Below are 72,089 nucleotides of genomic sequence, written 5' to 3'. Positions count from 1 at the left end.
CAACGGAGTGAATGTTCTTGGCTTCTGCATCCTTTATTTCCTAAAAGCCTGATTTCCGCGGAACCTCAGTCCTGAAGGATTCCTGTAGGTCCTCGGTGGCGGATACGTGTTTTGTGAAGGTGAATGTGTATTTTGTGGAGGTGGATATGTATGTTGGGGAGCCGATGCACTCCATTGCGGATGAGCCGGAGGCTGGGTGTAAGTTTGGGCGTGATGAACGGAAAAAATGTTGTTCTTGTGGTGGGTAGTAGGGCTGTGGCGGGCTGTATGGGTAGTTTGGCCTGTGGGGTCTGGGTTGGTTGTAGTGTGGTTTTCCGGACCTGCACCAACTGCTTGCCTCAATCATGGCAATTTCTTCTTTCTTCCTCCTTCCCAGCGCACCTCTCGTGCCGCTCTGAATAGCCTGGGTCGTCACCTTGAGCGCTGAGTAATTCAGGATTTTGTCATACCTCAGACCCTCCTCTATCATGACCCCTATCTTTACTACTTCATTGAAGGATTTTCCAACCGTCGTCACCAAGTGACCAAAGTAAGTTGGATCCAGTGTTTGCAAGAAATAGTCCACCATTTCTCCCTCTCTCATGGGAGGATCAACTCTGGCTGCTTGTTCTCTCTAGCGGAAACCGAACTCACGAAAGCTTTCCCCAGGCTTCTTTCCGGTCCTCATCAATGTGAGACGGTTAGGGACTATCTCGAGATTGTATTGAAAGTGACCCGCGAAAGCTTGCGCCAGATCATCCCAAGTGTACCATCTGCTGGAATCTTGCCTGGTATACCATTCCAGTGCCGATCCAGTTAAGCTTTGACCGAAATAAGCTATCAGTAGCTCATCTTTGCCGCCTGCCCCTCTCATTTTGCTACAAAAGCCCCGCAAATGTGCCATGGGATCATTGTGCCCTTCATATAAATCAAACTTAGGCATCTTGAACCCAGTCGGGAGATGGACGTTCGGGAAAGGGCATAGATCCTTGTAGGCGACGCTGACCTGGTTGCCCATTCCGTGTAGGTTCCTGAAGGATTGCTCCAGGCTTTTGAACTTCCTAATTACCTCATCTTGTTCCGGGACCTTAACCGGCTTTTCAATCTCTGCCGGTACCTCCAAGCGTGGATTGTAGGTATGGGGTTCTGGTGCATTGAATGTGGGCTTAGGGGGATAGTATTGCGTATCGTGAGCCTGAAACAGCGGCTCGCTGGTTGATCTTTGCAGGGTGGCTGAGGTGGGTCCCATAAAAGTGGGAACATTTGGTGTTGGGAGAGGTTGATGGGGTGGTGGAGCTTGGGAATCATGAGGGCTTCTCTCCTGAAGATAATGGTGATTCGGGAGGCTTGTTGAAAGGCCGGAGCGAAGGTATTTTGGCATGGGCCCCAGTGGTTCAGGGCTCTTTTGTGCTTTGGCTAGAGCTAACTACATTGCATTCATCTCTAGTCCCATCCTTTCTATCTTTTCCATCGCTTCTTTTAACAACTGGCTCAACGGCCTTTCTTCCTCGGTACTATTTTCTGAAGTAGTCATGCTCGTTGTTACCGGTCCTTTGGATCTGGTTTTGTAAGGGTGTGCTGCCAGAATGCTTTAACAACTAACTGTCTGGTATTTGTGGAAAACAACAAACTTGTTAGCGTTAGAGTTTAACAGATTTGATAACAACACATTGTGGATGCAATGCTCTTAGGCAGTAAACCATTTCTAACATGCTTTGCTTCAAACACATGCGTCATCCGGGCTTGCTTATTTACCCCTTTAAAGTACTTTGGGAACCCCTGTATTTTATTTTTATTTTATATATTATTTTTTCCTTTCTTTTCTTCTTTTCCCTTCTCTTTAATGGCGGTCGAATCTTATGCGGATTTCCTACGTATCACGTCCCCGCGTGAATCAGACCGGGCGTAGTTCTGCCACAAAGTAAAGACACACACAAATTCTTTTGGAATCAATTAATTCATCATCAAAATTTGCTATTACAAATTACTTATCCCAAACCAAGAACAGCAATAGTACAGATTCCAAAGTTCTTAACCTGACTCGACGAAAGAAAAGAAAACAACACATAGGAAGACGACAAAGCCAATTAAACAAGACTCGAACTAGGGGCTACAATTCCAACTTAAGGGCTCGCGAGGCATCATTCGGCCTTTACGCGGCCCTTGGTGTAAGGTCTCTCTGCAAGCTCTTCAACTCGTTCATGATCCGGTGGACGCAGCCCATGATGGAAACAAGAAGGGTTTTCCGAGGTATTTGCTCACATGCTAGGCATCTCATGTAGATGTAGTGCCCAATCTCATCAATCCTTCCTCGAATGTTGTCCCTTTCCACGAACAATTGCTCTATTCACCGGTTCTTTAATCCCAGTGCTTGAGCATTGTCGGCAAGTCGATCCTGGAACATCTCCATTTGTCTTTCCATTCTGGTCATTGCATCGTAACAGCGTCTTCTGTCGGCTTGGGCATCTCGTGCTTGTTTGAAGATCCGCTCCTGAAGAGTGGAATTCATTTTCCTTAATATCCCGATGCTCATTTCATAATCCCTTATGACTTGCTGCAGACGCTGCCTCCGGGCCATTGTACCTTTTACCCATCTGACCTTCATTCTTGCTATGCAAGCTTCCGATCTCTCTAATTCTTCTCGGCTTTTGCTGACCTGATTTCTCAGATCTGCTATCAATCTTTCGTCGGAGCGACGTTTCTATCGGTCGCTGTTACTCTTACTGACTTGCCGAATGTGGGATTTCAGTGTCTGGTTTTCTTTGGCTAATTTGTTCTTCTCACTCTGCTCAGAGGCGACTTGTACATTGTTCTCAAATGTAAGCCTTTCGATTTGTCGCTTTAAATTCCCGATTTCAACCCGGTAGCCTTCCTCCCTCCTTAACCAGCCCCACTGCTCCTGCGAATCATCCGTGAATTGTTGGACGTGAGTTCTTTTAGCAGGTCTCTGACAAATCTGGAACCTTCTTTCGAACCAATAATCGTACTTTGGGTCTACCTCACCTTTAGCCAGTTCTCGAACCATAGTCTTGGGTTCCAAGAATCTACATTCGTGCCACAGCTTTCTAATCTTTCCTTCGGGAAATACGACTCCCGGGCTCAGCTCGATGGCGTGCTTGCTTAGATCTTCATCAGTGGGAATTACTTGAAACCTTCCTAGCTGGCGCAATACCCGATGAGGAGCATATGGTTGGATGTTGCGAAGTCCCATCAAAAGAATATGACATTCCTCATCTGTCATGTATATTACCTCAGTATCAGTCAGCCACCCAAATGCCCATTCAATTTGGTCGGCTGTTGTTGACCTTAATCGTGTAAACCATGTTTCGACACCTTCAGGAAATCTGACGCCTGTCATGCGTTTCTCAAAGCCGCTGATACAATTTCTCTCAGTCAACCCGTGGTTCATGTATCCTGATCGGTGATGGAGGTGTTCTTGCATCCATAGCTGAAGTAACAGATTACATCCCTGGAAGAACTTACCTCCTTCTCGGAATATAGTTAAGTTCGGTAGATTTCGGACATAATCAAAGGAACCACAGTACTGTCGGTTCTTTTGATTGCAACATCGGCCATCCCTACAAGGCCTATCTCTACTTTCTTATCTTTGCGGTGACAGACCACGATTCCCAGGAATGTTGTGATAACGCCAAAGTACGTCTTGCTTCCCACTTGTTTCTGTTCCCACCATGAGTTAATCCGAGGTTTGGTTCTTCAAAACCCTGAGGAGTTCCGTACCGTTGATACAAGAATTGGAGAGCACAACATCCTCTCGACAAATCATCATTCTGTACCTTCCGACTAATGCTTAGCAAATCCAAAAACGCGTGCGGAGATACTAGCCTTGGTGAAAGTAAATACTGCCCTCTTAGCTTCCCATTCAACCCCGCATATCCGGCGACTTCCTCCAGTGTAGGTGAAAGTTCAAAGTCAACAAAATGGAATACATTGCGGGTTGGGTCCCAAAACGGTATTAGAGCTTCAAGAATATCTGTCCTTGGCTTGATACTCAGCAGATTGACAAGATCTCCCAATACTCTTCCCACTATCTCTTTACTATCAGCTTCCAGATCATTCCACCACATGTGGAGTTGTAGAGGGACCTCGCTAAGGGCCGAGAATGATTCATTTTGATTCGTGCTCATCCTGCACATTTATTAGGGTAATTAAAGAAAAACTCTTATTAGACTCAAAACAGAACTATCTATATTTGATTTTTCCTGAATTGTGAAGATGAAGGACTCGGTTTTTCAAATATGGCCTTTCAGCACTTCAGGGGCGAAGATTTTAAGGCTTCGTGAGTCTACCGGTCAAAAATCAAAAAAAAATGGCCTTTTGTGCAAATTCAACCTTCCGGCGTCCCTTTCAGGAATACTCGGCTATACATGGCAAAACAGCCTAACTTGATCTGATGAAATTAACATTTGACATGTTTTGGTTATTTTTAGCAAAAAGGGGGGGTTGGACCCGATGAGGGTTGCCTACGTATCTCACACCCGGTGAGAATCAAACCGGCGTAGTTCGCCCAATTTAAACAACTATATAAAAAACTATTTTTGCTTTTGTTGGCAAATAAGCTAAACAAAAATCAAGACATTTTCCTCATAACAGCACAAATTATCTTTTCATTTTCCATTTCTTCAGACCAGACAAACTAAAAAGGATAGACTCTCTTCTTCTTTTTTTCTTGAATAAAACAAACTATATTAAAAGTAAAAATATTTTTTCTCAAAATTTTGTCAGAGTTTCGACGCTATTGGGACATTGTTATTTTCTTTTCAAACAAAAGATTAACCCTATACACTACTTAAAAAAAAATTATGTATTCAGAGCCGGTCGTCATGCAAATTCAAAACAAGTAAATGCACAGCGTTGAGTAAGATGCATCAGGATGGTCTTTTCTGTTTCAGGTTGTTATTCCTAGACGGACCCAACCCCTGTGTTGAGTCCCCTAAGTCAAAAATGCACATGATGTAGATAAGCGTTCCTACTAGGGATCCGGCATGAAGTTGAGTTATTCTAGGTTCAGAACCTGGGTGTTTGTTCTAGACCTGGCTTACCCAAGCGGATAGCTCGGGCCGGGGGGGGCAGCGTACCGGGAATACAGAAGCTTCACCGGCTTAGCAAGTTGTCCGAACCTCGTTCTAAATTGGGATTTGACACTATACAGAAAAGAAGTCGTACGAAGTACACCCTTCTTCATGATTCAGAAGACTCAGAGAGGATATGGGTTTCGGCAAAGTTTCTATACAGTTCACAAAATATCAAAGCGGTAAAAGCAGTTAGTTAGCACATTAAGCACAGATCATGTAACAAAATCAGATAAAGCTAAACATAACAATTATACTAAGCTCGATTTCTAACCCTGAACCGGTGGTTCTGGGTCGTAGTCCCCAGTGGAGTCGCCAGAGCTATCACACCTCCTTTTTCCGCCCCCGCGAGGGTACAAGGAGTTTTTTTCCAATTAAAGGACAATCGAAACGGGATTTGTTTGTTTGTTTCAGAGTCGCCACTTGGGAGATTTAGGGTGTCCCAAGTCACCAATTTAATCCCTAATCGAGGAAAAGAATGACTCCATATTACAGTCTGTGAACCAGAAATCCGGATAAGGAATTATGTTAACCCGGGAGAAGGTGTTAGGCATTCCCGAGTTCCGTGGTTCTAGCACGGTCGCTCAACTGTCATATTAGGCTTATTTATCTGATTTTAATACAATTAAGAACCGGTGTGCTAATTTTAACTTTTTACCACTTTATGATTATTATTTTTCAAAAGAATGTGAACATCGCTTAAAACACATCTTTGGACTGCATCGCATGAAATGCAGCCACAATCCGGAACACATTTTATTTGATGTTTTGGGATTTGGATTTAGGTCGCATGAAATGCACACCCAAGCTTAAGAAAGTAAACTATTAAACACGCGCCTAAAGAGACTATCGCGTTATTATTTTGGGAAGGCCGTGAAATTTGCTAAACAGCCCGTCCTGAAAACTAAGTATTTTAATATATACATTTAACGAGGGCCCCGCAGCTTGTGCATTTTATTTGGCGAGGCTCGTCTCATTTTTATTTTAAAAAGGATATCCTAAAGTGACTACATTCTTCTATTTTTCATCTCTAAAATGAAAGAGAAAAAATGATCCTAATCCCATTACATACTCGAAATTGTTATAGTCTATCTCCGAACAAAATTTATAAAATCCGAATGCGAGGACGCGTATAAGTCATCCGTTTACCAAATCATGGGCCTGGGTCCAATGCATATGGTATTACACTGGACCTGGGCCACCTTCATTCCGATGTGGGCCTAATTAATTATTTCTACACCTATTCGTGAATTTGCAAAGCTGAAAGATAAACTGGTACTATTTCACTTAACAGTTTGTAGTAAATTTTAAAGTAAGCGATCTGTTGGCATGAAAGAACTTAAAGATCTAGTTTTAATCCTAATTCAAACCATTTGCGTACTGAAATTAGACTATCATGACAATTAGAAGTATATTGGCCTAAATTCTAGCTTGACATGCATCTTTACAAACAAACTGAGATAAGCAAGGTGCTCTTTAGCATCCTATCCTTCTTTTAACTAAGGGCCTACATAGGGAGCTCATAAACTAAATGACTGCGTATGTGAAAACTGTCCAGTTATACAGCTCCTTGGAAGGAGTCTACATATCAGTGATACATAAAAAGGATAGATTCTCTTCTTCTTTTTTTCTTGAATAAAACAAACTATATTAAAAGTAAAAATATTTTTTCTCAAAATTTTGTCAGAGTTTCGACGCTATTGGGACATTGTTATTTTCTTTTAAAACAGAAGATTAACCCTATACACTACTTAAAAAAAATATGTATTCAGAGCCGGTCGTCATGCAAATTCAAAACAAGTAAATGCACAGCGTTGAGTAAGATGCATCAGGATGGTCTTTTCTGTTTCAGGTTGCTATTCCTAGACGGACCCAACCCCTGTGTTGAGTCCCCTAAGTCAAAAATGCACATGATGCAGATAAGCATTCCTACTAGGGATCCGGCATGTGGCTTTGTTTATACTAGGTTCAGAACCTGGGTGTTTGTTCTAGACCTGGCTTACCCGAGCGGACAGCTCGAGCCGAGGGGGCAGCGTACCGGGAATACAGAAGCTTCACCGGCTTAGCAAGTTGTCCGAACCTCGTTCTAAATTGGGATTTGACACTATACAGAAAAGAAGTCATACGAAGTACACCCTTCTTCATGATTCAGAAGACTCAGAGAGGATATGGGTTTCGGCACAGTTTATATACAGTTCACAAAATATCAAAGCGGTAAAAGCAGTTAGTTAGCACATTAATCACAGATCATGTAACAAAATCAGATAAAGCTAAACATAACAATTATACTAAGCTCGATTTCTAACCCTGAACCGGTGGTTCTGGGTCGTAGTCCCCAGTGGAGTCGCCAGAGCTATCACACCTCCTTTTTCCGCCCCCGCGAGGGTACAAGGAGTTTTTTTCCAATTAAAGGACAATCGAAACGGGATTTGTTTGTTTGTTTCAGAGTCGCCACTTGGGAGATTTAGGGTGTACCAAGTCACCAATTTAATCCCGAATCGAGGAAAAGAATGACTCCATATTACAGTCTGTGAACCAGAAATCCGGATAAGGAATTCTATTAACCCGGGAGAAGGTGTTAGGCATTCCCGAGTTCCGTGGTTCTAGCACGGTCGCTCAACTGTCATATGCGGCTTATTTATCTGATTTTAATACAATTAAGAACCGGTGTGCCAATTTTAACTTTTTACCACTTTATGATTATTATTTTTCAAAAGAATGTGAACATCGCTTAAAACACGTCTTTGGACTGCGTCGCATGAAATGCACCCACAATCTGGAACACATTTTATTTGATGTTTTGGGATTTGGATTTAGGTCGCATGAAATGCACACCCAAGCTTAAGAAAGTAAACTATTAAACACGCGCCTAAAGAGACTATCGCGTTATTATTTTGGGAAGGCCGTGAAATTTGCTAAACAGCCCGTCCCGAAAACTAAGTAGTTTAATATATACATTTAACGAGGGCCCCGTAGCTTGTGCATTTTATTTGGCGAGGCTCGTCTCATTTTTATTTTAAAAAGGATATCCTAAAGTGACTACATTCTTCTATTTTTCGTCTCTAAAATGAAAGAGGAAAAATGATTCTAATCCCATTACATACTCGAAATTGTTATAGTCTATATCCGAACAAAATTTATAAAATCTGAATGCGAGGACGCGTATAAGTCATCCGTTTACCAAATCATGGGCCTGGGTCCAATGCATATGGTATTACACTGGACCTGGGCCACCTTCATTCCGATGTGGGCCTAATTAATTATTTCTACACCTATTCGTGAATTTGCAAAGCTGAAAGATAAACTGGTACTATTTCATTTAACAGTTTGTAGTAAATTTTAAAGTAAGCGATCTGTTGGCATGAAAGAACTTAAAGATCTAGTTTTAATCCTAATTCAAACCATTTGCGTACTAAAATTAGACTATCATGACAATTAGAAGTATATTGGCCTAATTCTAGCTTGACATGCATCTTTACAAACAAACTGAGATAAGCAAGGTGCTCTTTAGCATCCTATCCTTCTTTTAACTAAGGGCCTACATAGGGAGCTCATAAACTAAATGACTGCGTATGTGAAAACTGTCCAGTTATACAGCTCCTTGGCAGGAGTCTACATATCAGTGATACATAAAAAGGATAGACACTCTTCTTTTTTTTCTTGAATAAAACAAACTATATTAAAAGTAAAAATATTTTTTCTCAAAATTTTGTCAGAGTTTCGACGCTATTGGGACATTGTTATTTTCTTTTCAAACAGAAGATTAACCCTATACACCACTTAAAAAAATTATGTATTCAGAGCCGGTCGTCATGCAAATTCAAAACAAGTAAATGCACAGCGTTGAGTAAGATGCATCAGGATGGTCTTTTCTGTTTCAGGTTGCTATTCCTAGACGGACCCAACCCCTGTAATGAGTCCCCTAAGTCAAAAATGCACATGATGCAGATAAGCGTTCCTACTAGGGATCCGGCATGTGGCTTTGTTTATACTAGGTTCAGAACCTGGGTGTTTGTTCTAGACATGGCTTACCCGAGCGGACAGCTCGAGCCGAGGGGCAGCGTACCGGGAATACAGAAGCTTCACCGGCTTAGCAAGTTGTCCGAACCTCGTTCTAAATTGGGATTTGACACTATACAGAAAAGAAGTCATACGAAGTACACCCTTCTTCATGATTCAGAAGACTCAGAGAGGATATGGGTTTCGGCACAGTTTATATACAGTTCACAAAATATCAAAGCGGTAAAAGCAGTTAGTTAGCACATTAATCACAGATCATGTAACAAAATCAGATAAAGCTAAACATAACAATTATACTAAGCTCGATTTCTAACCCTGAACCGGTGGTTCTGGGTCGTAGTCCCCAGTGGAGTCGCCAGAGCTGTCACACCTCCTTTTTCCGCCCCCGCGAGGGTACAAGGAGTTTTTTTCCAATTAAAGGATAATCGAAACGGGATTTGTTTGTTTGTTTCGGAGTCGCCACTTGGGAGATTTAGGGTGTCCCAAGTCACCAATTTAATCACGAATCGAGGAAAAGAATGACTCTATATTACAGTCTGTGAACCAGAAATTCGGATAAGGAATTCTGTTAACCCGGGAGAAGGTGTTAGGCATTCCCGAGTTCCGTGATTCTAGCACGGTCGCTCAACTGTCATATTCGGCTTATTTATCTGATTTTAATACAATTAAGAACCGGTGTGCCAATTTTAACTTTTTACCACTTTATGATTATTATTTTTCAAAAGAATGTGAACATCGCTTAAAACACGTCTTTGGACTGCGTCGCATGAAATGCACCCACAATCCGGAACACATTTTATTTGATGTTTTGGGATTTGGATTTAGGTCGCATGAAATGCACACCCAAGCTTAAGAAAGTAAACTATTAAACACGCGCCTAAAGAGACTATCGCGTTATTATTTTGGGAAGGCCGTGAAATTTGCTAAACAGCCCGTCCCGAAAACTAAGTATTTTAATATATACATTTAACGAGGGCCCCGCAGCTTGTGCATTTTATTTGGCGAGGCTCGTCTCATTTTTATTTTAAAAAGGATATCCTAAAGTGACTACATTCTTCTATTTTTCGTCTCTAAAATGAAAGAGGAAAAATGATCCTAATCCCAATACATACTCGAAATTGTTATAGTCTATCTCCGAACAAAATTTATAAAATCCGAATGCGAGGACGCGTATAAGTCATCCGTTTACCAAATCATGGGCCTGGGTCCAATGCATATGGTATTACACTGGACCTGGGCCACCTTCATTCCGATGTGGGCCTAATTAATTATTTCTACACCTATTCGTGAATTTGCAAAGCTGAAAGATAAACTGGTACTATTTCATTTAACAGTTTGTAGTAAATTTTAAAGTAAGCGATCTGTTGGCAATAAAGAACTTAAAGATCTAGTTTTAATCCTAATTCAAACCATTTGCGTACTGAAATTAGACTATCATGACAATTAGAAGTATATTGGCCTAATTCTAGCTTGACATGCATCTTTACAACTGAGATAAGCAAGGTGCTCTTTAGCATCCTATCCTTCTTTTAACTAAGGGCCTACATAGGGAGCTCATAAACTAAATGACTGCGTATGTGAAAATTGTCCAGTTATACAGCTCCTTGGTAGGAGTCTACATATTAGTGATACATAAAAAGGATAGACTCTCTTCTTCTTTTTTTCTTGAATAAAACAAACTATATTAAAAGTAAAAATATTTTTTCTCAAAATTTTGTCAGAGTTTCGGCGCTATTGGGACATTGTTATTTTCTTTTCAAACAGAAGATTAACCCTATGCAATACTTAAATTTTTTTTTTTATGTATTCAGAGCCGGTCGTCATGCAAATTCAAAACAAGTAAATGCACAACGTTGAGTAAGATGCATCAGGATGGTCTTTTCTGTTTCAGGTTGCTATTCCTAGACGGACCCAACCCCTGTGTTGAGTCCCCTAAGTCAAAAATGCACATGATGCAGATAAGCATTCCTACTAGGGATCCGGCATGTGGCTTTATTTATACTAGGTTCAGAACCTAGGTGTTTGTTCTAGACCTGGCTTACCCGAGCGGACAGCTCGAGCCGAGGGGGGGCAGCGTACCGGGAATACAGAAGCTTCACCGGCTTAGCAAGTTGTCCGAACCTTGTTCTAAATTGTGATTTGACACTATACAGAAAAGAAGTCGTACGAAGTACACCCTTCTTCATGATTCAGAAGACTCAGAGAGGATATGGGTTTCGGCACAGTTTATATACAGTTCACAAAATATCAAAGCGGTAAAAGCAGTTAGTTAGCACATTAATCACAGATCATGTAACAAAATCAGATAAAGCTAAACGTAACAATTATACTAAGCTCGATTTCTAACCCTGAACCGGTGGTTCTGGGTCGTAGTCCCCAGTGGAGTCTCCAGAGCTGTCACACCTCCTTTTTCCGCCCCCGCGAGGGTACAAGGAGTTTTTTTTCAATTAAAGGACAATCGAAACGGGATTTGTTTGTTTGTTTCAGAGTCGCCACTTGGGAGATTTAGGGTGTCCCAAGTCACCAATTTAATCCTGAATCGAGGAAAAGAATGACTCCATATTACAGTCTGTGAACCAGAAATCCGGATAAGGAATTCTGTTAACCCGGGAGAAGGTGTTAGGCATTCCGGAGTTCCGTGGTTCTAGCACGGTCGCTCAACTGTCATATTCGGCTTATTTATCTGATTTTAATACAATTAAGAACTGGTGTGCCAATTTTAACTTTTTACCACTTTATGATTATTATTTTTCAAAAGAATGTGAACATGGCTTAAAACACGTCTTTGGATTGCGTCGTATGAAATGCACCCACAATCCGGAACACATTTTATTTGATGTTTTGGGATTTGGATTTAGGTCGCATGAAATGCACACCCAAGCTTAAGAAAGTAAACTATTAAACACGCGCCTAAAGAGACTATCGCGTTATTATTTTGGGAAGGCCGTGAAATTTGCTAAACAGCCCGTCCCGAAAACTAAGTATTTTAATATATACATTTAACGAGGGCCCCGCAGCTTGTGCATTTTATTTGGCGAGGCTCGTCTCATTTTTATTTTAAAAAGGATATCCTAAAGTGACTACATTCTTCAATTTTTCGTCTCTAAAATGAAAGAGGAAAAATGATCCTAATCCCATTACATACTCGAAATTGTTATAGTCTATCTCCGAACAAAATTTATAAAATCCGAATGCGAGGACGCGTATAAGTCATCCATTTACCAAATCATGGGCCTGGGTCCAATGCATATGGTATTACACTGGACCTGGGCCACCTTCATTCCGATGTGGGCCTAATTAATTATTTCTACACCTATTCGTGAATTTGCAAAGCTGAAAGATAAACTGGTACTATTTCATTTAACAGTTTGTAGTAAATTTTAAAGTAAGCGATCTGTTGGCATGAAAGAACTTAAAGATCTAGTTTTAATCCTAATTCAAACCATTTGCGTACTAAAATTAGACTATCATGACAATTAGAAGTATATTGGCATAATTCTAGCTTGACACGCATCTTTACAAACAAACTGAGATAAGCAGGGTGCTCTTTAGCATCCTATCCTTCTTTTAACTAAGGGCCTACATAGGGAGCTCATAAACTAAATGACTGCGTATGTGAAAACTATCCAGTTATACAGCTCCTTGGCAGGAATCTACATATCAGTTATACATAAAATGGCTTTAGTACAATCAGTAAAGAAAACTAAATTCAGTTTATAACTTCAAGTTCTTCATATGTATATTCATGCTTCAAATGTCAACTTCAACATGGAATTACATCAGCTTAGTATGTGTACCTGGATTTAGACAACAAGAACCAGAAGAAGAAAAGAATATCAGCAGCAAGCAGCCAGTCAGTAATAACGACAGCAACAAACGAACGGACAGCAGTAACACAGCAGCAACCACAAATAGCCCAACAGTAGCAACCCAACAGGGAAACCAGAATACCCCACTGAAATAGTAACAACCCAACTACACAACAGACTTGACAGAAAATAGCTTGACAATCAAACAATCGGATTTAGCAAAACGGCTTGAACAAAAAAAAACCAACTGTATCCAACCAAACAGCTGACCACCCCCCCCCCCCTTTTTTGTCTTTTAGGATTATCAGATTTTCTTCTCTCAATTGCCAACCCCTTATCAGTAAAAAAATGAGCTCATTTATAGGCCTAAAAGACCTTCACAGGACTGCCTCGTATCCAGACTTCCTCCCCATACCCTTCAACTTCCCACGCCTAAGTATCTTCTTGATGCAAGTCATTTGGTTCTCCACTATAGCATGCTTGTCATTTTGATTCATTCAAGAGTCATGGGCTTTTATTAGATTATTTATTTTAACCCATGTTCTTGTGTTGTGCACCCCACTAATACTAGATTAATAGTATTTTTCATTAACCAATTGACAGCCCATTAATCCTAAGCATTTGTCAGTCTTTGACACCCCAAATTATCCCTCAAACCACTGATTATTACTGTCTTACCCCACCCCCTTCACATCGCTGAGTCTGTTAACTATAACCATTTTAATCCTAATCCGAACCTCACCAACTAACAAACTACAACCTATAATTAGTTTACCACTGGATTTAGACAAACATTTAATCAGAATCAGGCAGTATGAATCAAGTCGTTGCCTTCCAAGACTATAAAACACAAACGACAACATGTATCGAATCGACTTTGCGAGTTACAACGTATAATAATCAGTCGACAACAAAATCAGGCTAAAACAGAGCACACAGGTGATTCATGTGTTTTTGGACGAAACATGGAACTTATGAAACTTAATTATTCGACGACGTTACTCAAATCGACTATACAAACTATTACATGTAACAAACAATCGACAAACAACATAGACTAAACAGGCCACCAAATTATTTCAATATTCGGGACATTTAGCAGGGAGTTTACGAAACTTAACTATTCGACGACATTAGTCGAAACGAATAGATATCTCATAACATACACTTAACACTGAATAGAAGAGAAATCGACCACATAAAAGTGTCTTTGAAGATGGAGAGGATTGACAGAAAAATAATCAAAAATCAAAAACAAATCTACTGACATACGAATAACACATAAACAGAAAGAAAGAAAAGAAAATTACCTCGGAAGCTTACATCAAAAATGAACCAGGCCTGAACCGGACTCGACTTTTAGGGTTCTTTAGCTAAGATTTGGGGTTTGAAGAGTTCTACCTAGATTCGAACGAGACCAACGTTGATTAGGGTATAAGGGATGTCAGGGGAGTGGCTGGTGTGAATTTGGGACTCATTAGGTGATTTAGGGTTTTGGCTCGAATCTTTGATCGAAGATTCGAGAACCCTGGAGATGATTCGAAGTTAAGTGACCAGGGATTCGTGTTCAGGGTGGTTTGTAGGTTCAGTGGTGTAGCTATGGTGACCGGTGGCGTTGTTGCCGCCGGGTTTACATTGAAGGGGGGATATGGTGGCTGCTAGGGTTTGGGGGTGTTTGGGATCGTCTCTGAGAGACGATGAAACCAGGGGGGTGTTTGGATAGGGGGCGGGGTAACAGGGTTGGGCTTATATACGACTTAGGAGTTTAGATCCTGGCCGTTGGATCAAGTGAGATCGATGGCCAGGATCTATTCACTAAAGAGGGACGACGTCGTTTGGGTGTGATGGTGGGTGAGACCGGATAGGGGAATGGATCGGATCAAGTCAACGGGTCTAGGGGATGTGATCCTGGCCGTCGATCCATTTGAGATCAACGGCCCTGCTCAACTGGGACAGAAACGGTGTCGTTCGGGCACCTCTGAGGAGACGGACCAGTTTAACTCATTGGGCCAGCTCGTTTGGGCCTATTTTTATTTTAATTTCTTTGCCCAAACTGAGTATTCTTACTATTTTTAACTCTTTTTCTTTTCTACTTTAATTAACAATCAACAAAATTCTAAAATAATTTTTGTAAAACAAAAATTAACCTACAACAATGTTAAACCTTAACAACAATTAATACACAAGGTCCAATATTTAATTAAAAATAAAATTACACCACGACACACATAAATGACAAAACACAACAAAAATGCATATTTTTTGTGATTTTTCTTTCTTTTAAAATAAAACAGGTTTTAATTGACTCCACAATGCATAATTACATCTTGAATGTGTATGCAACATGTATATATATATATATATATATATATATATATATATATATATATATATATATATATATATATATATATATATATCAATCACAACAACGGCAAGCTTTTACGGACCAAATAATTACCAAAATGTCACGTAAATTCTAAAAATCGTACACAGATGGATTTTGTTTTTATTTTTTAATTTCTTTTGGAGTAATTTTCGTGAAGCAAAAATCACGTGCTCACAATATGCAAAATATGCTCACAATTGGCAAGAAGCCTAAAATTGGAAACATGACTGAGGATATAAATTCTTTAACAAAATAAGTGAGGAAAACCAGTCAAAAATCCCCTAAGGGTTCTACAGGTCGGCACAAGGCCCCAAGCATGGCAACAAGCCCAATTCACAATAATAGTGTATACGTCTCAACCAAAAATGTAGTAAAATATCTCTCGGGACGGACCAAGTCACAATCCCCAATGGTGCTCTACCCCACGCCCGTTATCCGGCGTGCAAGTCACCTCAATATAGCGTTATGATGTAAAATTATCATTTACATCTATTACTCACCTCTAGCCGGCCAAATACTACTCCGCGATGCCCTTTCCTTTCGTATCGACCTCCTCGCGCGTCGAATCTAGCCAAAACCACAACGAATACATCACAATAGGCTAAGGGAATATAACCCAATCGAAAAGACTCGAAAAATATCAAAAATCACGAAATTTGCAAAACCGGAACCCCGGGCCCACGTCTTGAAATCCAGAAATTTTTACATCAAAATGTTCCTTATCTCGCCACGAGTCTATACATACCAAATTCACAAGAATCTGAATCCATTTGACCCCTCAAATCCCAAATTTAGAATTTCAATCTCAAGCCCTAGTTTCTTATAATTTGGTTATGTTTTCATGGATTTTTAGGATGATTCTTCAATAAAATCATGTATTTAACTCATAAAACTTACCTCCAATCGATCTTAGTTGAAACTCCCTTCAATCCCCGTCCAAAAGCTCTCAAAATGACTAAAAATGGCGGAGAAATGGGGTGTTTTTCGCGAATGAAATGTAAACATTCTGCCCAGAATTTTTCGGAATTACTGTTCACCCCGTGTTACTATTCACCGTGTTACTGTTCACTGGGTACTGTTCACGTATAATGTTATGGGTACTGTTCACGGCACTATTCACTGATACTGTTAAGGGGCAATGTTCATGGGCACTGTTCATAACTACTGTTCATAGTGCTGTAAAAACAATGCAGCACCTTTATTTTTTTCGTGCCTAAATCGATCCGTTAACCTTCCGAAATACACCCGAGGCCCCCGAGACCTCAACTAAAAGCACCAACATGTCTTAAAACATTATCCAAACTTGCTCCAATCGTCAAAACACCTCAACTAACGCCAAAATCATCAAATTATATCGAATTCAAGCCTAAGTTCTTTTAAAACTTCTAAAACACACATTCGATCAAAAACCCGACCAAACGATGTCGGAATGACCTGAAATTTTGCACACATATCCCAAATGACACAATGAAGCTACAGCAACTCTCTGAATTTCATTCCGACACCCGGATCAAAATCTCACTTATCAACCGAAATTCGCCAAAATACTAACTTCGCCAATTCAAGCCTAATTCAACACCGGACCTCCAAAATTACTTCCTGTCCTGCTCCTAAGTCACAAATACCTCCCGGAACTAACCAAACCGTCGAAATTCACATCCGAGCCCTCTAACTCATAAGTCAACATCCGGTTGACTTTTCCAACTTAAACCTTCTTAAAAGAGACTAAATGTCTCATTTCTTATCAAAATCGCTCCAAATAAATTCGAATGCACCCAATACCGATAATGAAATATGAGGAAGCTAAAAATGGGACGAACGAGACAGTAACTCATGAGATGACGGGTCGGGTCGTCACATAGATCCCCTACGCGATCGCGAAGAGGAAAACTCTGCAACAGCTGAAGCTCCAAAATCTTCAACTCTCCAAAGCATGAAATGGTCCGATTGACCACCCAAAACTCACCTGAGGCCCCCGGGACCTTAACCAAACATACCAATATATCCCATAACCTCATTCAAACTTGTTCCAAGCTTTGGAACGCTCAAAATAACATCGAAACACCAAATTCTCATCGGATTCAAGCCTAAGAATTCCAAAATCTTCTAAATTACGCTTTTGATCAAAAACCCAACCAAACCACATCCGAATGACCTGAAATTTTTCACACACAACCCAAATAACACAACGAAACTACTGCAACTCTCGGAATTCCATTCCAACCCCTATATCAAAATCTCACCTATCCACCGGAAATCGCCAAAATATCAACTTCGTCAATTCAAGCCTAAATCTACTCTAAACCTCCAAAACTCATTTCGATCATGCTACTAAGTTTCAAATCACCTTCTGAAACTACCCGAACCACCGGAACTCACGTCCGAGCCCTCTAACACACAAGTCAATATTCGATTGACTTTTCCAACCTAACTCACTCCAAAGACACTAAGTGTCTCAAACTATATCAAAATTATTCTGGATTCGATCCGACCAACCCGATACCATATAACACGGATAATTAAATCATAAAGAAGCATAAATGGGGGAAACGGCGTGGTAATTCATGAAACGGCTGGCCGGGTCGTCACATAAAATTATGAAATTGTCCAAGGTCTTATAATGAGACCCCCAACGAGTATCACCCGGTCGTTAGAGGCCTCGTTCTTGATTCAAACCTTGTCCGGTAATAACTTCTCCAACTTTAATCAACTCTTCCAATTTATCCAATTGATATTGCCGACGTGAATTCCTCCGTTTAAAAGAAGCTCCAATAATATTTAAAATATTAGTGACAACATAAAAAAATAACCACATCCGAATGCTTTTTAGAAAGAGCTACAAGTGCTAGTTGCAATTGATGATCAAAACAATGAATAGAATATGCAGACGGGGTATCTTTCAAAATCAAAGATTTGGGGCCATTTTTTCGCTTGCATATTACTAGTACCATCATAACCCTATCCACGTATCTTGGATGGACTTAATGAATATTTCAAAAGTAAAGAATAAATCTCTTTTTGTAATGGTTTGGAAGATATGTCAATCACATGGACAATATCCAAGAATCACTATATAACCATTCCACTTTTGTTGACATATCTCAAAATTAAAGTCATTTACTCCTTATGTGAGATGTCTTTTGATTCATCAACTAATATCCAAAAAAATCACCACCCATATCTTCGATAATAACTTTAATTGTTTCTTTTGCACAAGCTTTCACAATCTCTTTTTGAATTGTCGGACAAATTATCATATCATTTTATGGAGCATGACGTAATATTACTTTTTCACATCCAAAAGCATATCCCCATGCCATTCCAAAAAGTTCAAGAAAATGGCCTTTATATTCAGAATCTTCACTTTCATCATGTCCACGAAATGGAATCCCGATCTTAAGAGAAACCTTGCCACATCTATTGAGGCTTTTAAGCGCATACGATAATCACTTTTTACTTTTTCGCTTTTCTTGTCAAAAGAAGAAAGAATCGATTGACGTTGATTTATCAAATCTTGCATCCTATTAAAACACTTATGATGGATACTATTCACTTCACCAACATGTGCCTTAAGTCTTTCCACAGCTTTGTTCCAACCTCTAAAACCGTCTTTTGTAAATGCATCTCCCCCATTACCATGACTTTCGAGTTCATTCTTGAATAAATAGCAACACAAACAAAATGCAACATCCGCTTTAATGCTATACTCCAACCATTGAGAATATGGTCCTTTAAACCAAGTGGGACAAAATTGACGCATTTTATTCCCAAACATAGTTTTAGGAAAGACATGGCCTATCGGTTTACAAGGCCCTATTTGAATATAATATCTCCTCACTTCATCTCGAATATTAGGACCATAACTCGAAATAGGCAATCTTTCTTTGGGATCCACTTCAAGAGATAACAAATCAAGCTCTAAATGTGGGGAAGGATGTGTTTCCCTTTAAATTTCCGGATTTATTTGTGAACTCACAGATGGCCGACTAAAACTAGAAGTTGGTTGGCCATCATTTAGCTTGATGAGAAATTTATCCATTTCAATGTTAGGATTACCTTTCCTACAAAATCAAATTTTCACAATTCTATTCAAAATGAATCCAAAAAAATTATTAAAAGTACAAATCAATCACAATCACAAAAATCATAAGTTCACAATTAGAAGAATCACAAGTTACAAGTAGTGGGCAATTATTTGGGAATAAGAAAGTTACTGTCATTTTTTAAGAAGTGCAGCAGCAAGCCATCAATAGTTTCAGTACTTTTAAAACAAAATATTGATGCAAATATGGATAGGGTAATATTGACAAGAACTACATTACTTTGAGAAGCTAAAGAAGTGTAGAGGCAAAGAGCAATATCAATTTTGAAGAACCGAAGACGAGATTTAAAGCTTGTCGATTACTCGATGCCGATTATAACACTTCCCGTTCTTGACTGTCAAAATAAATTTTAAACATTCAAATAATCAATAATATTTCAACCCAACTTCAGTACTTCATAAATCAAAGGAAAAAGATAAAGAAACAAAAGAAACAGTATGATTGATAAAGAAATTGGAAAGATATGTGACCTTAGTTTGCAAAAAAGTTGGTATTTTGCTGTTGCAGAAGACTTGGGGCTAGAGAGTGTTTTCTGGAGAGGTGTTTTTGATTTTGGAATTTTGAAAAGTGACTAAAGAAGGAGTTGTGTACTTAAGGGTGTATTGTGGGTCTGGCCCAGCCCGGAACCGGCCCGGGACCGCGTGCCATACGCGCCAAATGGGCCGGTTCAAACGGGCCGGTCTCTAGTGGTGCAAAAGCCCATAGCGGGCCAGTCCTTACCAAAAAGCCCGTGAGCCCGGGATCGCCTAGCCCGGGACCGGCAGGCGGGCCTGGCCTTGTTCAACCGGGACAAACGGGCCCCAATAACAATTTTTTTAAAAAAAAAATTAAAAAGGGCCAACGGTCAGATTTTTAAAATCTAGCTGTTGGCCGTCAATTTTTAGCCGTTTGGAACTTTAAAAAATAGCCATTTGGCCCCCAAACTTTTTTTAACCCCAAACTTTTTATAATTAAATTTTTTCCCTATTCTCAACTGTAAATACCCTCTCATTTTTCATTTTTACTCACAAATTCATCAATCTCTCTCTAATTTTCTTCTATAATTGTTTCCTTTATTATTTCAATTTCGTGAAAAATTGTGAAGTTGGTGAATTAAAGTATTCAAGTCTTCAACGATATTCAATTTTCAAGAAGTTGTTCGTCAATTCGGTAAATTCGTTCTAACTCTTAAGTTTTAATATTATAGTTTTATTTGATTTATTTAGTATAATTATAATTAATATGAACTTTTCTTTGAAAAAAATATTTGGTGGTAAGGGTAAGGAAAAATCTAAAATTGGTGAATCTAGTCGCCAAGCTACTGCTCTTCCCCCGGCTCCCCGACCCAGACCTGTTACTCGTCCTCCTTCACCTGTTATTCGTGATAGTGATAACCCTTGTTTTCAATTTTTCGATAGTCAATTTTGTCATGATGTTGCACCAGGTCAACAATTAAATGAAGAAGTTATGAATGCTCTTTATCCTAATAAAACTATCTTTGAAAATGATGAGGAAAATGATGATTTAGATGAAACGCAACCGGATTTAGATGATACACCTACTAGTCCTGTTAATAACCCAACTAATGCCCCGCCTGACCCTCCTGTAGTAACCCCTACTTTTAATAGAAAACCTTCTAAGCGACCCAATACATCTCTTGTTTGGCACTTTTTTACTCAACTAAGAGAACAAAATAAAGCTAAGTGTAAAACTTGTGGGTCTTTGATGGCTCATAAATATACTGGAGACCATAGCGGTACAGGTACTTTGACTAGACACATATTGAAACACCCTAGAGATAAAGCTAAATATTTACAAATGAAAGTTGTACAAGAGGGGACAAGTGTAGATACTACGGTTAACCCTAGTACAAGTTCAAATGTAGTTCAACCGGGAATTAACACTATTACCGGTGGCATTTTATATTATGATCCAAATAAAGATCGTGAAGAATTGGCAAAAATGGTTACTGTTATGTGCTTACCCTATAGTTTTCCTTCTAACCCTCATTTTGCATTATATTAGAAGAGTTTTAAATCCTACTTATTAAGGATGGCCTCGCGCAACAGTAAAGAGAGATATTTATAAATATAAACATGAGTATGAACAATACCTGCACTATTTATTTACTCATATAGATTGTCGCATTGCTATTACTACTGATATTGGTAGAAGTGGTAATGACTGTGATTATCTAACTGTTACAAGTCATTAGATAGATGAGGACTGGATAATGCAAAAGCGCATTATTGCTTATAGAATAATTAATTCACGCCACACAGGTAAGTTTATTGCTAACACAGTTGCAGATATTTGTAGATATTTTTGCATTAGATATAAAATTATGTTGGTTTCAATGGATAATTCTTCTAGTAACACTAACGCTATAGGCTTGCTTATAACTACACTAAATCCTGTATTTAGTAATATTTTTCATGTTAGATGTATTTGTCATATTTACCATTTAATTGTCGGTGATGGTATGAAAGTTTTAAATGTAGAAATTGAAAAGGTTAAAATGGCTCTTAATTGGCTTTTTTATTCAAACCGTAGAAGTAGACTTAGAGACTATTTTAAAAAATGTGATGAATTTGGCCTTATAGAAAGAAAGGTTCATAAACCTTGTCCAACTAGATGGAATTACATGTATGAAAGTTTAGTTGTTGCATATGAATATAGGAACCCAATAAGCGCAACGTATAATGCTCGTGTAGGTGATGATGATGATGATGATGAGAACCTTACAAATCAAGATTGGACTAATGTTAAAATGTTTGTAGACTATTTAGAACAATTTCATGTTGCTACAAATGAATTATCTGGGCAATATTATCCTACTATTTCTAACTATTTAGTTTATATTGCAGCACTTGCAGATTTGTTTACTCAATTTTCAGAGGGTGAGGTAATTTATCAACTTGCTATTAATTTTATGAAAGCTAAGTTTAAAAAATATTTTTTCCCTATCCCCCCTATTTTTGGTGTTGCTGCAGTATTAAATCCTACAATGAAATTAGGAGGTCCTCACTTTTGGTATTCAAAAATTTATAACGCTTTATAACTTTCAGCTGAGGAATTTGCTACATTTGGAGATGCAAAAGCCTCAATTAAAATAAATGCTCAAACAATTTATAATGCTTATCAATTTGCCTTAGATCATGCTAGACCAAATGTTCCAACTCCTACTTCGTCTAGTTCATAATTATCTAAAAGAATTGCGGGCCTAAAATCCCTTAGTTCTTAGATGGAGTTCAGGGGTTCTCAAGGTGATAATATTGGTGATATTTCACAACTAAATGAGCTTCAAGTTTATTTGTCGCAGGGACTTGAACTAGAGAATCTTGACGTCTCCTTCAATGGTTTGGAATGGTGGAAGGACAAACAAAAACACTATCCGGTTCTTTCAAGGATGGCTCGAGATATTTTAAGTGTTCAAGCTTCAACAGTGGCATCAGAGAGCGCTTTCAGTCAAGAGAGACTTCAAATCAGTGATCATAGAGCGTCTATGAGGGAGAGCTTGGAAAAATCAGTACTCTTCAGAGATTGGATCCGTTCGGAAAGAAGAAATTTTGGACTTGCAGAATCACAATCGGAGATAGACGAAGCTTATGAAGAAATGTTAGCGGAACTTGCGTAGGATGCTGCTTCGCCCAAAAGCGGTGATGAACAAGTTTCTTTTACACCACCACCAACGGAAATTCCTCCGGACATTAAAGGATTTATGAGATTTGATAGAGATAATACATAGACTAATATGTAACTTGTATTTTGGCACATCTTCCTTAGTTTTTTTTTCCTTTTAATGGTAGTATTAGTACCTTGTTGTGCTCATACCATTGGGGGGGAGGAAGACTAAGAAAGATATTGTCATTCTTTGTTAATGTCGTAATAATAAAAATTATAAGACATTCCCTTGAATATTTCTTTGCAATTTATTTTGTATTTAAATTTGATATAGTATATATATTATATATCTAATATATATATATATATATATATATCTAATACATATAAACTATATATATATATATATATATATATATATATATATATATATATATAAACTATATAACTATATATATAAACTATGATACCAAGTGTGTACGGGATCCCTTCCGAATAGGGCTCAGGAAATAGATTACAAGAACACCAGTCCTGGCCAATCACCAACCTCTAGGCAAACCTTAAACCACGATGCTCCTCACAACCCTTCAACGGCCACCTGCCTAAACGGGTCTACGAGCACCACCGGTTATGTTGGTCTAACCAAGGTTTACTGTCAAGATTAGTAACTGCCTGGTCTATATAGTTCTTAACCTAAAACCCCATCGGGTTGACACAGTAGACTCTTAACTACCATAAACATGAATAGTAGATAACCTTTGAGAACCAAGTCTAACACTTACCTGTTTAGCCTTTCATTTAGGCTAACAGTGTTGCAAATATGAAAGAGGGAAGGAGAAGAACAATACCAGACTTGAGACCCTTAGTTGTGGCCAAGCGACCTTTTTGATTTTATTTCCGAATTGAAAATATTACAAAGGGAGAGTTTTACAAGTAGAGAGAAACTAGAGAAAAGGCAGAGTTTTCTGATGTTGGCTAATGCCTGCCTCCTAAAGAATGAAAAATGATCCTTATATAATGGATGAGTCTACAAACAAACTAAACTAAAAAGTAAAACTGGCCGACAAAATAATTACAAGTGTGACCGACAAGATAAAAAGGAAATCCTATATTATCAAAATCGGACAAACTAATTTATAAAAATAGATTCCCTTCAATAATGGAGGGGTCCATTACTTTATTAAAGTTATCTTTATTACCCCGATAATTGATGTATGGGGCCTTCAATTATTCATACTTTGTTTTTTCCCTTATTGTCATTTTTCTCCGAAGATTCTTCAGCATTTTCTTTCAACCTTGTAAGGAAATCTTCAATTTTTTCAGTATCAATTTCTGTGTCAGAGGGGCCTTGCGCTTCACCTGCTACATGTATTCCTTCATTTGAAGAACTATCAATGGAAGCCATAGATATATCATCTCCAATAGTGGTATCAAAATTTTTGGCTAGATCATTCTTAATTTCTTCGAAGTATGAAGCCAGTATTTCCTTCTTTGTTATAGCTCCCTTCTTCATTTGGAGCCGTTTAGTTATCATTTCAAAATGACTTAATTTTTCCTCTGCAACCTGTGTTCTATCCATTTTGACATAGGCTTCTCTTTTGGCCAGTATTTGTTGGATTAATTCTTCACCATATCTTTTCCCTTGCTGGTCGGTTTGGAGTAGTTTGGACCAGAATTTGTGATAGAAAATTCTTTTAAGGCAGGGAATGCCTTCACTGGTATAACCGGTTTGTACGTCCCATTTCATAATCCATGGGATAGAAATTCTATAAAGAAATACATGACAGCTATGCCATCATAAAAGATATTATCTTTCTGTAGAGAAATAATTTTGGGAGATATATCTACCTATTGGGAATATAAAGCTTTGAATAAAGAGTTAAATATTTCCAATGATGGACCGTATAACTTCCACTATTTAAAGAATTAATTTGGAATTTGTTTTTCGAACATATTAGGACAAAGTTTTATAAACCAAGAATGTTTCCTAGAAGTATTCTCATATAAAAAGGTTTTATTAAAACTTTCTACATAATCCCAATAATTAAATCTTACCGAAATCTTTTGGTCAGGATGTGTGTATTCACAAGCCTTGAGGGTACTGATACCCCATTCGTCAGAAGGTATAACCTTTTTAATTATGATTTTCGAAAAACTATAAGTTTTTCTGGTATTAGTAGGATAAAAGTGCTGAATTTCAGCAGAGCCTGTTGTGGAGAGTATAATCTCATAGTGCATCCTGTATTTATAAGCAGGAGTAGCGTATGACGCTATATCAAAATACCTAGCCATTATTTTCCACGGATTATCCTTCCATTTAAGGTCGGGCTGTTCCAAAAGAATTATTAACTCTTTTGTTTCTTTCTGAGTATAAAACTCAAAATTCTCATTACTATCCTCTGATATAACTGAGGAGTAGGTAGGTACATTAGATGATGTACCAGATGATGTGCCTTCATCTTTCTTGGATTTTATAAAATCCATGAATTCCCTGTATTAAGGATGTTCGGTATTACCCTCTGCAATGTTAGCGGCTATTAGCCTTTGATTTCCAATTTGGGCGAGAATATTATTCCCTCTACCATCAGTAGTTACCCTTCCTCTTCCTCGTTACCGAGGAGGTCTGTATGTAGGTCTCATAATCTGTAAGACACAAAGAGAGAACTATTAGTTCAAATATTCTTTAGTAAGAAAATTAGGAAGGGTATTATCAGACCCTTTTTTGTATATAATTTCGAAATCAAATGGGGCTAAGAGAGTCTGCTACCTTGCAAACATTTGTTTGGAAACATCATGTTTAAAATCTTTATCAAAGATAAACTTTGTAGCTTGGCAATCAGTTTAATTAAAAATTTCTGATTATATAAATCAGTTTGAAATTTCATAACACATTTAACAATAGCAAGAATTTCTTTAGCTACAGTCGCATAATATTTCTGGGAATCATTCCATTTGCCAGAATAAAATTGAACAAGGAATTCTTGTTTATCTATTGGAGAACATTGTTTCAATATCCCACCATAACCAATATCAGAGGCATCAGTTTCCACAACTTTTGCCCAAGTGGGATTAGCGAGAGTTAGATAGGGAAGGTTATTAACCTTCTGTTTAATTCTCTTGACTGCTTCAGTATGACTGTCAGTCCAAGCCTTTGGGTTTTTCTTTAATCTTTCATAAAGAAGAGCAGTATCCTTTGCAAGATCCTTTATAAAAGGTGAAATATAATTCAAGCTTCCTAAAAATCTCTGGAGCTGAGTCTTATCAGTAATAATATCATGGAATTTAGAAGCAGATTCTATACTTCTATTGATAGGAATAATCCTACCTTTTTCAATATTATGACCAAGGAATCTAACATTATTCGGGAAGATCATCATTTTTGGTTTGGATATAACTAAACCATTTTGAATAATAATCTTTTTAAACAAATCAATATGTTTGAAATGAGATTCTATATTTTTTGAAAATACTAGAATATCATCAATATATACAATTATGAAATCCGTATAAGGAAGAAAATATCATTCATAATTTTTTGAAATTCCGAAGGTGCATTTTTTAAACCAAAGGGCACACATTCCATTCATATTGGCCCATTGGCACATTGAAAGCATTTGTATATCTAACTGCTTCAGATATCTGAATTTGTCAATAACCTGATTTTAAATCAAATTTTAAAAATATAATGGCATCATGTAATCTATCAAGTAAATCCTTTTTATTAGGAATGGGATATCTAATCCATTTTAAAACCTTATTAATGGGCTTGTAATTAATAACTAATCTAGGAACTCCTCGTTCCTGTTCAGCATGCTTATTAACATAAAAGCAGTACAAGACCATTTGGACTTTGAGGGCCTAATTAAACCCTTCTTCTGTAAGGAATCAATTTCTTTTTTGCATAACTCCATAATAATCGGAGTTCATTTGACAAAGTCGAGCCTTGGTAGGGATATTATCCTCAGAAAAGTCTTCTTCATAAGGAAGTCTTATGATATTCTTTTTCCTGCTCCAAAATTGATTAGGATGGTCACCACATATAGAAATAGAAAATTGGTTTTTGAGAAAATTTTGGTGATAACCTGAACGGAGATGAATCTTCAACTGGTGATAACCTGAACGGAGATGAATCTTGAAGAACACTCTCTCTCCCTGAAGCTGGTCGAATAGATCATCAATACGAGGCAAGGGATACTTATTCTTAATTGTTACCTTATTCAATTGCCTATAATCAATGCACATCCTCATAGTGTCATCCTTCTTCTTCACAAATAGAACTGGCGCACCCCAAGGTGACACACTAGGCCGAATGAACCCCTTATCGAGGAGTTCCTAAAGCTGCTCCTTTAACTCTTTCAACTCCGCTAGTTCCATACAATACGGCGGATTAGAAATGGGTTGAATGCTCGGCACCAGATCAATACCAAAGTCAATATCTCTGTCCAGTGGCATGTTCGACAGGTCTGCAGGAAACACATCTGGAAAATCCCTCACAATTGGGACAGAATCAATACTGGGAGCCTCAGTTCTAACATCCCTCACAAAGGCTAGATACGAAAGACATCCCTTCCCAACCATATGATGGGCCTTTAAGAATGAGATCACTCTGCTGGGAACATAATCAGCCAAATCTCGCCACTCAATCCGTGGTACACCCGGTATAGCCAATGTGACTATCTTAGCATGACAGTCCAGAATATCGCAACACGGAGATACCCAATCCATGCCTAAAATGATATCGAAATCCACCATACACAATAGTAAAAGATCCACTCGGGTCTTCAGACCCCCAATAGTCACCATACACGACCGGTATACATGGTCTACAACAACAGTATCGCCCACTAGAGTAGATACATGAAAAAGTGAAACAAGAGACCTACGGGACGTATCCAGATAACGAGCAAAGTATGATGACACATAAGAAAAGGTGAAACCGGGATCAAATAATACAGATGCATCTCTGTGGCAGACAAAAACAATACCTGAAATCACGGCATCTAAAGCAGTAGCATCTGGTCTACCTGGGAGGGCATAGAAACGAGCCTGAACACCACCTGATCGACCTCCCCCTCTAGGGCGACCCCTAGATGACTGACCTCCACCCCTAGATGGTTGGGCGGGTGTTGAAGTAACTGGAGCAAAAGTCGAGGGCTGACCCCTCTGTTGAAACTGACCATCATGAAGACGAGGACACTGCCTCCTCATATGTCCAAACTCTCCAAACTCATAACAACTCCTAGATACTGGAGATGGGGACTGAAGGGAACCCCTGGCACCGGAGTGACCAGTAAAAGGACCTGGCATGGAAGAACTCTAGACTGATGGAGCACGGGATGAACTCTAAGCTGGAAGGGCACTAAGTGATGAGTGGCCCTGATGAGAACTGTGAAAGCCATGACCCGATGATGCTCCACGGTAACCTGGGCGAGCTGAATGAGCCTGCCTGAAAGGATGGCCTCTACCCTACTGGAACTGACTCCTCGAAAGAGCACTGCTAAAGCTACTAGATCCCTGAGGCCTCTTGGCCTCCCTCTCCTCTCGCTCCTGACAACAAACTGACTCAGTCTCACGGACGATATCAACAACCTCCTCGAAGGTAGCACCTGTCACCCTCTACCTAGTCATGAGAATCCAAAGATGATATGTGAGACCATCAACAAAACTCCTGATCCTCTCTCGATCTGTGGGAACCAACCAAACCGCATGACAGGCTTTCTCGGAGAACCTCATCTTATACTACATCATAGTCATCTCCCCTTGACGCAACTGCTCAAACTGCATGTGCAACTCCTCTCGGCGAGACTGTGGCACATACTTCTATAGAAAGAGAACAGAGAATTGCTTCCAACTAAGGGGCGATGCACCAACGGGCCTACGCCTCTCATACGCCTCCCACCAAGTGAAGGTAGCCCCAGAAAACTAAAATGTGGTAAATGTCGCACCACTGGTCTCTAGAATCCCCATTATACGAAGCATCTTCTGGCACTTATCGAAGAAACCCTGGGCATCCTCGCCCTCTGCACCGCTGAAGGTCGGAGGTTAGAGTCTACCAAACCTCTCAAGTTGATGTTGCTCGTCGTCCGGTATAACTGGTATCACAAACTCCTGAGCTGGTGCAACCGGCTGGGCTGGAGGTGCCCCCGCCATCTGGAGTCCCTACACAACTTGCTCAGGTGTGCGAGCAACAGGAGTCTGGGTGCCTCCCCCGACCTGAGAAGTAGCTACGGCCGTAGTAACTGAGATCGCCTGAGCCAAACCGGTACATACTGATAAGATCTTAGTTAAAGCCTCATGTAGGCCTGGAATCACAATAGGCACAATCGATGCCTAAGCTGGTGCTATTGTAGCGTCCACAACTAGGACCTGATCCAGAACTGGGGCAGCTGGTGGATCTGCAGGTGCTGTTCTGCCCCTGCCACGGCCTCGACCACGACCTCGGCATCTGGTGGCCCCAGCTGGTGGTACTGGCGGTCGTCCATCCTGCCCGGTAGCAGGTGTCCTCACCATCTGTGAGAGAATGGATTAACAGAAATTTAGTTCTCGGATCAACATATTCGCACTACAAGAATTTAAAAAATATGAAGTTTTTCCTAAAGGTTCTGTAGCCTCTCGAGGATAAATACAGACGTCTCTGTACTGATCCGCGAGACTCTACTAACCCGGCTCATGACTCGCGAGACCTATGTATCCTAGGCTCTGATACCAACTTATCATGACCCCAAATACCGGTCGTGATGGCGCCTTTCACATTACTAGGCAAGTCGAACCAACAAATTAATCACAACTCATTTTCATTTAATAAGCCATTTTCTAACACGGTTTAAATACAATTTTTTCATAAAATCGTTTAAAAAGCAACAATATATATATATATAAGCCGAATAAGCATGAAACTACACAGCCTAATAATTTGGTTTCACGAGTCTAGAGCCTCTAGTACATGTCTGAATATCTACTACATCATAAGTCTAGAAAATGCGGAAAGATAACAAGATAAGGAGGAGAAAATAGGGTTGTGGAGGCCATGCAGTTACCTCGAAATCTCCGTTAAATACTCGATCAGCTGAAGACCCTCACTCGGCCGCTCGGGCACCTGGATCTGCACACAAGGTGCAAGGAGTAACATGAGTACGCCAACTCAGTAAGTAACTAAGGAAAATAAAGACTGAAAGTAGTGACGAGCAGTTAAAAATCATATAACTCAATAAATAACAAGATAACGGATCAACTTTACAGTTTAAAAACCAGTTAAAATCATATACTTAGCAATATTTCCAACAGAGGCTTAATTTAAAAGAAGAGTGAAATCAGTGAAAATATCATGTTTAGGCCCTCGGGCAAGGAATCACTCAGAATATGGCCCCTGGGGAAACCTCTCGGTCACTCGTGACTCAACTCCCGTCACTCAGTATTCACTCTCAGCAGTCAGCTCATTAATATCTCGTAATAATAGAAATCATAGTAACCGTTGCGGCGTGCAACCCGATCCATAATTTATAGTCGACTACACTCACTGGGGGTGTGCAAAGTCCGAAGGGGCTCCTACAGCCCAAGCGTCATATCGCTGTGGCGCGCAGCCCGATCCAATATATATATATATATATCACTGCGGCGTACAGCCCGATCCATATAAGTATCGCTGCAGCGTGCAACCCGATACATAACTCACATATATACAAATATCCTCACAATTAGGTTCTCAACCTCTTTCAGTCATTAACCTCACAGCTTCTCGGGCACAACAGTGGAAATTAGGGAACTCTGCCCAAACAGTCCTCTTATTTAGAAGTGGAGTGATAAAACCAGTTTTAAATATTTAAACATGTAAAACATGACTGGGGATATGCTTTTAGCAAGTAAAGCGAGGAAAAATAGCCAAAATACCCCTAAGGGTGTCTACAGGTCGGCACGAGGCCCCAAACATGGCATACAGCCCATAACACAGTATAAATAACTAAAATATGGAATATTATAAGATTTACAAATCAAATACGCGTCTTAATAGTCGCTACGGGATGGACCACATCACAATCCCTACCAGTGCACGCCCACACGCTCGTCACCTAGCATGTGTGTCACCACATTTATCAAACAAGTCAAATACCTGGGTTTTGTACCCTCAGTTTCAGATTTACAATTGTTACTTACCTCAAACCGATGAAAATACTACTCCGCGATGTCTTTTCCCTCGAACCGGCCTCCACTTGCGCCGTATCTATCCAAAATTAGAATCACGGCGTCAAAATAGGCTAAGGAAACGAAGCCCAGGCGAAAACAATCAATAAATGACACAAATCCCGAAATTACCAAAGCCCGACCCCCGGTCCCACGTCTCGAAACTTGATAAAAATCACATTAACGGAATCCTTATCTCTCCACGAGTCCATACATACCAAGGACACTGAAATAGGAGTCCAAATGACCCCTCAAATCCCCATATAAAGGTCTCTTAATCTTAAGCACTAATACCTAATTTTTCTTCCTTAATCTTCACTAAAACCATGATTAAACAATGAAAAAATGATCTTAAACCCGAATAAATAAGCTTAGGGAACTTGCTCAACTGATATCCTTTGATTCCTCTTGAAATCCTATGCCTTGGCCTCTTTCTCGTCTTCAAAAATGGAGTATTTACAAAAATTCGCGAAGAAAGCAATATATACCTTCTGGCCAGGGATTTTCGCACCTGCGACCAGACTGACGCTTCTGCGGCACCTCATTTGCGGTCAAATAGACGCTTTTGCGGCTTTCACTTAAATTCCCAAAAATCGCATCTGCGACCACGTAGCCGCACCTGCGCCATCGGGTGCAGTCAACCAACCGCATCTACGGCTCCTGCTCTTCTCCTCCTTGACCACTTCTGCGGTTATTTCCTCGCATCTGCGGCATAGCACCCGCGGTTCCCAATCCGCAGGTGTGGAAATACCAGAAGCAGCAAATTCTGCAACTCCACCTAAATTTCAAACTCTCCGTCAACCATTCGAAATTACCCCGAGGCCTTCGGGACCTCAACCAAAAGCACCAACATGCTCCAAAACCTTATTCAAACTTGTTCCAATCATCAAAATATCTCAAACAACATCAAATCAACCAAAACACATCAAATTCAAGCAAAACTTTCTAGAATATTCTGAATTCCGCTTTTGATCAAAAACCCAACAAAACCACGTCCGAATGAGCTGAAATTGCACACGCATCCCAAATGACACAACAGAACTACTGCAACTCTCAGAATTCCATTCCGGCCTCTATATCAAAATCTCGCCTATCAATCGAAAATCGCCAAAATATCAACTTCGCCAATTCAAGCCTAAATCTACTCTGAACCTCCAAAACTCATTCCGATCACGCTCCTAAGTCCCAAATCACCTCCGGAAGCTAACCGAACCATCGAAACCCACATCCGATCCCTCTAACACATAAGTCAACATCCGGTTGACTTTTCCAACTTAAGTTTCCTTAAAAGAGACTAAGTGTCTCAAACCTTACCAAAATCATTCCGGATTCGATACGACCAACCCGATACCACAAAACACGGATAAACAAAGCATAAAGAAGCAGAAATGGGGGAAACGGAGCGATAACTCATGAGACGACTGTCCGGGTCGTCACATTTATTATTTATGTTATTTCTTCATGTTTGTTAGGTTTACCTAATCTTAGAGAAAGCATGGATAAAATACCTATGGAGTCGTTTGCAAAGATACAGTGCCTGACATCTAGAAGAGAGGAGATAGGTGCGGGACAAGTGAAAGTGGCAGATTGGATTCGTTGAAGAAAGTAAGTTGAACATCGCTTTGAGGTGAGTTAAGATTTCTTCCCTAAGTCAAAGGCCAAATTAGAATGTGCATATCAAATTGCTTGTTGTTTGCCTTATTTTCAAAAAAAAATAAACTATATATACATGTGAAAACTTCTAAGATAGAGAAAGATTAAATGGGGTGACTTATTGCAATTAACTCTTATGTACAATTGTTTGACCATGTGAAGTTACATGTATTGCTCAAACCTTCCGTTCATATTTAGAACAGAAAGATGATTAATTTCTTGATGTGCTGTGATTGCTCGTTTATATACAATTGCTTGTACTGCTTAGGCTTTCAGTTCAGATTCCGAGAAGGACATTTGGTCTAGTGTTCACTTTATCCACAGGGGCCTAGTGTGTGTAAGTTGGTCTAGTGAACACTTGATCCATGAGGGGCTAGTGTATTCAGATTCACCCTTAAAAGAGAGAAGTAGCTAAACACTACTAGAAATTCGGCCAAAACGAACCGTAGTCGACTGTCCAATTTTGGTCGGTAACAAAATCGGCCAAAAGCCCGATCGAAGTCGGTCGGTTTTTCAAAATATTTTATTTTTCAATTTCTTTTTAACGAAACCGACCAACTTTGGTCGGGTTCGGAAAACTATTTTTGCATCCCGCGAAATTTATTTTTCAAAAAACCAACCAACTTTGGTCGGTTTTTCATTAAAAGTAAATTAAAATTAATATTCAAAAAACCGACTGATTTGGCCAGTCATTTTTAAAAATCGACCGATTTCGATCGGTAATTTTATTTTTTAATAAAACAAACCGACATCAGTCGGTTATTTTTGCGCGAAAATGAAATTAAAAAGCATAAATGAAATAAAAGACATTCTTAGAACAAAAAGAACTAATGGTCCAGTGGTAGAATAGTATCTTTCCACAGTACAAAACCTGGTTCAATCCTCTGATGGTGCATTTTTTAATTATATGATTAAAAACCGACTGACTTCGGTCGATTTTTTCGGCAATTTTTTATTTTTTGGAATTTAATTGACCGACAGAAATCGGTCGAAAGATACTGACTGAAGACTGTCGGTTGGCTCTACCAACATACGACTACCGACCGCCACGAATCGGTCGATTTTCGGTCAATTTTTGCCAATTACAGACTGATATCGATCGGTTTTTGCAGTCGATTTCCCCCCTTAGTAGTGAAACTCCCCGAGCATGAGTGCCACGGTGACCAAAGTTTGCTTCCCCATACTTGCAGGTGCTAATTGTTTATTGAGAAGATAGGACGACACTCCTCAGTACGTGGTCCCAGAAGTTCACGTACGCAGGGCTACTATGTGCAAAGTTTTCAAAAAGTTGAAGTTGCTCCACTGTCAACGAGCATTCCACCTTGGTAATCGATTTTCTTGAATATACTTGGGTCGATGCCAAGAAATTTGTCCCCGATTCTTTCTAAATTTATACTATAGTATTTTCCCAGAAGGCCAGAACCATGAACATCGGAGTGGGTATTTCTTCAATTATAGGCTTGTCTCCCAAAACTAGCGCGTTCGAATCATAATTCTCATGCTTATATTACCGATACAATATGAAAATCCAGTGTAGTCATGTTGAAAAACCAATGAAGTAGGTCGTTGTCCATGTCCAAGAACTGAAGAACTCCATTGCAATGGTTTGCACCTCGAGAAATACTTGAGCATCCCTAAACAAGATGTTTGATCCTCTTCGCTTCCATTTGTTGATTGAAATGTCACTACTGCTCGTGTCCATGATAAGAATTTGTGGCACAGGAGGTGTGCCAATCTTAATGGAATAAGAAACTGAACGGCATAAACTGGGTAAATCTGAACTTCAACGTGTTTTTTTTCAAAATATTTGAGACAACAACCATAAGATTTGAAATGCGAGTTTCTGATCTTTGGTTCATTTTTCTCACACTGTCTTCAAGTGTGAGTTTTGGATTATAGAAAGGCGACTTGATTGATGCGAAATTGGATGTGGTTAAATAAGGTTGTAGTAATAACAGTACTACGAGAAACAATTCCACCATTTTGAGAAATTAACGAGCGAGCTATTGCGCTTTTCTTCTATTCTACTTTGAAAATATAGAGGCAGAAAGAAATAGGGTAAACAGAACCATGTGACAGTTTTCTTTTATATAGCAAGCAATTCTTTCTTGTCAGTTGTAACTTGGAATTAGAGCATTATTTCAATGAGTTAACTGCCACTTAACAACTTAAACACAAGTGTGGTGTTCTTACCAAACATATAAGATCACATATTTTGTGTACCCATTGTTCATTAGAAGTTGATGAATTATACGTGATGCAGAAAATTGAAGGGGACAAAAAGAAGATAATGGAAAGAGCACACATTTGGTTTGTGCAGCCAAATGTTTTCGACTTTGTTAAATTTGTAATGCTAGCTAGGGCTATCAAATTTGGCTCAAGCCCAAATGATCCATGCATTTGTATTTATACTCAGTTTTTGGGTACCTTTTAACCTATACCTGCTTTGCAAAAAAAAATTACAAGCGTACCTATTTTTCGCGTAACTTCAGACATACTGGCTTGAAGTAGCAAAAATTTATGTCTGAAGTTTGAACTTCAGAATGTTTTGCCTGAAGTGTAGCAAAACATCAGATATTTTTGCCTGAAGTTTGGCCTGACTTGCAAAAGCAATCACGCAAACTTCAGTTCAATAAAACTACAGGATATTTTGGCTGAAGTTTTTGTTTTGCAATTGCTGAACTTCAGCATTCCAGGAGCTGAAGTTTTTTTTGTAATTGTTGAACTTCAACATTCTAGGAGCTGAAGTTTGTTTTGTAACTGCTTAACTCCAGCATTCAAGGGCTAAAGTTTATTTTGTATTTGTTGAACTTTAGCATTATAGGAACTAAAGTTTTTATTTATATTTGCTGAACTTCAGCATTCTTAGAACTGAAGTTCTAAACAACAATGAATTTAATAAATCATGATTAGCAGCAATTGATGCTGTTCATTTCAAAGATTAAAGAATGAAAAATATTTTCGACATGAAAACAAGTTACTACAGATAAATTAATACCAAAAACCAATGTGCATGTAAAGTTAAAATACCTAAGAGGTTAAATTATTGTGATTAAGACCAAACCGAACATAATGGGACAAGCAGATATATATGAATCATCAGGCTAGAACGCATAACAATATCTCAAGCTTCAGCATTCAGAAAATGAAGGAGGAGAATGAGGAGGAGAAAGAGGCCTGAAGTTGTTTAAAAGTGGGTACAAGTTAAAAAAAAGGTGGGTATAGGTTAAATGGGGGCGATCAAATAGGGCGCCCTGTGCAATTTTTATCCAACCCGCTCATGGTTGAGCTTCTTATTGACCCGCGCATCTATTGAACTCAATCCATCTTGACCCAATTCATTTTAACTCATTTAAAGTTGGGTTGATTTTTAGCCCAAATTGATCCATGAGTAACTTTGCCAAAATATCTTAGACATAAATTTATATTTTTGTTTGATATATTTTGATATGTTATATATGATCGTAAAAAAAGAAAAAAAGTCTTATTTAGTAATTATACAATTCATAAGAAAATAACATATATTAACTAAAGATTGATAAGAGTTGTGCGGGTTGGGCTATGACCCAAATTTAGCTCATCTTGACCCAACCCATCTTAGCCCAAGTAAGTTTGACCCACCCAATTATTGACTCAACTTGTTTTGACCCGCCAAAAATCGGTCTAACTCACCCATTTAACACCCCTAAATGTAACCAAGATAAAGAAAATAAATTTGTATTCTCTATCCCATACGTTATGGAACTTATTATTTGGAGGAATGTGTTCAAAAGTTTTTTAGATATAACCACAAAAAGTTGTGATTTGATTTATGTATAGTATATCTCTTCGAGTAAATTACTCTGCACATCCTTTTAACATAATTCAGTTGAAATACACCTTTCAATTCCAAATCAAAACATTCTCAACTACAACATGTAATGAAAATTATTCGTAGTTTCTGTTAGTAAACTGTATTTGTAAATAATGATTCTGAAAATTAGAACGTTAGCTTATAAACGTAAATATAAATAAAACAGAAATTAATTCGAGCCCACTGAATTCACAGTGTTTCCTTAAGGAATTTAATCCCCTCCTAGTACCCAAGGTTATGGATTATTTCCTCTCAGGATAGAACGAATTACACACTGGTGTAGTGGTACTTCAAACCCCAGTGTTTCAGCGAACACAAAGTTCGGTAGCAAATCACACTTACTGTTGCTTTCTTTGAAGTTAAAGTATGCAGAAGAAAGGAGAAAAACTCAGAAAATTCATATGGAAATTCTGAGCAGAATAGCCTTGTATTTATAGCCAAAGTTGGGCTGAAATCTGAAGAGGTGCAACTCTTCAGAATGACTGTTCATGCAAAACGGCCACATCATAAATTTCATTACATAAATGGCTATTTACTCAACAGTAAAGAGGGAAAATTGAGGAGGGTAGTTAATTTTCTATTACCAAAAAACAGAAAAAACGGATTGGAGAATTTAATATTAATATTTATTTTAATATTAATATTCTGTTATTAAAATAAACACGGATAATATTACGTTAATATTCACTATTAACAAATAAATTTGGTCCAAAAAATTAATTAACAAATAAATTTGGTCCAAAAAATTAATCAATCAATTGACCGAAACCGAAGCCGAGCGACGACGACGGTGCGAGGCTTGCCTTCTTTTCAGCTCTTTAAGAGTTAGAAGAAGAGCAATTGTTTATATACCCATAAAAACCTCTTCCTCTTCCAATATGGGACAATGTCCCTTTGTCAAGGGAGAAAACTTAAAATTTCACTTAAAATTTTCATTTCCCTCCATTTCTCATTCACCTTCTTTTATGTATTTAATATATTAAATACATAAAAACCCAACAATCCCCCACTTGAATGGGGAATGGCTATATCACGGAAGTATGCATGAAAAACTGTGTGATTCGCTAGCAAGGATTAATTGCATCTGGATAAGTAGGTTTCCCTTTGAACTTTCCTTAGTGAACTTATGTCGGATATACTCGATCAATCGGTAGATTTGATATCTTTGAACCGTCAAACTTTGGTGTATACCTAGACAACCGCAAGTCACACAACCAACCCTTAACTGTCTTTGGTTCTCATTGTTTTGTTCGTTTCAGCCATGAACACCGCCTGTTTTCATAAGTGCGTAGAGAACTGGCCTTACAAAATTCTCCTTGAAGTGGCTAACACTTCACACTTACATAGGTGATTTCTAAACGTGTCATCCCGTAAATACACTATTTGATATACTCCGTATCAAATTTAGAAATCATTAAAAAGCCTTAATGTTTTATCCTTGGTACTGAACATTGTCTTATCATGAGAATGGACCAAAAGTTTAGTTGACAATGTTGAACCATTATTAATGACTTTGTTTGATCTCCTTGAACCTAGATCTTGGGATCTCCAGTCTTCTAGGTAGAGTTACCGCCACTATGACTTGTTCTCGGCCACAGTCTCATTCCCCTTGATGATTTCTCAACTACTTCTCTAGTTAGGCCTTTTGTAAGTGGATCCGACACATTATCACTTGACTTTACATAATCAATCGTGATAATTCCTCTAGAGAGTAATTGCCTAACGGTTTTATGTCTTCATCGTATATGACGAGATTTACCGTTATACATAACGCTCCCAGCCCTTCCAATTGCCGCTTGGATATCGCAATGTATGCATATTGGTGCCAACGGTTTGGGCCAAAATGGAATATCTTCCAAGAAATTCCGGAGTCATTCAGCTTCTTCACCGACTTTATCTAAGGCTATGAATTCAGCCTCCATTGTAGAGCGGGCAATACAAGTTTGTTTGGACGACTTCCAAGATACTGCTCCTCCACCAATAGTGAATACATATCCATTTGTGCATATTGGTGCCAATGACCGCAGGATCCAATTTACATCACAGTATCCCTCAATGACCGCAGGATATTTACTGTAATGCAAAGCAAAGTCGTGGGTATGTACTAAATACCCCAAAACTCGTTTCATGGACATCCAATGAGATTGACCTGGATTGCTCGTATATCGACTCAATTTACTTATAGCACAAGCTATATTTGTGTATAATTCATGATGTACATTAAGCAACCCAACACACGAGCATAATCCAATTGTGATATACTTTGGCCTTTGTTCTTTGCTAATGCAAGATTCACGTCAATTGGAGTCTTTGCAACTTTAAAGCCCAAGTGCTTGAATTTTTTAAGTACTGTCTTAATATAATGAGATTGTGACAATGCCAGACCTTGAGAATTCTTATGGATCTTAATTCCCAGAATTAAATCAGCAACTCCCAAGTCTTTCATATCAAACTTGCTAGTTAGCATACGCTTAGTAGCATTTATGTTGGCAATGTCATTACTCATTATGAGCATATCATCTACATATAAGCAAACAATGACTGTGTGATTTGGAACATTTTTAATGTACACACATTTATCACATTCATTTATCTTAAAACCATTTGACAACATTGTTTGGTCAAATTTCGCATGCAATTGTTTGGGTGCTTGTTTTAATCCGTAAAGGGACTTAACAAGCCTACAGGCCTTCTTTTCTTTACCTGGAATCACAAACCCTTCAGGTTGTTCCATGTAGATTTATTCCTCTAACTCTCCATTTAAGAAGGTTGTCTTAACATCCATTTGATGAATTTCAAGATCATAAACTACAGTTAACGCTACTAACGTTCGTATAGACGTAATTCTTGTAACTGGAGAATATGTATCAAAATAGTCAAGACCTTCTCATTGTCTATATCCTTCGACCACAAGTCTTGTCTTATATTTGTCAATAGTGCCATCATCTTTCATTTTCCTCTTAAAGATCCATTTAGAACCCAACGGTTTATTTCCAGGAGGAAGATCAACCAATTCTCATGTATGGTTGTTCAATATGGATTCTATTTCACTATTGACTGCCTCTTTCCATAACAATGATTCAGAAGAAGACATAGCTTCTTTAAATGTTTGAGGCTCATTTTCCAATAAGAAAGTCACAAAATATAGTCCAAATGAAGTAGACGTTCTTTAACGTTTACTACGTCTTGGATCCTCCTAGTAAAGTGTACTTTCTTTTGTTTCTTCCCGGGGTCGTTTAGATCCTTCACCAATCGACTCACATTCCTTTTTATACGGATATATATTTTCAAAGAACTCAGCATTATCTGATTCTATAAAAGTACTATTATGAATGTCGGAATTTTCTGATTTATGAACCAGAAATCGATATGCTTTACTATTAGTAGCATATCCTATGAAAACACAATCAACGGTTTTCGGTCCTATTTTACTCTTTTGGGTTTAGGAACTTGCACTTTTGCCAACACCCCCACACTTTAAAATAATTCAAGTTGGGCTTCCTTCCTTTCCATTTTTCATATGGAATGGATTGTGCTTTTCTATGGGGTACTCGATTTATTATTCGGCTAGCCGTAAGAATGGCTTCCCCTCACAAGTTCTATGGAAAACCAGAACTTATCAATAACGCATTCATCACTCCTTTAATGAACGATTATTTCTTTCTGCAATCCTATTGGATTGGGGCGTGTAAGGGGCCATTGTTTGATGAATAATTCCATATTCTAAACATATTGGTTCAAAAGGAGATTCATATTCACCACCCATATTACTTCTTATCATTTTGATTTTCTTGTTAAGTTGCGTTTCAACTTCATTTTTGTATTGCTTGAATGCGTCTATTGCTTTATCTTTACTATTAAGTAAGTAAACATAGCAATATCGAGTACTATCATCAATAAAAGTTATGAAATACTTCTTTCTACCGCGAGATGGTATTGACTTCATGTCACAAATATCTGTGTGAATTAAGTCTAAAGGATTTGAATTCCTTTCAACTGACTTATAAGGATGTTTAACATACTTAGATTCCACACATACTTGACATTTTGATTTGTCACATTCAAACTTAAGCAATACTTCCAAATTAATCATTTTCCGCAAGGTTTTATAATTAACATGACCTAAACGTATATGCCATAATTCATTTGACTCAAGTAAGTAAGACAAAGCTGAAATTTTATTATTATTTTCAACAACCATTACATTCAGCTTGGAAAGGCCCTCGGTGAGGTAACATTTTCCTCCAAACATCTCGTTCTTACTTATTACAACCTTATCGAATACAAATACACATTTAAAACCATTCTTAACAAGAAGTCCAGTAGAGACTAAATTCTACCTAATCTCGGGAATATGAAGGACGTTGTTCAAAGTCACCACTTTACCAGAAGTCATTTTGAGAAATATCTTCCCACATCCTTCAATTTTGGCCTTTGCAGCATTTCCCATAGAAATCGTCTCATCGGGTCCAACAAGAGCATAAGTAGCAAAAGCTTCTTTAATAGTACAAACATGGCGAGTGGCTCCAGAATCAATCCACCACTCTTTAAGATTGCCCACCAAGTTGCATTCAGAAAGCATGGCACATAAGTCATCAACATCATCATGCTTTTCAACCATGTTTGTTTGACCCTTCTTCTTGTCTTTCTTCGGAGCACGACACTCCGTAGATTTGTGCCCAGTTTTTCCACAGTTGTAGTAGTTTCCACTGAACTGCTTCTTGCTTGGGCTGTATTTCGGTCCAGAAGCCTTCTTCCTCTTTTTGTTCTTTTCAACAATATTTGCTCTCATTATTGTTGAGTTCCCACGGCCTCTTTCTTCAGTAGATTTATTGTCCTCTTCGATTCTCAACCGAACAATGAGATCTTCAAGGGACATCTCCTTGCGTTTGTATTTTAAGTAGTTTTTGAAGTCCTTCCACAAAGGAGGCAACTTCTCAATCATTGCTGCTACTTGGAGTGCTTCATTGATGACAAGACCTTCAATGAAATTTCTGTTAGTAAAAATACTAAGATTACTACTTTCAACATCAATATTAATTTGATTTATACCTTCAGTAAGGAGATCGTGAATAATTACTTGCAATTCCTGGACTTGGGTAATAACAGACTTGCTATCTACCATTTTGTAGTCCAAAAACTTTGCAGCAACGAACTTCTCAACCCGACATCTTCGGTTTTGTATTTCTTTTCAAGCACAGTCCATAGTTCTTTTGACGTTTCCACGCCACTATAGACGTTATACAAATCATCCTCCAGCCCGCTTAGAATATAATTCTTGCACAAAAAATCTAAATGCTTCCACGCCTCAATCATGAGAAAGCGTTCAGTTTCTGGAGTTTCATCGGCCAGCACAGGAACATCTTCCTTGATGAACTTCTGGAGACTTAGAGTAGTCAAGTAGAAGAACATCTTTTGCTGCCAGCGCTTGAAATCAATCCCAAAAAAAAATTCGGGTTTCTCCGCCGGTGCCAATGCTACCGATGTTGTTAGGCTTGTTGAGGCATTGGCAGTCACCATCAGAACAGCTTGGTTTCTGTTATCATTAGTCATTTCTGTAAAAAAATGACACAAACGGTAAAATCACGTAGATTTTAATCTCAAATAGAGTACAAAACCACACAGGTTTTACTCTCCAGAAACAGTGAGTACAAATACAGAAAATACATTAAATTCCTTAAGCTCGTTAGTAAACTGTATTTGTAAACCAATTCTGGAAAAACAAAGCAGAATAATATATAAACAGAATAGTAAACGAAATAACAAAAACCAATTCGAGCCCACTGAATTCATAGTGTTCCCTTAAGGAATTTAATCCCCTCCTAGTACCCAAGGTTATGGATTATTTCCTCCCAAGATAGAACGAATTACACACTCGTGTAGTGGTACTTCAAACCCCAGTGTTTCAGCGAACACAAAGTTCGGTAGCAAATCACACTTACTGTTGTTTTCTTTGAAGTTAAAATATACAGAAGAAAGGAGAAAAACTCAAAAAATTCGTATGGAAATTCTGAGCAGAATAGCCTTGTATTTATAGCCAAAGTTGGGCTGAAATCTGAAGATGTGCAACTCTTCAGAATGACTGTTTATGCAAAACGGCCACAACATAAATGACATTACATAAATGGTTATTTACTCAACAATAAAGAGGGAAAATAAATAGGGAAAATTGAAGAGGGTAGATCCGAAGCAGAAGCCGAGCCGAGTGACGATGACGATGTGAGGCTTTGCTCCTTCTCAACTCTTTAAGAGCTAGAAGAAGAGCAATTGCTTATATACCCATAAAAACCTCTTTCTCTTCCAATATGGGACAATGTCCATTTGTCAAGGGGGGAAACTTAAAATTTCACTCAAAATTTTTATTTCCCTCCATTTCTCATTCACCCTCTTAAAAAACCAACAGTTTCTATAACTAAATAACAAGACAAAACAAACCGAAATAATTAAAATGTAAGCTAAAGTTTTTTAAAAGAAAGTCCTATATTAGAAGTTATGTGTTGCAGGAGGTTTACTTGTTTATTTTAGAAAACTGCGATAACTCACTCTGATATCCTGTAGTATTTTGGTTATGTATATCACATGTTGAATTTTGAGATATAAGGCGATATTTGAAATAGAGTCACATGTACATTGTTTAGAGTAATAAATTAGTTTTTATACAGTCCTTTTTCCCTTTTTTGGTTGAATATGTACGTCCAAATTCATGACCAAAATATTGAAATATGTACATCCATTCTATTCCATACAGAGAGAAAAAAAAAAGAGAAATTGTGTCGAATAAACCGACGGTCAGTATTTTAATTATGCAATTAATAAATGCATCGTCTGAGAATCGCACCAGGGTCTATACTATGGCATGATACCACTAGACTATTGGTATATTTTTGTTTACGACTATCTTTTATTTTATTTATATTCTTTAATTGCATTTTTGTGCGAAAATAATCGATTGATTTCGGTCAGTTTTATTAAAAATATAAAGTTATGGACCGGAATCGGTCGATTTTTTAAAATTATCGACTGAATTCGCTCGATTTTTTAAAATGACTAACTGAAACAACCGACCAATTTCGGTTCGTTGTTTTTGAATATTAATTTTAATTTATTTATATGAAAAACCGGCCAAAGTTTGTCGATTTCTTTTTTTTTTTAAATCGCGAGACGCCAAAATAGTTTCCCGCATTTTTGTATTAAAAAAATCAACCAAAGTTGGTCGGTTTTGTAAAACAAAAATGAAAATAAAATATTTTAAAATACCATCCGACTTCAGTCGATTTTTTGACCGAGCAAAGTCGGTCGGTTTGTCGCGATCGATTTTGGCCGAATTTCTAGTAATGTAATTACAGGGTTTTCCGATACTATATATTTCATTATTATGTGTGCCTTTGCGATTCTCAAATTTAATATTAAAAAAAGGAAATTATATAAGGGAATTGCCTAATTTGCAACGGATACCCTATTTACGAGTTGTAATTGTGTCAAGTTCGGCTAAGCCTAAAAAGAATCCTACTCCAACTTTACCTTTACGTAAAGTACTACTATAAAATCTGACTAACACGAAAATATTTACTCCTCATTGTCCATAGTACTAAATCCTATATTCTCTATCATTCTCTAGTAGGATTTTTCCTAGCAATGGAAGCTCAAAGATTCAGTCTTATCACAGTCATAGGATTTTTCCTAGCAATGGAAGCTCAAAGATTCAGTCTTATCACAGTCATAATTCTCCTCTGTATATTCTTCTCACCGACCATTGGACGGACAGACAAACGCATAGAAAACTGCTTAAAGCTTTCATTTACTCCAATGTCCATAGAAGTGTTCAGATTATTTCCACCTCGAGATTCATCAGAAGTGACATGCTTGTCTTTTGATCCAACTATGATCATCCATCAACATAAGAGATCCCGGATTTATATTTAGAAGGGTTCAACTTTATACTAAACTCATGGTACTGTTAAAATTATGGATTCAAATCAAACATTTGTTGAGAATTTAGTATTGTTTAACACATGTCTATAATCCGTAGTTGCAGCATAAGTACATCATAATAATAACAACAACGACAGTAACACAAATAGTATAATTGTGAGAGCAAGGAATAGAACTACATAGTAAACACAGATAGATTTGCACTTCTGTTTCATACCACTGTAATTGAAAAGGCAACAGCAAAAGGACAAGCATTCGAAAGGAGAAGAAAACATTATGTAGTTAACCAAAAACCAAACAATTTACTCTGATGGAACATAATAATAAAAGGTTGTTTATAAGTTTATAGCAATAATACTATATGACGAAGCAGTGGCTATGGATCAGGCACCAGTTTTTGTCAAAGTTTTGAAAGCCATTGACAATCACTGGCAGAGATGGGAACACAAGGCCACTCATAAACAAAGTGATTGCATAACGTATGCCTACTTCCTACCTCATGCAATTTTCGACTTTCAAAATCATACCAATAGTAGTCATTGCATGCTTCTAGGAAAATCAGGTTGGAGTTGCATGGATGAATTTGTCCAAACCGGATCCAAGTACCATCCCGAATAGGAGTATTCGGATTGTTTTGGTTCATCTCTGTCAAACTCACCTTATGTTTCAGGACCCATTCAGCACTACTTTTGTAGCCGCCAGACAAAACCCAAAGCTCTAAATAGCTTTTATCAATTCTAGCATAATGGATATTGCCCTCACACAAACCCCATTCAGAACTCCTGGGGTATGTTTCACCGTCTTTAGGCAATTGCAATAGTTGTATATTCTCCTCATCTTTAGCCTTGGATCGATCATAAACCACTAAGTACTCTCGTAGGTCATACCAATAAATCACATCATCTACCACAAAACCAGGAACATTTGACACTGCCAAATTAAAAGGCAAGCTAGATACAAGATGAGACCGTTTCCATTCACCATTCAATGAGGAAAACGTCTCTATCTCGTATGTGGTACTTAATGTTACCGGTTTTGGGTTGCCAACTCGTAGTATTTCATAGTTGATCCTATCAAGCGATGCATGACCGTTGTTCCTTTTGCAGATGAATGTAACTGCTACATGTTTGTAAACCTTGTCGGGTTGTGGGATGACATTGAATTCTCTTGTGACAGGGTTGCATACAACATAATGTAAATTTTCCTCGAAAACGTCAGCGCAACAGAGAAGTAAGCCATTTGAAGAGCCCATGATATGCTTCCTAGGCATGTTAAGGAAGCTAAGGGAAGCATCGAATGAGCCCCATTCTCCGTCCTGCAAATCCTTCCTTTCTTCAGAGCAATGAAGAAATTTAGCTGGTGGCGGAGGTTTATACTTTGGATAGAAAGCGATATGAGGCTGCAAAAAGAAACCTTAAGAACACAGGAGCCTTTCTTCTTTTGCTGCCAGTATCCAAGCTACGAGAAGCAGGTAAGCTTGCATCAGAGAGCAAATGAATCAAAGTTAATATTAATTCACACTGGATTGCAATAAAGAGAAAACAAGATAATTTCAATTATAAGCAAATAGATTCGATTTGATTACAACAGTTGGTCCAAGAATAGGAGGGGAGTCTTAAAGCAATGGTAAAGTTGTCTCTGTGACCTATAGGTCACGGGTTCGAACCGTGGAATTAGCCATTGATGCTTGTATCAAAGTAGATTGCCTACATCAGAGCTTACCTTGGGAACAGTTCATGTTCCATGATTCGTAATTATCTAATATCTTTCATATAACATATATGTATATATATTGATTCAAATTTTGCACAAGATATGACCCTGGGAAGCTTTAATTCTACATAGAACAAGCATCATCTTGAATCTTGATGATGAAGCATTCATCTTTTAGAAAACCAAGCAAGAGCATCCATAAAAACAGCAGTAAATCCCATTCAGCACCAAGTAGCTAAAACTATTACAATGTTTATTTTCTTATACACAGAAATCAAATCATGGCTTATGTATAGATACTATATATCGAATCTCCTTGGTTTTTCCATGTATTTAATATTTAATATTTTGATACCCCTTGCTAAAAATCCTGGATCCCCTATATCATGCTCAAACAATTGTTAAATGCAACTTCGGCCAAATACATAAGCGAGTTGGCTCCAATTTTTATTTTAACGCCTTAACTAAGGTCTACTGAATACTCTAACCCAACAAAAGTGTGCCTATGAACATTGATTAATTGTGTGATGTTTTAGCGTGCTGATGTTGCAAAACATTGATTTAAATGATGCATCCTTTTCAAATTATTTGTTGGTGTTAAATCTATAACGAAAAATTGCTGGAAAAAAAAATTGGGGCCAAAGTCAGGTTCTTTGATCAAGGCAGCAATAAAAGTTTGGAGATGATTATTACGTATAGTGTATTTATTTTCTTAAAAAAAAAATCTAAGCTTACCTTGAAACGAGTTCTTCTTCCATGATTTTGGCAAAAAATCAAATCTTTCATAGGAGTAGTACCTTATTATATGGAGAGATAAATCAGGCACATTTAACGCTTATATTTCAGAGGAAATTACATCCAATGACCTTGGAAATGGGTCATTTTGATTTTTTGACCCCGCTTGCAGCCTTGCCTAGAGATACAACTTTAAGGTCAAAAGTTAAAATATTGCCCAAGGAGTAAGCGAGGGGCAACACTTGTTAAGTTTGAAGTTTTGCCCATGGTGCAAATGGTATCAAAAAATCAAGATCACCATTCACCTACTTCTAAGTCATTCTTGTAAATCACTCATTCATTATATTACTCTTCTACGTACTTTTTGAATGGGAACTATAGTTCCTTTGAGCATGGGATTTACAAAGAAAAACTATTGAAGGGGAGCCTTGGCATAATTGGTAAAGTTTGTTGTCATGTGATCAGGCGGTCACGGATTTGAGTTGTGGAAACAGCCTCTTGCAGAAATACAGGCTAAGGCTGCTACAATAGACCCTTGTGGTTCGGTCCTCGCACATAACGGGAGCTTAGTGTACCAGTCTGCCCTTTACTTCTTATCCTAATTTATGTGATATTGTTCGTATTTCGAAAGGCAAACAAATTTTATGCTCTTTAAATATTGTGAATTATTGATTATTTTAATTTATATTTATTTTTTAACATAATTTTTAAATATATAAATTTTATTTAAAAAATTTAAAGAATCTATATCCATCAAAATCCGCAAACCCCTATATAAATTGGGATGGGGAAGTATCATCTTCTTTTTTTTTCCTTAAAGGGTTTTTCTAACATTCAAAGTAACACTTTCTCTCTCCTTGTAAAGTATATTTGCAAAACTGAGCAGCATTGTTGAATATTGCTGGAAAGGGATCACCTTTGTTATATGTAACAAAGTATTACTATGTCGTTTATGTAACATATTTATTACATCGTATTAGCTAGGATCCATAAATTCACGTGCTCGGTAGTATTATTTGTGGGGAAAATGATATTGTTTAACCGCTGTAAAAATAATAGCTGCACAAATGTATAAAATTTGTATATTGTTTGTATATATATACATTCTGTATGTTATATACAAAGATTATACAAGTTTTATACACTTTTTCGGCTAGCAGATGTAAATAGTTTCTGGCACTGGCTAAAAGTGATAATACCCCATTATTTGTGACGTTAGTCTATTCTTTACCCCCTTTGCTTAATACTTTATTACGTATTTTTTTTTATTTATTTATTGATAACCAACAATAGTTTTGCAGCATAAATATGTTAGTCCTAACTCCTAAGGTACAATCGAAACTTGCAATCTAGTTACTAGTTTGAATCTTTTTGGGCAACAACCAAAAATAATTTGAGATTTTATATTTCTGATAGATGCATGAATATTAATGGTAAAACTAACCAAACCGACTGAACTGAGCCTTTACTGAAGGGATTGTTAAGTTCTTTAAATTAAGACCGTATATCAGTTAGGAGTGGCTCAAGGTAACTTGTAGCCTAAAGCTAAATTTTAATAAGAGGCCTTAAATTTGATAATTAATAAAATTACATATAATTTTATTTGAAGGTATTTTTCTAGCGTTTTAAGATATAGTCATTAATTATATTTAGCTAGTTTGCTTTAAATTTTCTTTTCAATTACTATATATTCAATAAATTAATATTTTTGTGTTGAGATTGTTGATATTACGTTAGACGTTATTAATTTAATTTTAAAAGTTTGGTTTCTGTTAAGTCAACATTATAGTAAATGCTATGTTATCCACTAAACAGTATTCAGTTTTAGAATTGCATTAATCGATGTAAGACAAGAAAAAATAGCATAGAATTCAAATTTCGAGAAAAACAAGTTGAGTATCACAACGATATTACAACTCTTTTGATTTATTGAAATTGCAAAAGCAAGTATCTTGATTCCCTTAATCATAAAAGGACTTGCTCTTCGATTGATAAATCAATCAAACTTGACAAAGAGAAATGTTGATTCAAAAAGTCTAATTGAAATTAGAAAACGAAGTCGTTTTGAACAAGATAAAATGAATAGATTTATGTGAAGGGGCGGATTTATAGATAAACTAGTATTAGCATCCGCACGGATGCGCGGACACTAATCATGTCAAATATTGAGTTATTTGGATTATATGTAAATAATCTTAAATTTTAAACATTCTCGATAAATATAGATAATCATTGAATATTAATTAAGAAACATTACATGAAGAAACTCATATTTTTGCAAAACAATTAAAGGGTGAGACTATGAAGGGCTCTTTGGATACGACTTGACTCTTTTACTACTACTTGAACTTTTATTTGGTGTGTTAATATCTTTCAAAAAATATTTTTATTTTAAATTTTTAGTTTCTAAAACTTTATTTTTTTTAATAATAATTATTTTTATAATAATGTAAGTGAAATTATTATCCTTAATTCAAAACTCATTTTACTCGGCTATCTAAAAATTTGAAAAAATCTTTAGCCAGTGATTATTTTTTTTACAGTATGACTCGATTTTGATTTTTGATATTAACCGTATTAGATATCTGAGTTATTTGAATTATATGTAAATAAACTTAAAATTTAAACCGTCTAGATAATTATAGATAATCGTTAGATATTAATTAAGAAACACTATACGAAAAACGACTAATATTTTCTCAAATCACGTAGTGACAATTTTATTGTTGCATCATTCTCATTGGTGTCATTGGAACCTAAAAATAGCCACAAAGCAAAATAATAACTCGTATTTATGGCAAAACACAAAGGTTGACACAATATGAACGATTATTTGGTTACGACGTGACTATTTTACTACGACTTGAACTCTTATTTGGTATGTTATAATCTTTCAAAAAATATTTCTATTTTGAAATTTCAATTTCTAAAACTTTATATATATATATATATATATATATATATATATATATATATATATATATATATATATATATATATCAATAATGATTATCTTTATAATGATGCAAGTGAAGATATTATCCTTAATTTTTTTTTCACTTTAATCGGCTATCTAAAAATTTAAATGATTCCTTAGCTAGTGAAACTTTATTTCAGTATGACTCCATTTTGAGTTTATCGATATCTCTAGCGACAAATTTTGAATTTTGAATACCCTATATATACAGATTTTAAAATATACTTTTGTTACACTTGAAATTCGCTATAGAAATTATCAATTAAAAACGAATATCCCTCTTGTTGAATTCGAGGGAAAAAAACCTTTCACATAATCTAGTGATTCAAAACTAATATTCTACAACGATAAAAATATTATACCCTTGCAATGTTGGATTGACTGTAGCTAAATAAAGAGGTTTCAGCTTATACCTTTCAATTCCTAGAAGGTGCGAAGTTGAAATTAATGATAGTGATTGTACAACTAAGGTTTTATTATTTGTTTGATGTCCATTTATACAAATTGACTCTTCAAACAAACATTCTTCAAAAAGAAAAAAAATAATTTTTTTTTGAATATTGACAGATTTTTGTGATGTTTCTTTCTCTAGCCTGTATGTGTACTTCATTATATATGTAAATAATTTTTTGTTCGATTTCTAAACTCATTTTTGTTATCCGGATAAAATAGATGTGTCCTATATATTACATTTATTTTAAAAGAAATTCGCTTTATTCAAATCTAGGTATAGTGTTTTACATAACTATATTTTAGGGTTTTAAATGTGAAAGAATTTTATAGTTATATGCAGTAAAAAAAAATTCTTTTCTTTTTGGGCCTGAGGCGAAGTAGTATTTAAATAATTAGAAAAGATAACAAAAGTTCCTAACATAATTGCATATGATTATTAACCAAATTAAGTATGATAACATGATAACAAAAGATATTTTTTTGTAATTTTAATTTAAATTTTAAAAGTTTATCTATAAATTCAAAATTATTCTTTAATTCAAAACTAATATTTTTTTCAAATCTCGTAGTGATAATTTTATTTTTGCACCATTCTCATTGGTGTAATTGGAACCTAAAAATAGCCATAAAGCGAAATAATAACTCGTATTTATAGCAAAACACAAAGGTTGACACAATATGAACGATTCTTTGGTTACGACGCGATTCTTTTATTAAGACTTGAGCTTTTATTTGGTATGTTGTTATCTTTTAAGAAAATATTTCAATCTTGAAATTTTAATTTATATTTTTATTTTGAAATTAAAATTTCTAAAACTTTATATATATTTCAATAATGATTATCTTTATAATGATGCAAGTAAAGATATTATCCTTAATTTAAAATTTACTTTAATTGGCTATCTAAAAATTTAAATGATTCTTTAGCCGGTGAAACTTTATTTCAGTATGACTCCATTTTGAGTTTATCGATATCTCTAGCAACAGATTATGAATTTTGAATACCTTATATATACAGATTTTTTGTTTTTAAAATCATTAAATGTTAAGTTAGTTGATTGTCATTATATAACATTACATATATTGTCTTAAAATTGCCAAATATTTTTTTCATGATACTATACTTGGCTTAACTTCAATGGAAACTACTCAAATTGCATTTAAATTCAAATTCGGATATCATAGCAGTTTGTTAGTAATAGTAATTTTTTAAAAATGAATCTATGTATTTTAGTTGAAAAAAAAAAATTTGAAATCGATGATATCAGCTTCCAAATTTTTTATACTCAATAAAGATGAAATAGAAGAAAAAATGCGTTGTCATCTCTTATTTCTGATTTTTAGATTTTTCATATATATTTTTCTATATTTATTTTTGTTTTATCTTATTTTTTATTTCTTTCTCTCTTTTGTTACAAAAAATTAATTTAATCACTATAAAAGGATGATTTTTAATTGAAATATTCTATATAAGAACTTTATTTATATTTTTAGTTCTTTGATTGAAATTCTTTCATATTTTTCTTTTGGCTTTATCTAATCAACCTAAATAGGTACTCACCCAACCACTTAAATTAAAATATTGAATGATGTATAATATATACTATATATATCATTATATATATATAATATGTGTATAATCATGTGTGTCGGCATATTATATATGTATATTAGCTATAAAAAGTAAACAATTAATCTAGCAGGATATTTATGTAAATATTCCATAAGATTTCGGTTTCTTGATTTTATACATGATATGACTTCTATTATAATAATTTTAAATGCTCTACTAAAATTCAAAAATATCTTATCTTTTTATTTTTAAAATTACATAGTATTTTAAAAAAAATCTCATTTCGAAATAATTTGTTTATATTTTTTATTTACAAAAATCATGTCATACCAAAAAAAATTAAAAAAAATATACTTTTTGTTACACTTGAAAATTGCCATAGAAACTATTTAATTAGAAACCAATATCCCTCTTGCTGAATTTGAGGGAAAAAAACCTTTCACATTATCTATTGATTCAAAATTAATATTCTTCAACGAAAAAATATTATACCCTTGCAGTGTTGCTTGCTTATACCCTTCAATTTCTAGAAGGTGCTAAATTCAAGTTAATGATAGCAATTGTATAGCCAAAGTTTTGTTATTTGTTTGATGTTCATTTATACAAATCGACTCTTTAAATAAACATTCTTCAAAAAGAAAGAAAAAATAACTGTTTTGAATATTGACGGATTTTTGTGATGTTTCTTTCTTCAACATGTTGGCTTACTTCATTATATATGTAAGTAAATTTTTATTCAATTTTTAAACTCTTTTTGTTTATCTGGATAAACATAGACGTGTGCCCTATATACTACATTTATTTTAAAATAAATTCGCTTTATTCTATCAAGCTATAGTGTTTTAAAGTACTATAATTTTATGATTTTAAATGTGAAAGGATTTTATAGTTATATGCAATGGGTTTTTTCTTTTCTTTTTTGCCAGAGGCGAAGTAGTATTTAAATAATTAGAAAAGATAACAAAAGTTCATAACATGATTGTATATGATCGTTAACTTAATTAAGTATGATAACATGATAACATAAGATAAATTTCTTTTTTATTTTAATTCAAATTTAAAAACTTTATCTATAAAGTCAAAATTATACTTAAATTCAAATTCAGTTTATATATATATATATATATATATATATATATATATATATTTCTATACGACTAACATAGTATAATATAGAATAAAGGTACCATATACTATTGACATTTATTAGCTTGCCACTTGGCTTAACCACAATGCCAATCATATATGGTAACTTTATTCTTTTAATATATATATAGATATATGGGGTACGTGAACCTATGGTCTCTCCGCCAGACTAGGTATTTTATGTACATATTTTTTTAGAATTGGTCTTGGCAGCCTTACACCCATGTTCCAACGAGGCTAAATGGTGTACTTGGTCAAATACTGAGTTATTTACTTAGATTAGAGGAGCAGGGATCAAATCCCACTTAATATTTTTTTTCTTTTTTCTTTAGTGGTGCACTCATGTTATAAAAATCCTAGATCCACCTCCATTTATATGGAGGAGAGAGAATCAAAATAAAAAAACAAATGCACTTGTAACGACTAAATTTCGCTCCTGAAAAATAATAATCAAGAAAAGAAATATAGCGACAAATATTATATTCAATTTCAAGTGATGGGGTTACAATCTCTAAAATATCTCTAAATCTAAAGAGATGTAGTTCTCTGATTCTTCTCCTCACGGATGATGGTTCAAGAGCTTGAAAGCTTGATTTTGAACTTGACAGATTTCAGATTTGTAGTACGTCACGAACCAGGATTTGATGTTGGGTTATCACGAACGGAAGATTTGAAGCCGCCCGCCTATGACTTGAGTTTGCCTTTGGAATTTGACCACAGACGATGATTGCAGATATGGATGAAGACCTTGATGCTATTCTTCAGAGCTTATTTAGCCTTTCCTTCTGCTTACTTGCTTTTTCTTTAGCCTTCTCCTTTGACCCCTTTATATAGGTGTGGGGTGGAGTAGTCTCCAAGAAAACCCTAGTAGATTATTGGGCTTGAGGCTTATGGGCCGACCCATTTGATAGAAGACCAATTGACGGGCTAGCCCAATAATATATTGGACCTTTATTTAAATCAATTTGATTGGATTTAAATAACAAACCCAATTATACCAGTCCATGTTACTTAATTGGACCAATATATATTTAATTTGTGGTAAAATCCAAATTTCTTATGGATTTAAATTTGACACAATTTTAATTGTCTACAAATGCCCCCTACTTCAAGGCTTGGTGGGATGTAAGCTTGCGAAAATGAATGGCGAGACTTGAAGTACCGTTGATGATGACAATACTTCCCCCATCATTTTGTAAGACACCACACTGATAATTGTTTACATGTTCTATTTCCGAAGAGTGAATTGACGTTATCAATGATTGGAATTGACAACTCTTTTACTTCATCCAAAGTGAGCCAAAACAACCCCTAATAGAAAACTGGGCTCTTGTAGCTTAATTCCCCTTCTTCAATGAGAAAATAAATTTGGTGGCCTTTCTTATGTAGTATCAACTTGATTAAAGAATAATTAAGTTCATATTGAACTAAGTCAAACACATCCACATAGGACAAATTAAAATTTAAACCGTGGGATTTACGAGAAACATTTGGTTTATTCACTTGCATCCCAGTTCAAAAGATATGCTTTCCTTGGAACATTTACTCAAAGAAAACTCTCACAACATAGCGCTCCTCCAATTTGGCTGCTACGATAATATATTTCCCTTACTTGTTATTTTCTCGTATGAATTGGAGAGACTTCACATTGGCCAGCATTAGTAGTACCACAGAATGATCTTTATTACCTAGATGGTGATCAATTAGCAGATTTTATGGCCATTTTTTTTTACTAAGAGGTGAAGCAGGCAACATAGGCCTTGACAAGAGCATAACAGATAAGGCAACGTCCTGATCAACAACTCTCTGCCTAAGCTTCTTGGCTATATCTTCCCCAAGTTGCAAGTCCTTTTCTCTAATTCGCATTATTTGGCTATGAATATACGCACTCACCTTCTTTTCACTCCACTTTTTCGAAGGAGATGAGCTCACTCTTTCTTGATGCGTCTCCATCTCACGGTTTCCAAATGAGTATATAATTGTGGCAATTATGGATTCAACTATATATTCACGACAGAATAAGGATGAAGTTTTGAGGCAAGCAAAGTGATGATAAAGAAAACAAAAGTATGCCGCTATATAGTTGTCATGTTAGATTGGAAAGTATGCCGCTATGTAGTTGTCCGATGGCATCAAACATGGAAAATTTTAAAGTTTTTTTTTTCCACTTTTCCGTAACAACACTTGGGCTGACAATAATTTTCCTTTTCTACTTTGATTTTCTAGTTTCAAACCTATTCATGTACAAATCGGACATGATATTTCCTTATTTGCATATGTCAGTAGCTTGAACACCAAGAATTTCCTTAATTTCTTCCTTGTTGGTTCCTATAAATTCGTCACTCCTTGTATCGTTGCTATAGCAGCAGTCCTCCACTTTTGATGAAAGCAGTAGTACTCTTCAATAGTTGGTATTACGCAATCCTCGTCTCTCAATTCTCCCGGAGCAGACTAACGTTTTTTTTTCTTTTTGCTGCAGCTGCTGCCAGGAATTATCAGCATTGCACGTCTTAATAAAAAAAATCATATCTTGGTGTAGGAATACTGGAATCATGGGCGGTTTGCGGCTACAGAAACTAGACTTGGAGTACTACAACATATCAAAAATTTGGATTTAAATTCGTATTGTATCATCCCAGGTGAGCTTCGTAATCTTGGTTCAAGTTCTGTCACGCTCGACATTTCAGTTTTGCGCGTCTTAATAAAAAAAATCATATCTTGGTGTAGGAATGCCGGAATCATGAGCAGTTTGCGGAGACAGAAACTAGACTTCCAGATCTACGACATAAGTAAAAATCATAATCAGAATATGCTGATATATTCCCAGATGTTTTCTCGAATTTAGGCAACGTATTATGACATGCTGCCCCATTCTGTCTTGCTGTTTTTTTTCCATAGATTCTTCCCCCCTTTTTTTTCGCAGACTCTCGGAGCAGCACATAGGGCTGTGAATTCCATCAGCAAGGATGCATTTCATCGACCATGATACACCATACCCACACCTTGAGATTATTAGCGACAAGCAGAGTCCGCACGCCGAAGTTCTAACTTTAAAAGTTCATCCTCCGGTGATAGGTGCTTTCCCGCTCACTAGAAAGCCGCTTGACGCCTCCCTTGATCTTGCAGAATGGTCGACTAGAAAGACGAAGGATGCATTGGACAGATTTTCGGGCAAAGCAACCAACATGAAGGTCCTACTTTTGAAGTCCTCCACCCATCAAAAGGCCGCGTCTGCTAGTCCTCCTCATCGTGATTACGATGGACGTCTCACCACTTGGAGTGTTCCTCCTTCCGGCTTTGGTGAAGTTCGCTATACGTCCAAATATTGGGAGTGGGTAGAAGATGTTCTTGCCAGCAACAAGTTGACTCTGGATGGCATCAAGGTCTATGACGCCATCTTTGCTTCGTTGTTCACATATGACTACAATGAGAATGTCCTCCGTGCCTTTTGTGAGCTTTGGCGTCCATCTACCAACACAATTTCTACCTCCATTGGTGAACTCTCCATCTCTTTGTGGGACTTTCGAGCAATCGGAGGCCTTCCGGTGCATGGGTCTTTCTACGACGAAGTTATCCCCTCGGCTAAGGAGTTGACACAAGAAGACGATCAAGGAAAACCTTTCCTCCCAAGAAGTTGTCTGCACCTGTTCTCGGCATTCTACAAACTCATGAAGGATGATGTCCACGAGGTCTCCATTCGTGATTGGGTGGAGTTTTGGTTTTGAGGCCCGAGTAGGTATGCCAAGCCTCCGCAAAAGTCATCAAGGAATCGGACTACAAGGCCGAAGTTGAATCATAATCCTTATGGGTTGACGCGAGCTTCCTACCACGAACCGATGAGGAGAATGCCCCCTTTATTGAGCTTGGCGTGGAGGAGTCACTTAGAGCTGAGACTTATTTGGCGGCTTTCCTTGCATGTTGGCTTTGCAAATTTGTGTTCCCCAACAAGAAGATCGACTACATTCGTGCTAGTGTCTTCAAAATCGCGAGTCTGATGGCTCATGGAGAGAAGTTTTCTTTGGCGGTTCCCGTCCTTGCAAGTATTTATCACGGCTTGAAGGAGGTCTCCACTTCTCAAGATTTGGATGCCTACAAAGCACTCTTTCCTATTCATTACATATATGGATGGATAGGAGCATATTTTGACACCTACTATCGTGTTAAGCGTCCACAACGAGGTCCGCAAATGTGCAAGGTTTCTGGCGAGAAGATGGCCAAGCATTTTGACCTTAGTAATGCCCGTGAGTTGTTTCATTAAGTTAGTGCGCGACAGTTTCACCATTTGGCTATGTTACAAGGGAGGGAATTGCATCTTACCGATCGTGACGAACAATCGAATTCTTGGAGTGACTTTTTTATAAGTTTTCGCTCAAGCTTCATCACCCTTAGGCATGACGACATTCATATTGTGGAATCTTATAGCCCGCATAGGTTTAGTCGTCAGTTCGGCTTTTGTCAAGATGTTCCTGGCAACCTCATAGAGCGACCCTATAACGGCTCACTGAGAATGCTAGTGCAATTCTGGGACTCCTGTGTTCGTCTTGGAGGTTCATCAAAGGTTATTGTCCCTACGCATCCATCAGAGGAGGGACATCTAATGACTCGTGAGTATGCAGATTGGTGGTCAGCTCATCGAGTGCACTCTTCCCGACAAAGTACTCATATCATTTTGAAAATTCCAAGAAAAGATGATATTCCTTTATCCTCCAAAGATGATAACGTCAAAAGAACACTCACGAAGGGTCTTCCAAGTCCAAGTTAAGATCGAAAGATCCTTCGCCAAGCACCAAGGTCTTACCCAAGTCTACCCCTTTGACGGGCGGGGAAGCCCATGTGGACAAAGGAGCTAAACATGTTTTGTTGACTTCCAAGACAACTACTGCCACTGTAGAGGTGACAAACAATCCTTGCAAAAGGAAAGCGCCTCCTACTTCACCAAACAAAAATGTTGCGAAGACAACCAATGTCGTGCCAACAAACGAGGAAAGGACTCAAGCTTCTGCTTTGCCCAATGAGATTTTGAATGTTAGTTCCACTTCCAGTTCGAACGAGAGTGATGTTAGTCACGACATACATTGGAATCATTCAAAGAAGAAGGCTAAGGACACGAGCCATAGTGAATTTGCTGACTTGGATGCTCTTAGTATCGATACTGGATTTTTCGTAGAGGGTGACCCTAGCTCAACAATGCCGTTGTCTAAACTGGAGAAACGAGTAAATATTATTTCCTTCAAATTTACTCCTTTTTTTTAACACTAAAGTTTGCTGTTTTTTTTTTTTGCAGTTGGGCGTCAATGAGTTGTATGATGACGTACTTGGTGAAGACACGGTGGAAGACTGTGTTACAAGCCCAAATCCCCTCGGTGTGGCCACAAAAAGTCCTCACACTTTATTTGATGGTGTTGAACATCATGCTACAAATAATGCTCCGTCGACAGATTTGAGTCTACCTAAAGAGCCGCACCTCGTTCTTCCAGAAGATGTTGTGCTTTCCAAGCCAGCCATGACGAGTAAGAAGGAGGTTGCTGAAAGACAAGAAAAACGTCTAAAAACCTTCAAGCCTACTCCATGGCCGTTTCATCTTGATGCTCCAAACTTTAAGCCACAAGAGACTATTTCCCGTATTAAACTTTCTTTTGTTAACACAATGTGGCATACCTTGTGTGAATGGATCGAAGAGTTCTCTCTTGATTCTCTGGATAGCTTCACAAAGTTGAAGGAAAGTATTGCTTTGAGTCTTAAGGAAATTAAGAAAGAAAATGTTATTGATACTTCTACCTTAGAGGCTCTTGTCGAGGCTTTCTTCAAGACGTACGCAGATTACGATGCTTTAAGATCGTCCAAGATGACTAAAGAATTTCACCAAGAGTCATTTTCTTATGCACGACGACGCCTCGATGATGCAAAATAGGAATATGAAAAAGTGAGCGAGTCCGTAGAAAAACTTCAAGCTAGTCTTGCGAATGTTGAACAACAGCTAGCTTCCTTGGCCTCCAGAAAGAAGAAGATCGTCGCACTCTTGGACAAACAACAGGTGAAGTTGGCTAAAAGTCAAGAGAACGTTGACGTTACCGAAGGGGAGATTTATACCATTGAAGTCAATCATCAATTATCTGACGATGAAGCAGAGAAATTATCCCTCCTGAAAGGGGCAGTTGAGACAAGCCGCCAACAAATCCTTAGCTTCAAACCTTTTCCATCATTTTAGAGTTTTTTTTTTCTTTTTTTTTTGCTTAGGATTCTCGACTTGCGATTTTTTTTACAACTAATATCATGTAATGGAGTACTTATGTCTTGGAGAAATAAAAGTATCTTTATTTTTTTTAATATGTGATATTTCTCTTTGAGACCTGGATTCCCTCTGTTACTCCCAACTATTTCCTTCTTAAATTTCAGCATATGTCTTGTATGTTGGTTTTGTTGTTTCGCGAAAAAGAATTCATATTTTGCTGTAGGAGACTTCAAATAATAAGCCGCTTGCTTCTACCGAAACTAGACTCATAGGACTGAAACGTATCAAAAAATTAGCACGAATCTCCTTTTGTATCAGCTGGAATTAATTTTCAAAGTCGATCTACACGTCTGGCCCGTGTTTAGCTCACAGCTTTGCGCACTCTGCACAAAATAAATCACATCTCGAGATAGGAGCATCCAAATCACAAGCCGTTTGCGATGTCAGAAAATAGACTCGGAGATCTAAAACTTTTATAATTTCATAACAAAACTCTTTTCGGACTGTGAACAGAAAATTCACGAAGTCGACTCAACTGCAGTGAATTTTTAGATTTGCGTACCTTCGGCAAAAATAATTGTATCTTGAGGTTGGAGTGTCGGAATTGCAATCCGTATGTACCGTTAGAAAGAAGGCCCGTAGATCTAAAAACTCATATAAATTTCATAATAGAATTCTTTTCGGACTATGAACAAAAAATTCACGAAGTCGACTCAACTGCAGTGAATTTTCAGATTTGCATACCTTCGGCGAAAATAATTGTATCTTGAGCTTCGAGTGTCGGAATTGCAATCCGTATGTATCGTTAGAAAAAAGGCCCGGAGATCTAAAACTAATATAAATTTCATAATAGAACTATTTTCGTACTGTGAACAGAAAATTCACGAAGTTGACGCGACTACAGTGAACTTCCAGATTCGCATGAATCATGTATTCCACACATTTTTTTTAAGCTTATGCGACTGAACTTAGAATAAAACTCTAAGCTGCCTACGTACCTCGTTGAAGAGGATCAAGTCATAACGTAGTTCAAAATAGGTGAGATTTTTTTTTTGTGTCCTAACTTTTGCCTAGGCCGCCTCTTTCGAGGTTTTTGACCTAGCGGACTCCCTTTTTTTTGGGTGTCGTTCACAGTTTAGGCTCATGCGGGCCAGGAGAATTGCAACATGCAGTTTAGATTCTTGTGTCAAGGAGCGTAGCAGCATGCAGTTTAGGCTCGTGCATTAAGGAGCTTCATGACTTGCAGTTTAGGCTCGTGCGTCGAGGAGCGTTTATTCTTCAAGGATAGTACCTCTTCAAAAACTTCCCATTGATAGGGCCAATTCTCATGTCATCTGCATCAACTAACTTGTAAGCTCCACTTGAATAGGCTTCTTGCACAACATATGGACCATCCCACTTTGAAGTGAATTTGCCCCCAGATTTGTGAGAGGTGATAATAGGTCTTCTTACTGCAAGAACTTGATCGCCAACTTGGAAGGACCTCAAGCGAACCTTTTTGTTGAAAGCACGAGAAAGACGAGCTTGAAAACATTCAAGACTTTGTTGAGCTTCTAGCCTTTTTCATCAAGGGACTCAAGTTCTTCAAGGCGCAGGCGAGCATTTTCTTCCTCAGTAAGACCTTCTTGGACAGCGAGTCACAAGGACGGTATTTGACGCTCAAGAGGAAGAACTGCTTCGACTCCATAAACAAGAGAATAAGGAGTTGCTTGTGTCGGCGTGCGATGAGTCGTACGATATGCCCACAAAGCTTCTTCCATTCTGTCATGCCAATCTCTTTTAGACTTGGAGACAAACTTCTTCAACAAGTTTCAAAGCATCTTGTTAAATGCTTTGGCTAGTCCATTTGCAGCAGCATAATACATTGACGAATTATGTTGCTTGAAGCCAAAAAGTTCACAGATCTTGGTCATCAATTTGTTATCGAATGGTTTGCCGTTATTTGTTATTATATAACTAGGAATGCCGAAACTATATATGATGTTCACTCGAATGAAGTTTGCATCATTCTCTTTCTTCACTTCCTTGAGAACGACGGCCTCTGCCCATTTTGAGAAATAATCAGTTGCGGCCAAGATGTATAGATGTCCTCCAGAAGATTTTGGAAGTGGTCCAACAATATCTAATCCCCAAGCATCAAATGGCCAAGATGCAACAGTAGGGTGTAACATTTCAGGAGGTTGGTGTATAAAATTTGCGTGAAACTGGCAAGCCTTGCATCTCCGAGCATAATCTAAGCAATCTTTCACCATTGTCGGCCAGTAGTAACCCATCCTCTTAATGTGGAAGTGGAGCTTTGGCCTGGATTGATGTGATCCACAAACTCCAGAGTGTGCCTCTCGCATAGCTTGAGTTGCTTCATCTTCCCCTAAACAACGCAAGAGAACTCCCTCAAATGATCTTCGATACAAAGTGTCTTTGTAGTAAAGGAAGCAAAGGGCACGCCGACGAATTTCGGTCTTTCTTCTTGGATCTTCTGGAAGTATCCCATAACATAAGTAGTCGATCATGGTTTGTCGCCAATCAACCTTCACAGCTTCAGCGACGGCTACCAAACGCTCGAGCTTGCTTTCTTCATCCTCGTTCTCATCTGGCGGCACTATCCATTTTTGGCAGATAGTGATTTGTGTCTGGCCAGGCAGAGTCAATGTTGAAGCTAGAGTAGCTAGGGCGTCAGCCTTCTTATTTTCCTTCCTTAGCACATGCTAAAGAGTTACATTGCCAAGCCATCCAATCAATTTTTGTGCATAATCATAATAACGACGCAACTCTGGCTTTTTGACCTTGTAGCTACCTAGCAATTGATTGATCACTAACTCAGAGTCTCCAAAAATATGTAATTGGAGTTGTCTCATTTCAACGGCCATCTCAAGCCCAAGTATAAGTGCTTGATATTCCGCAACGTTGTTGGTGCAATGTTGTGTTAAGGTGAAGGAATATGGCAAGACTTCCCCTTGAGAAGTGACAAACACAACACCTGCACCAGCTCCCTCACGATGTGCGGCACCATCAAAATACATTTTCCACGGTGGTTGCACTTCGATGACCATCACATCCTCATCAGGTAGTTCATCAGTCAACTTCCAATCATCAGGAATTGGATGATATGCCAAGAAATCTGCCAAAGCTTGTCCTTTCACGGCTTTTTGTGGGATATACACAATCTCGAATTGTTGAAATTGGAGATACCACCTTGCTAATCGATCATTCAGGACGAGTTTTGACATAACAAACTTGATCGGGTTCGCCCTTGAGACGAGACGGATGACATGAGCTTGAAAGTAGTGCTTCAGCTTTTGAATTGCGAAACCCAACGCTAAACACAACTTTTCGATCGGAGAATACTTTAGCTCATTTGGGGTCATCATCCTACTCAAGTAGTAGAGGGAATTTTCTTTATTTTCACCATTTTCCTGGGCCAAAAGGGCTCCCACTGACCTTTCTTGGGCTGCAATATATAGAATCAATGGCTTTCCTGGTATAGGGGCTACCAGAACTGGAGGTTTCATCAAGTAGGATTTGATGCTTTGGAATGAATTGCTACAAGCTTGGTCTCATTCAAAAGGTATACCCTTCTTCATGAGCCGGCTAAAAGGTTGGCACTTCCCTGCTAGATTTGAGATGAATCTTCTAAGGTACGCCAATTTTCCTTGTAGACTTTTCAGTTCATGTATATTTTTGGGCTCGGGCATTTTCAAGATGGCATCAACTTGGCTTGATCTATCTCAATCCCTTGATGTCGAACAATGAAGCCAAGGAATTTTCTAGAAGTAACTCCAAAGGCACATTTCAACGGGTTCATTCTGAGTTGATATCGCCGGAGTCATTCGAACAGCATTCTTAAGCCTTGTAAGTGGTCTCCTCTCTTTCTTGATTTCACCACTAAATCATCCACATAGCATTCCACATTCTTGTGGAGGATGTCGTCAAAGATATTCTGCATTGCCCTTTGATATGTGGCGCCAGCATTCTTCAAGCCAAAAGGCATTACTTTGTAGCAATAAATGCCTTTAGGAGTGTGAAACGCAGTAAGCTCTTCATCTTTTGATGTCATACGTATTTGATTGTAGCCGGATGATCCGTCCATGAAAGACATCTCCTCGTATCCGGCGGTGGCATCAATCATAAGCTTTGGAATGGGGAGCAGAAATTCGTCCTTAGGGAATGCATTATTGAGGTCTCTAAAATCGACACAAACTCGAATTTGGCCATTCTTCTTCTTCACAGGAACAATGCTTGAAACCCATGAAGGATATTTAACCTCCCAAATGAAACCAGCTTCGATGAGTTTATTGACCTCGGCTTTGATTGATGGGATCAATTCTGGCTTGAAGCGTCTTTGGGCTTGCTTAACAGGACGAGCTCCTTTCTTGACTGAGAGATGATGAACTGATACCTTAGGATCTAAACCATGCATCTCTTTGTAGCTCCAAGCAAAGACATCTCTATATTATTTGAGTAGCTCCACATAAGTGTTTTCTTCATCTGTGGTTAATAGGGCCCTTACATAGGTGGGCCTGGAGTCTTCTGCAGTGCTAAGGTTGACTTCTTTTAATGTATCAACAGTCATTTTAATTCCTTCTTCTAGTTCCGCAGGAGCGTCCTCGGCATCTTCGTCTTTTTGAGGATCACCATCATTAAAAGATATATGGCCACACCAAGAGGCATCTCCCAAATATTCGTCAAATTTCCTTAGGGATGAAGTGTATTGCTCCTCATTTGCAGTAAGGTGATATGAAGATCCTACACTTTCTTCATCTTCGTCACGCTCTCTAGTGTGGACCACTGTGCGAGTCTTCACTTTGAGTACCTCTCCGCATGAAATCAAAAGTTCTGATTGTCGCCTCATTCTGGAAGGTACCAGGCTGTGACACTCTTTGGAGATACTTTGGACTCTAGATAGCAAAGGTCTTCTTATCTTTTCATAATTTCTTTGGGACTTATTCTTCTTCCTTTTCAATGGTCCCAACCTCTCAAATACAGAAGTTCTTGTAGTTGGTTCTCCAAGTCGATCAAAGACAGAAGGCCTTTTATTAGGATCAGCGGGTTCATCTTCCGTCGTGATATAGTTAATACTTGCTCTTCCAATGGAGATGCAAACTGGTGGGGGTTGTTTGTAACCTAGACCCTCACGTGATTGCTTCACCATATGCTCATTATCCTTCATCGTGTTTGCTTTCCTAGTAGCTTCAGGTGGGAGCTTTCCTAACTTAGATGGTTCATTGGGATCATATCTAGCCTTTGCGAACAACCTGTAAGCATTCAGATCAAAACCTTCATTTGTGTGTTTCATAGGGAGTGCCTTATTTTGAGGCATGTTAGGGGCCACAAAATTTTCCAATAGCTTTGAAGATAACTTTATGGTATCAATCTGCTTGATAGGAAGGGTTAATTCTCTTAGTGCACCTTTTTGGAGGCTTGATGATTCTCCTTCATCTTTCTTCACTTTTGGGACATAACGAAATAAAGGAGCTATTTTCTTGCCTTTGGCCTTCGTGATGTCATCAACTTTTACTCCCTTCATGATGTGGTTCTTCAAGTAGAACTTTGCATCAGCAAAGTATGCCTCGGCTTCAGAGAATGGCTTGTTATCAGCAACTATCTTATTTTCGACTCCATCTTTATTATATTTCAAAGATTGGTAGTAAGTTGATGGGACAACTTTGTTCTCGTGTATCCCCGGCCTGCCAAGCAACAAATTGTATGAAGTCTTTGCATCGATCACATGCATCCATGCAGTTGATTGCATATCTCCCATGGCGATTTCCAGCTTGATAGCTCATATGGCCCTTTGTCCTCCTTGATTGAATCCTTGAATCATCAGTCGTCTTTCAGAAAGTCCTTCAGTTGAGATGCCGAGTTCTTTCATTATGCGAATGGGAAGAATATTAACTGCAGATCCGTCATCTATCAAGATTCTGTTTATCCTCCTCTCGAGCACATAGTCCACCATAAACAAAGGGCGATTGTGTGGTGTCTCACCAAGTAGGAGATCGTCTTCAGTGAAGGTGATTTTTGTATTACAGACATCTGCTTCTCGGAAGGAGGACTCAACAAGACTATTAGACAGTGATGGTGAGAGTGTTGACTTGACTTCATTCTTTTCCTCTTCTTCTTTATCAGCATTACAACATAAGGCCTTATCATCATCGTCAGAAATCCTCGTGCGAAACCAACTTGGCAAAAATTCTCCCAAAGTCACCGGGTGGCATGACTTTTGGTGATGGAGTGTCTCTATCTCCACCTTCTTTGTGTTCTTAACAATTTGTAGCTTCTTTAGTCTTCTCACCATCTTATTCCTCGTCGGTTGCTTCGTTAATCCTTTTTGCAGACTCAATTTACGGTGTCTTCGACGAGTCACCAGGGTCCATCCTTCTTCATCAGGTTGATCAACTTGGACTTTGTCATCCTCCAACAGTACTTCATCTTCATTCCCTTCACAGGTGCATATCTCAATCAGATCGAATGAGCCAAAGGTAATGGACACATGGTTTGTGCTTGCTTTTTTGAATTCGAGCTCGATCTTCTTTTGACGAGCCAAATCCATAACTTTGTCCTTGAAAACAAAGTACTTCTCAAGAGGGTGACCTACAAGCCGATGGTATTTGCAGTAATTCGGGTCATTGCTTTTTCCAACTTCATCTGGTCACTTCATCTCTGGCAGCTCAATAAGCTTTAACTCGAGGAGTTCTTCAAATATTGCAGGCACATTGGAGTCTAGAATGGGTACTCCTTTTCTTGCATCTCTTTGAGAGTCAACTTCTGATTTGCATTGTCTTGAGAGGAAGTTGTTTTTATACTCTGTTTCTTGCTCGCCTTGGTAGTAAACTTCAAAGGAGAGGCATTGACGTTCATGGATTCTTTGCTTTCATTTTTGGGTACGAAGTTGCTCCATTTCTTGACTTCTTGCTTATCTCTTCCCTTGTGAGGTTCGTAGATGGACAACCCTTCGTTTCCCGCAGAAGCCATGCTCAACTCTATATCATGAGCACGGGTGGCAAGTTCTTCAAATGTCCTGGGCTTAATTCCTTGCAAGATGTAACGAAGTCCCCAAAGCATTCCTTGGATGCACATCTCTATGCCAGAAGCTTCGCTTAGCCTATCTTTGCAGTTAAGGCTTGCATTCCTCCATCGATTGATAAAGTCAATAACTGGTTCATCTTTTTGTTGGCGAGTTTTTGTAAGTTCCACCATGCTCACAGTACGCCTCGTGCTATAAAAGCGATTAAGAAACTCTTGCTCCAATTGGTCCCAACTATCAATGGATCCAGCCTCGAGGTCGGTGTACCAATCAAAAGCATTCCCCTTTAGTGAGAGGACGAACTGCTTGACAAGGTAATCTCCATAAGTCCCTGCATTGTTGCATGTCTCAACAAAGTGCGCAACATGTTGCTTTGGATTTCCCTTGCCGTCGAACTGTTGAAATTTGGGAGGTTGATAGCCGCCAGGCATCTTCAGGCTATCGATTCTTGCAGTATACGGCTTTGCGTACGTGAGAGAAGACTTTGAAGCGACCTCACACTTATCCTTGATAGTTCCCATAATGAATTCCTTCAATTGTTCTATGGGAATTGATCCTTCAGAGGAGACATGAAGTTCTTTGGTGGATGACACTTGTTTTGTTGGAGGATCAGCCTTCTCGTGGACTTCAGGAAGCTTTCCAGGTGCATGACTTGATTCTCCATCCATCATGCTTTCAACTATGCCTGTCAATTTTGCGATACAGACATCTTGATCTTGAGAATACTTTGTTAACCCATCAATTGCCTTTGTCAGGTTTGCAAGTTGCTCCTCCATTGTCGAAGTGTTAGTCATCATTGCCTCCATGATTATTGCAGATGATGAAGAATAACTGAGACCTTCCCACAGATTGAACTCAGTTTGGAACATGTCATGTGGTGAGATTGGCCTAGAGCCAACACATAAGACTTCATCATCAGGTTGGGTAAGCTGACTCTTGGTATTGTATAAAGTAAGTTGAGCAAGAGCTTTCTCCACAACTTCTGCAATATTATCTTCTCTCTCTAACTTGCTAGCAGAGGACCTTTCTTCTTCGAATGATGAAGATCTCAAAGCATGCATTGGTGCAGATGACACTTGGAGTGCTTGTTGCCCCAAGACGCTCGCCTTGCTCCGGGTGATTGGCCCAAGACTCCCCATAGTAACGTTTAGGATACTTTCAACGTCAGAAGAAAACTTGGAGTCAGCAACTTCGATCTTCTTTGAAGCCATCTTAGTGATCTTGAATGTTAAGAGTTGAGAAGAGATGACAGGTAGAGATGGTCCCACTGGGCGTGCCAAAATTTGTAACGACTAAATTTTGCTCCTGAAAAAAAATAATCAAGACAAGAAATATAGCGACAAATATTATATTCAATTCCAAGTGATGGGGTTACAATCTCTAAAATATCTCTAAATCTAAAGAGATGTAGTTCTCTGATTCTTCTCCTCACGGATGATGGTTCAAGAGCTTGAAAGCTTAATTTTGAACTTGACGGATTTCAGATTTGTAGTACGCCACGAACAATTTGAAACTCGTCACGAACCAGGATTTGATGTTGGGTTATCACGAATGGAAGATTTGAAGCCGCCCACCTATTACTTGAGTTCGCCTTTGGAATTTGACCACAGACGACGATTGCAGATATGGATGAAGACCTTGATGCTATTCTTCAGAGCTTCTTTAGCCTTTCCTTCTGCTTACTTTCTTTTTCTTTAGCCTTCTCCTTTGACCCCTTTATATAGGTGTGGGGTGGAGTAGTCTCCAAGAAAACCCTAGTAGATTATTGGACTTGAGGCTTATGGGCCGACCCATTTGATAGAAGACCAATTGACGGGCTAGCCCAATAATATATTGGACCTTTATTTAAATCAATTTGATTGGATTTAAATAACAAACCCAATTATACCAGTCCATATTACTTAATTGGACCAATATATATTTAATTTGTGGTAAAATCCAAATTTCTTATGGATTTAAATTTGACACAATTTTAATTGTCTACAGAACTAATTAATAAAAGATAAAATTTATCTTAATTTGCTCACTCAGCCGGAAAAATTCAACCAAATCCAAGAAAACAAAACCTAAAATCCAAAACCTTTTAATAGTAATAATAATAATCATAAAAGTTTTGGAGACATTTGTTTTGGGTGAAATTCAAAAATAGATTTACAAGTGATAATTTAAAATTTTTCCATAGTTTCAAAAGTAATAATTTAGCCACTTTTCATGTAAAAATAAATCTGAACGAAAACACTGTTCAAAATCCGAAAAATATTGGTGTGATGACCCAAAAGGTCATCACTTGTTTTAAAACAAAACTTTCGTGTTATGAGGCCTTGAAAACCTTATTTAGAGTCATCTCGATTTACGTGCTCAGTTCGGGCACGTAGCCAGAAAGCTTAAACCTGATAATCTCTGAAACAAATGATAAGTTTTGATTATAAAATGAGCTAATTTGACTTCGGTCAACAGTTTGGGTAAACGGACTCGGATCCGTGATTTGACGGTCCCGGAGGGTCCGTAGGAAAATATGGGACTTGGGCGTCTGCCTGGAATCGAATTTCGAGGTCCTGAGCCCGAGAAATAAATTTTTAAAGGAAATTATTTTCTGAAATTTTTTAAGGAAATTTGAAATGAAGTTTGATTAGAAAGAGATGGTATCGGGCCCGTATTTTGGTTCCAGTGCCCGGTACAGGTCTTATATATGGTTTAAGTCATCTCTATAAAGTTTGGCTGAAAACGGACGTCGTTTGACGTGATTCGGACCTAAATTGCTAAATTTGATACTTGATGAAGTTTGAGAAAAAGTTCTTGATTTTGAGGTTTGATTCATTGTTATTGAGGTTATTTTGGCGATTTGATCGCATGGATAAGTTCGTATGACATTTTTGAGTTAGTATGACTTTTGGTTTGGAGCCCCGAGGGCTCGGGTGAATTTCAGGATGTTTTTACACTTAGGAAAAAAGTTGTAGATTCATAGAAGTTGCAGGTCTCTGAAGCCAGGTCTCGCGGTCCGCGGTAGAAGCATCGCGGCCGCGGTAGGGACTCCGCGACCGCGCTCGAATTCTTACGGTCCGCGGTGGAGACCTGTGTGGCCGCGGTCCATTTTTGCGGTCCGCACAGGGCACTGGACTGCAGAACCTCAGGAAGGCCTGTGCGACCACAGTCCATTTTGTGCGGTCCGCACAGGGGGTCTGAGAGGGGTATAAATAGACGTGATTTTCAGTTTTTTTTCATTTTTTCAAAACCCCAAAAACATAAGAGGCGATTTTTCAAACAACCTTTCTTCTCCAAATCAATTGTAAGTCATTTTTAACTAGTTTTCTTCAATCATTAACATCTTTTAACATGATTTCAACTTCAAATCAATATTTTCATGGTGGAATTGGGAATTTCGGGTAAAACCTAAGAATATTAAAATTTGGGGATTTTAGACCTCAAATTGAGGTCAGATTCCAAAACCAATTATATATCCGGGCTCGGGGGTAAATGGGTAATCGGGTTTTGGTCCGTATTTAGCATTTATTGATACCGTTAAGCAAATTGTGGCTAGATACAAGCGAGTTGGTGGTGGAAACAAGAGGTAAAGCGGTAGTTGAGGCTTGAATTGTGTTCGTTGCATCGAGGTAAGTGTTTGGTCTAACCTTAGCTTGAGGGATTAGGAGTTGTGTCCTATTTGCTATTTGCTTCTTGTCGAGTACGACGTATAGGCATGGTGACGAGTATCTATATGTTGGTGTCAAGCATGATCGTGGGTCTTATATTGTGATTTTCATGACTTCGTTGTATTATTCATGCCTTGGTGAAGATTTCTAATTGTTGTATAAAGTCTGTGGAAAGAATTGTGACCTATGAACATTGAGGAGCGTTTGCTCAGGTTGTATAGCAAAATTGTGAAAGTATAAGTGACAATTGAACTTTTAAAGCTTTGGCTCGAGTTGTGAAATGAGTTGTGAAAGTATAAGTGATAATCGAACCTCTAGAGCATTAGCTCGAGTTGTGAAGTGAATTGTGAAGTAAAATTGAGAAAGAGAAGAGATCATTATGTTGTCACCCTTGCCGGGCTATTGTTGATTTATTTGTTGTTCCCTTGCCGGGATTTAATTGTTTAATTGTTGTTCCCTTGCCGGAATTTAATTGGTGACTTGTTGTTCCCTTGCCGGGATTCTTATTGCAAATTTCCTTTATTTCCTTACCCGATTATTTGTGATTATTGTTTGGGTGAGGAAGAGAGTTAAAGAATGAAAGGTGATGACGTGCATTGTTTGTTATTGTGAGAAAAGAGTGTAAAGCATGAAGGGTGATGTCGTGTCGCACAATGTACCATTCCGTGCCGATTTTATTGATTATATGGTAAGGAAAGAGAGTAAAAGAACGAAGGGTGATGTCGTGCACATTTTTATTAGATGATTACTTTGGAGAGGACGAGAGTAAAATCACGAAGGGTGATGCCGTGCATTTGTTAATTTATGATTCTTTGTTGATATCCGAGTTATGTTGTTTCTTTCATTACTTGTTGTTATTTGATTTACTTCAAGATTATAGATTCCCTTACCCTATTTGTCTTGTGATTTTTGTTTGGGTGAGGAAGAGCATAAAGCACGAAGGGTGATGCCGTGTATTGTTTTGGTGAGAGAGAGTTAAAGCACGAAAGGTGATGTCGTGCACTTGTTTTGATTTCCTAATTTTTATTGATAACTGTGTTACGATTTTCTCTACACTAAATTGCTGATTTCCTGTTGATACTTGTTGTTTCCCCGCAGCATGTTTTCCCCCTCCCATACTTGACTGTATATGACTATTTCTTTCTGTACTTCTTTTCTGTTGTATTTAGTTAAATTGCACAGGTTTATGTGGTAGTCTGGTCCTAGCCTCGTCACTACTTCGCCGAGGTTAGGCTAGACACTTACCAGCACATGGGGTCGGTTGTGCTGATACTACACTCTGCACTGTGTGCAGATCTAGGAGCAACTTTCAGACAGTAGTTGGAGGACTTCCTTCAGTCCACTCGGAGAGCCAAGGTAGACCTGCAGGCATCCACAGGCCCTGGCGTCTCCCTTTATCTCTTCAGAAACAGTGTATTGTATTTCTTCAAACCTTGTATGTAGTAACTCTTAGATAGTCTGTGACATTGTGACACCGGGTTTTGGGGTATTTGAGGTTTTTAAAAGTTGTAATAGACGTAGCCTTAAGACATATATTTGTTGACTTCCGCTTATTTATTTAAAATTCTGCTTTTATCATATTATCGACTTGTACTTGTTAAAAGAGGCAAAAATAAAAGTGTAGCAAGTAGCTAAGGTTTGGCTTGCCTAGCTCCCATTAGTAGGAGCCATCACGACTCCTGGGTGGGAAATCCGGGTCGTGACAAGTTGGTATCAGAACTCTAGGTTACATAGGTCTCATAGTTCACAGACAAGCTTAGTAGAGTCTGAGGGATCGGTACGGAGACGTCTGTATTTATCCTTCAGAGGCTATAGAGTTAGGAAAAACTTCACATTCATTATTTCCTGTCATGCAGTTTTGTTTCTCAATGCTAATTGAACTTATACTCTTTTCTTTTGCAAATGGCGAGAACACGCGCTTCCTCATCCTCCGCTCAGTAGCCCGATCCCCCAGCAGCCGCTCCCACAAGGGGAAGAGGG

At 37.8% G+C, this 72,089-nt stretch overlaps 3 protein-coding genes across 3 annotated transcripts; all 3 read right to left on the bottom strand.

Annotated features, from left to right (window-relative positions):
- Positions 1-18,570: 18,570 nt before the first annotated feature.
- Positions 18,571-19,047, bottom strand: LOC142172441 (uncharacterized). The gene has a single exon (XM_075236055.1). It carries the CDS (start codon positions 19,045-19,047, stop codon positions 18,571-18,573), a length of 477 nt encoding a protein of 158 aa, XP_075092156.1.
- Positions 19,048-60,716: 41,669 nt separating this feature from the next.
- Positions 60,717-61,198, bottom strand: LOC142172440 (uncharacterized). Its single transcript, XM_075236054.1, has 2 exons — positions 61,080-61,198; positions 60,717-60,996 (listed from the first exon to the last, which is right to left on the bottom strand). Exons 1-2 carry the CDS (start codon positions 61,196-61,198, stop codon positions 60,717-60,719), a joined length of 399 nt encoding a protein of 132 aa, XP_075092155.1.
- Positions 61,199-61,249: 51 nt separating this feature from the next.
- On the bottom strand, positions 61,250-62,947 carry LOC107783815 (uncharacterized). Its single transcript, XM_016604835.1, has 2 exons — positions 62,156-62,947; positions 61,250-62,068 (listed from the first exon to the last, which is right to left on the bottom strand). The coding sequence occupies exons 1-2, from the start codon at positions 62,945-62,947 to the stop codon at positions 61,250-61,252; spliced, it is 1,611 nt and encodes a 536-aa protein (XP_016460321.1).
- Positions 62,948-72,089: the final 9,142 nt, after the last annotated feature.

This window comes from Nicotiana tabacum, chromosome 18 (genome assembly GCF_000715075.1).
Source record: "Nicotiana tabacum cultivar K326 chromosome 18, ASM71507v2, whole genome shotgun sequence".
In the NCBI taxonomy this organism is placed as follows: Eukaryota; Viridiplantae; Streptophyta; class Magnoliopsida; order Solanales; family Solanaceae; genus Nicotiana; species Nicotiana tabacum.
This window is presented reverse-complemented; position numbering and strand designations above follow the sequence as displayed.

What these genes read in the sequence shown, in the direction of transcription:
- LOC142172441 (XM_075236055.1), bottom strand. Translation starts at nt 19,047, where the DNA reads ATGCGTCAATTTTGTCCCACTTGGTTTAAAGGACCATATTCTCAATGG.
- LOC142172440 (XM_075236054.1), bottom strand. Translation starts at nt 61,198, where the DNA reads ATGGAAGAAGCTTTGTGGGCATATCGTACGACTCATCGCACGCCGACA. An exon ending in GAGCGTCAAATACCGTCCTT is followed by an intron (nt 60,997 to 61,079) that starts GTGACTCGCTGT and finishes TTGATGAAAAAG; the next exon opens with GCTAGAAGCTCAACAAAGTC.
- LOC107783815 (XM_016604835.1), bottom strand. Translation starts at nt 62,947, where the DNA reads ATGAAACCTCCAGTTCTGGTAGCCCCTATACCAGGAAAGCCATTGATT. An exon ending in TGATTGGATGGCTTGGCAAT is followed by an intron (nt 62,069 to 62,155) that starts GTAACTCTTTAG and finishes CTGCCTGGCCAG; the next exon opens with ACACAAATCACTATCTGCCA.